The sequence below is a fragment of the Silene latifolia genome, chromosome X (genome assembly GCF_048544455.1).
Source record: "Silene latifolia isolate original U9 population chromosome X, ASM4854445v1, whole genome shotgun sequence".
In the NCBI taxonomy this organism is placed as follows: Eukaryota; Viridiplantae; Streptophyta; class Magnoliopsida; order Caryophyllales; family Caryophyllaceae; genus Silene; species Silene latifolia.
The window spans coordinates 323,787,432-323,859,520 of NC_133537.1; the positions used below are offsets into that span (position 1 = coordinate 323,787,432).

A 72,089-nucleotide genomic window follows, 5' to 3' on the forward strand; every position below is an offset into this window, starting at 1 on the left:
ATTTTAATGACGAAAACCCGCAAATATCGTATTATTAGGGATTTAAGTCGGATTATGATGAATGAAATATGTGAATGAATGATGAATTATATACATGTGATTATTTAACTATTGTGATGAAGAGGAAAATAAACGAAACAAATAACAAACACACGAATTACAGAGGACGAGGAAGAAGAAAAGAAGCAGGAACTGCGGCAGCCTCACGAAGAGGCGCAGCAGGAACTGCGCTCCTTCGAAGAGGCGCAGCAGTTGCTGCGTCTTTTCTCGACGTCTGTCTACTGGAAATCCGCAAAAACAGAGTTTTAAAGCACGGTTTTAGAAATCGGTTTTAATGGTGTTTTCGACATAAATCTTACAATGGTGATACGATAAATAAATACAATAAATAAAAGAAGAATTATACACCCTCAGACTTACATGTTGACGGAACGAGATGAACTAAGATATCGACTAGTGAATGCTCGACGCGAATGCAAAGAGAGTGCCCTCGTAAGAGGAAAACGATTGATTAATTAAGTTGATTATTGGTGTAGTTGGTCAAATTGGTCGGTCATGCAACGGAGAGGTGGTACCGGAAGATCCGAGCTTACGTGGTGGAAGTCCAAGCACGTAGGCGCCAATTAGTAAGAACGAAGTCTAGAATGCAAAGGGAGAAGAGAAGGGCGAACACTCGCGTGAGAAATATGAGGAACGAAGGCTCCTATTTATACTAATCACACGACGGAATTAGGGTTTCGGAGACTCTTTGGAAGTGAATCTCGGAAAGATATGAAAAAGATACGTAAAACATGCAAAGAAGGGACTGGGAAGAGGTGCAGCAGCCACTGCGTCCCTTGGAAGAGGCGCAGCACCTGCTGCGTCTATTCCCGGAGGTTTTCTCCTCAAGAAAGATTTCGCGTTTGAGTTATGGTAGGACGGAAATAATTCGATTATCTTATGAATATTACGGGATATTATTTGCCAAAAGATAGAATTTGTGAAATATGGAATAGAAATATCCGGAACATTCCAGAACATTCCGACTCGGGATTTAACAGTTATCGGAAAATGGAGACGGTTTTTGACCCGGACTCCGAATGTACTCTAATTACTGCCAAAACGACCGTATCAGGACGTAGATGGCAACTAAGAGGTCGACATTAATATTTGAGCAATCACTTGACGATAATCTTACGAATTGTCACAAATCGTTCCGCGAATCAAACATGCGGCCCAATCATCAACGGGTGGTTTGCGGGAGGTGCAGAAATGAGGTGTCTACACATGGCTACCCATTATCAATGTAACACCCCACGGTAATTAAAGAGGTTCATTGATAGGCTTAAATGACTAGTGCTTAAAGGGATTGGAAGTACTACTCATATCAACAAAGTGCACTTTCTTTTATTGTCATCCATGCGAAAGAACTCCAAAGTTAAGCGTGCTTGGCTGGGAGTAGTTTTAGGATGGGTGAACTCCTGGGAAGGTTTCCAGGATGCGCATGAGTGAGGACAAAATGCGCTAAAAAGGACCCGTGTTGATCTATGGGCCATGTACACAGCCTGGCGAGCTGTCATAAGTAACCGCTCCCGACCCGGTTTGGGCCGGGGTGTTACAATCAATGCCTCCAAATGGTTCAATGAAGTGGCATTGATCCTTGATGATGATGTCTGACCTTGATTGTTAGGTGTAGGATTGACTGAAGTTGAAGCTTGGGTACCTATTATTAATGCCTCCAACTGATTCAATGAAGTGGCATTGGTCCTTGATGATGATGCCTGACCTTGCCTTGGAGTATTTGTGACTTTGTGAGTGACATTTCCTTGAAGTTGCCTTTTTTCCTTTGCAGTGTAGCCCCCTTTACAAGTTTTGGAGTTGTGTCCCATGCATCCACACTTCCTGCAGGTAATGACTATGGATCTTTTCCCTTTTCTCTGCTCACCTGGCTCCCTTCTCCTGTTTCTTGCTGGTCTACCAATGGCCATTTTAAGTGGTGGGGGTTCTAATGTAGGCACATCAAAGGTTGGCCATTGAGCTGAGTCTGCAATTGGGTGGATATTTAACCTATATGCTTTTCTGTATCTCCTCACACTAAACCACTCACTAACATAATCAGCAAGCTCCTTACCAGCTTCTAGTATAGCCCTAACAGTATGCTTACAGGGGATTCCACTGATTTGCCAGCCTCCACAAACATAGGTACGAAGGTTAAGATTAACTGGCAGATAAGAACCACCATCACGCACTTCAAACTCATCATTTCCAGATGAAAATCCAGTACAAAATCTATAATTCTTCATCAGTACTTTAAGCCTGTTTATAATGTTGGGACAAATCCCATCATCTGGCCAACTATCAGCTGTTGCTGCTCTAGAGGCAGTAATTGCAGGGTTAGCTCTTATGTCTTCCATTAATTTCTTTGCCACCCATTTACAATTTTCCATTGGATTATGGTTTTTGACACCATCACACCCATGCTCAGGATTTTTTATTGTCTTGATTGCCCATGTTTGTCCATCATTCAGAACACTTGCATGTATTCTCCATCCATAGTTTGCAGCAGCACAATTTGCTGTATAACTATTACATTCAGCTTTCACCACCACCAAATTAAACCCTTCTTGGACACAGTAGTCTCTTAAAACATCCTTGAAATGGTCCTTGTCCATGAATATTTGCCAAGGTTTCAATCTAATTGCCCCAAACACTTTATTTTCATATAACTCACCATTTTTAAACAGTTTTACATTGTATCCTCCATCCTCCTCATCTAGCCATCGTTCTTCCTCATATGGATTATAATCATCATCAATGAACTCCAAGGTGGATATCACAACATTGTCCTCTTTCTGAAGGTCAGACAAACCCTGCTCATCATCAATGTCATCATCCAGCTCATCCTCGACAGATGGATTATATGACCCATCACTATCTTTTGCATGAGAATCACAAGTCACTACCGTCCTCAAACCCCTTGACCTAGAACCCCTTGTCACTCTTGAATTACTCTCTTGAGTCTCAACAGGAGTTGTCTTATCTTTAGGGATATATACCCCTTTCCTCAAAGCTGTTGTTCTGGGAATTTTAAACGTTGAAACCTTAGATGAAGAAGCTTCAACAGTTGGAGGTGGTTTAAACCTGGGAGATGTCCTCCTAGTAGTAGTGGCTAGGGATGTTATAATAGGTGAAGCAGGCTCATTGGGTTTAACAGATCCTACAATAGGTGAAATAGGTGAATTGGGTTGGTTGACTTGCCTTGTATTCAACCTTCCACTTCTCCTTGGTTAAATAACAACAGTAGCATTGGACAATGGAATACACAACTCAACATCATCTATTGTTTGAATAGGTTCAACAAACACAGCATTTTCTAATTTATCAGGTTCAGGAACAGGTTCAGGGATAGGTTTAGGAATAGGCTTTAACACACTTCTCTTACAAGGTATTTTTTCCCTTGATGTCCCCTGTTTTTTATTCTCTAAAGTTACCTCAATCTCATCAACATTGTCCTTTTTCTTATAAGACCTAACTTGTCTAGCCATAAGAAGAACATGACAAGGTTTAACCTCAGACCCAATCCATATATCAATTATTTTCTTCCTCTTTAACCTATTGAACATTTGCATAAGATCAGTGGCATCCCTTAACCACACTTGTCTCATTTTATAGGAATATGTCAATGAAGGGTTTGTAGGCCATTCAAACTTTTCTTCTTCCACCTCATCAAAAATGTCGTTATAAACATCAAAAAGCAAGACCTTATCAGTATCTTCAACTAAAACCTCAACAAAATTAGCCCTATAATGCATTTTCAAGACTATATTCTCAATATTGCATTAAAAATTCAACATTTACAAAGTTTAAGTTCAAAAAACATCATCAAAAACATAATCTGATCAAAAATAGCAAATAATCCAAGATATGAATTTAAAATATTGGAACTTTGCTAAATTAAAGCATAATCAATACCCAAAATTAACTTTTTGATCGCAGCAACCTTAATTTTAATTGCAGATGATGAAAGATGTAATCTTGAGTTGAATGCTTCTTGATAATGACGAATGAAAAGTAATTTTTTGATCGCAGAAACCCTAAATTTTTTTTGTCTGATGAAATGGGAATTGAAAAGAAACAGAGTGAAAGTGTGAGGGGAGGGGGAACTGAAGGGTTTTGATCGATTAAAAGGATTTTTTTTTTTTAAAATAATACATTTCTTATGTGTAATAGTCAAATAGCCTAATCATAAGCCACATCATCCCATACTTGTCATGTCATTAGCCACCTTGGACACTTAACATCTAATTTAGACAGAATTAGAGTTAATGGTCACGGTAATTAACATTAACAGAGTTCAGGGTTACCAAATACTTTTTCTAATTTGCAATTACCATGTGTGATTTGAAAAAGTTCAGGGTTACCATGTAGAAAAACCCAATCTTTTTTCATTAGTTTTTCTTTGGCGAGGATATATAGTCGTAAAGTACTCCGTAATTGGAAATTACCTACTTTCTACTAATTTTGCATTGCGTACTAATTTATAAGTAGTTTTTCGCACTACAAAAAGAAAAAAAACAGGCGACCGATTTTGGCGACTGAAATCAGTCGCTAAACTCAATTTAGTGACTGACTTCAGTCGCCAAACACCAGTCGCAGACCTTGGTCGCTTTTTCTGATTTTAGCGACTAAAGTCAGTCGCTAAATGAGGAAAATAGCGACTGAAATGGTAGTCGCCAATTTGACGACCGATAGGGGGTAGTCGCCAAATTAGAAACTGATTTTCGGTCGCTAAATGGCTTTTCAATCGCTATTTTGGGTGACCCGGCCAAAATCAGTGAGGCTCTTTAGCGACTGATTTGTGGTCGCTAAACTGCAAATCAGTCGCTAAAGCTACTGACTATTTTCGTGGTTTTTTCGTTTTCATTACTAGCCAAATATTTACAACCTGCATACAAACCGAAGTTCAACAACGCCATACATCCCAAACTTCAACACACACAACACCATACATTTCAAATTTCAACCCAACACCAGACATTTCAAACATACATTTTCCCAAACTTCATTTCATATATTGAAAATGAAAGGTTTACAAGTTAACATATTCTAAAGTTCAAGTCTTACATGCTAAATTAAACTTACTTAACTACTTGGAAGTCAACACCGGCTCCACTCCCCCCTTGTGGACCATGCGGATCCATAGGATCGTAGTCGGGTCTAGGTCCGGGGTTACAACTTTGCCACCAATTCTCAAACATTGCCAATTTTTCCTTCATTTTGCGGAGTTCTTCATCACGTTTTCTGTCACGTTCATCACGCTCTCTTAGTTGAGTTTGAAGTTGACTAATAACTCCCAGTTGATATGTGTTGCTGGGAATTGTTGAAGTCGATCTCCTACGCGTGTTGTCATAGAAAGCCGGTGTTGAACTTCCGGTACCATACACGTTTCCTTTCTTTAAGCCTTTCACTAACTCAAACCATATGTCATTATCCGCCTTTTCTGGATTGACGGCTTTTGCATGTTCAAATGCATCCTACAATATTAAACAAATCATTAATCTAACAAATTCATCAATAACATGAAATATCAAACTAAATTTATCAAAATCAAGTCCTAAAGAAGGTTCCACTTAGCTAATAGCTAATTTCTCTTAATCCAAAAGACGGTTCCACTTAGCTAATTCCATTAATGCAAAAGACGGTTCCACTTAGCTTAATACTAATAATAATAAGACGGTTTCACTTAACTTAGTAATAATTATAATATTAAAACGGTTCCACTTAGCTTAATACTAATAATAATAAGACGGTTTCACTTAGCTACCCAACACCAAACACCACCCACGACCCACCCAAGGCCACCCCACGATCCATCCTACCCACGGCCCACCCACGGCCGACAACCGCCACCCACGGCCGACCAACCCCCCACCCATAACCCTAAACCTAAACACAAACCCCCTTATTCATTCCCTTTTGTTTCAAACACAAATTAAACTAAAATCTTACTACAAATTAATCTAACCTACTAACTACAAATGAATCTAACAAACTAACCACAAATTAATCCAACTAACTACAAATTAATCTAACAAATTAAACCAATTAAACTGAAATTAAACAAAAAAAAAACTAACCAAATTAAATAGAGTGGTGGAGGCGGTGAGGATGGTGATGGAGGTGGTGGTGTCGTCGTTCTTGGTGGTGTCGTCGCTCTTGGTGGTGTCGCCTTTCCTTTTTTTTTGGGGGTTCAAAAGAGTAAAGCAGGAGAGAGGGGAAGAATTGCGGGTTTTCTATAAAGCAATTTAGCAACTGACTTCAGTCGCCAAATCTGAAAGTCGGTCTCTAAATAAGATTCCGTTTTTAAAAAAATCAGTCGCCAAATTAGCGACTGATTTCAGTCGCTAATTCTGATATCAGTCGCCAATTTGGCGACTACCCGGATCAGTCGCTAAAAATTTGTCGCCTGTTTTAGTTTTTCTTGTAGTGTCGTCTAACTTGTCTAAGTTGTTTTCGGAAACACAAAAAGATCACTCTATTCTCCATATGAGATACTCGTGTTCTATAAATTTAAATAATTGACTCTGAAAAATATAAGGATCGAAGTAATATCAAACTCTCACACAATTAAGGACTTATATACACACCGATTAAAACAAAACTCGAATAAATAAGAGACTCAGATTATTTTAATCATATAACCTAAATATTCGACAAATAAAGGGAGACCGAAATATATCTTATACGAAGTATATCTTATATATATTTTCTACCGAAATATAGCTACTACTTTTTCAATTACAAAAACACTTTTAAGCTTGGCCAAACAGCACCTTAATCACCCCCAAAAGTAGAAGTAGATATTTTCTACCTTTACTTCTACTTCTACTTTTTACATAAACAACCAAAAAAGAAAAACAAATGTGGTATGGAAGTAGTTAGGCCAAACACATACATTTTATATGAACCTCTTTTACAAAAGTATGGCCAAACAACCAAAACTTTTCCAAAAAGTAACTTGTGAATAAACCCCTTTTAAGAAGTAAAATCTATTTTACACAAACAACGCCAAACAGCACCTAAATACACATGAGATTTTGAGAGGGTTTAAAAAATATGAGAGGGTTTAAAAAATATGATAACGAGTATGTATGCACACAGTGATCACGAGTGCATTTGAATAATCAAAATAAAAGCAATGATTATTAAGTACAATAGTGTTATAAACGACATGAAAAAGAAGAAAACATATAACATTTTTGTTTAATAGTTTCAATTAAATATGTATACGTCAAGTATAAAACGACATTGATTACGACTAACTTGATATTATTTTTAGTTAAATATTTTATATGTAACTCTGTATTTTGTAAAGAATGATGATAGGGTGCCACCGGGTGATGCAGATCTCAGTACCACCCAATTAAAATAATATTTTTAATTACCACTTTAAAAATATACTCACTCCTATTCTAAATAACCCTCCATATTCAAGGGAGGCACAAAAATTAAGGAAGAGGGAGTATTATATGGTAGAGTATTTGTGTGGGGGTAGGAGATTGGAGAGAGGGAAGGTATTGTGTGATTAAAATAAGTATTGTTGTTGGGTAAAGTGATTAAAATAAGTATTGTTCTAGGGTAAGGTGATTAAAATAAAATAAAGTTTGAGTATTGTGGGTTATTGTTGTGAGGTGGAGTGATTAAAATAAGAAAATAAAGTTTGAGTATTGTGGTTATTGTTGTGAGGTGGAGTGATTAAAATAAGTATAAAAGTTTGTCAAATAAGGAAATATGGAGAGTATTGTGAATAGACGAAAAAAGAAATATGGAGGGTTATTTCGAATAGGAGGGAGTATCTAATATAATTAATGCAAAACTAGTTTAGACCCCGTGCAATAAATGCACGAAATACAGAGTTTTTTTATTTTTAATAAATTTATTATATAATAATGATATCTCATTAATTGTTGATATTTCTCGTCATTGTATTTTATTTTGAGAAAAAATTGTACTTGACAATTAATCAAGAGAATTGAGTAAAGTGTTGAAATATATTTTAAACAAAATATTTTTTATGCCACAAAGCTAATGATTTCAATTTTTATTTTCTCTTAATTTCTTTTTGTCATGAAAGTAATAATAGCGAGATTTACAGTTTTATTTTATACGTAATATTAGTCAAATCAATTTCAAATAATAGCATTAATTAACAAAATATTTAGCAATTAATAGTTTTATATAAATTTTATTTATATTTTAATTAAGAGATTATAGTTTAGAGTTTAGTGAAATAATATAATTTGATAAAAATATTAATTTTAATGAAAAGATAATAATTTAATGAAATAAAATATAATTAATAGTTTCCTTATTTAGTGAATGTAATAAATTTTAATTTGTTTCCTTATTTAATAAGATGCTTTTTGGAGGGAAAAATTGAGAATACACCTATTCATTTAGTAAATAGGAGATTTCAAAGGATAAAAATGTAAATATACATGACATAGCTATGTAACTATTGCTCCCAAATTCCAAATATTGGCGCAAGTGATTGAAGTTCATCGATAATATTGTCACGGTTTGATTCAACCCACAAATTTTATCAAAATGCTTAACAAATTGGTGTTCACACTACAAATTACATATGTATTTGCTAACGATTATCAATGTTGCCAATTTCAATTCGTTTCATCAGTTTAATTTTTTGAACTATAGTTTAAACGATGATCCGTCGTTTGACCCAATCATGATCGACCCACTTATATTTTGTTGAATATCTCCTCACGAATCCCCACTTTTGATCTTTCTACCGAGAAAAAAAATTGTTACTACGATGAACAACGCAGGAGATAACAAAACTTCCAAATTTACCCTTTATTAATAAATTACTTTAATAATTTCTAAAATAAATATTAAAATTAGAAAATTACAAACGTTGACAAATATACCCTTGGCGGCACTCAAATTGAGCGACACCCGGTGGCGCTATCTCATTTTCCTTTTGTAAATACTTTGAAGTTAAACCTCAAAAAATAATATTTGAGAATGTTCAACCTATTTTATTTATAGGTAAAATCTTAAACATCATTATAAATAGTAAATACTTCGTAATTGTTTCAAAAAAATATATGCAAATTTCTAATAAATATGTTTGACACATAACACATGCAAGACACAACCAAAATATTCGAATAAGTTTAGTTTAAACTTGATAGGTTTGATCCATAAATATCACACGATATACATAAAAAATTGAAAAGTGCCTAAAATTATATTCACATCATTTTGAACATATATTAACTAATTTGGAGCATAAATCTAGTGTTAATTGTTACATTATTTGAATACATTTTATTTTAATTGATATGATATTTAATTAGTTACAAAATTATTTATAAAGCGTTGATCATGCATAACTAATTAGGTACTCCCTATAATTAAAATTGTATATATTTTATTTTAATACATTCAAGTTAAACCTAAAAAAATAAGATTTTAGAAAGATTAATTTATTTTATTTATAAACAATACTCCCTCCTATTCTCCATTTTGTTCTCTATTTTCTAAAACGGATTATTCGGGTTTTCTTCCCTTTTCCTATTTTGGTAAGTTTTTTACCTATACATTTACCATTCTATCCTTGTTTCTTTTTTGTATTTACATTTTATGCCACCCAAATTTGTACTAACCCACCCCAATTAGCCCAACCCATTAACACTAATCCTAATCAACTAACTAACCCAGCCCAATTACCCACTAACCCTAATCCCTCCCGCCATATTTAGGGCTTCTAATCAGAAAACCCTAAATCTCAACCTCTCTCTTCCGCCATTGTTATCACACACACTCTCTCTCTCTTCATTCCTCTCATCTCCTCTCACCATCAGTCGTCTCCTTCACTTCTATTCAACCTCCTCATCAATGATCTCATATTTACCTCTCTCTTTTCCCTAAATCTTTCATCATGTCGATGGATTTGTTCTTCAATCGCCATAAATTTGAATTTTTTTTTAATTTTTCTTCAGATCTGAGTTATCTTAACTCCGATCATGAAGACGGTCCTTGTTTGTTCAACATTTGTGATGATTATGTTGTGGATGATGAGGATTGTTTTGATTCTGTGATAGATTCTGGGAAAGATGAATTTGAGAAAGCTCGAGAAGAGATGGCGGAGATCTTGAGGATTGATGTTGAGCGCAGTATGAAGAAGATGAAGGAGCGGCGTGAAAGCCCAGAGTATCTTCGTTGTGTTATGATGCAGCTTTCAAAAATTATGCCTCAGTTCGCCTTTGATCTTGAAGATGGTGAGAGGATGAAGGGACATGATGTTATTGCGGATGAGTTGGATGATTCTTATGATTTTGCTGGTTACAGTCAGGCCATACCTGATTCTTGTGATGTTGTTCTTGATAGCTATGGGGATATGGATACTTTTGTTCCTGAATCACAGTTTAGCCTGCTGGAAGGTCTAATTCTATCTCTTATTCTCAATTTTTTATGTTTTTCTTATAAGTTGGGATTTGAAAAGGACTAATGATGATAAAAAAAATTATGGATTAAATATACTCCTTTTATCTAAGTTAGTGCTCAATGATATTTATGAGAGCATTACTCAGTCTAAGAATACACAATCAGTGCATTACGCCACCACAGAATGTGATGAGGCTATGCAATGGTTATGTATTCTGGTTTTGTTATTTTACCATTCCAAATGTTGATAACAGTAGTCTTACGATAACAACAGTCTTACCTTTAACATTTCATTTAAACAAATGTACCCAATCACTACTACAAATTTAGGCAACTACAACGCCCCTTTAACAACGATTATTCACGAAAATCACAATAGACGTTGTAGAATGTATGGCGCGAATTTTACTAAAATCAATTACAACGGGTATGGTTATAAAAACCGTTGTTATTAGTTTTAACAACGGGTCACACATGCACAACCGTTGTTAATAATTTGGCGCAAAATTGGCGCAAAGTTAGTGAAAAGTAATCACAACGGTTATTTTTTAAACCCGTTGTTAAAACTTATTTAACAACGGGTGTTTTTTTACAACCGTTGTTAAAACATATTTCACAACGGTTGTTGTTTAATAACCGTTGTCAATACTTTCCATACTATAAACCACACAAACAGAAGTCTGCTGCAGCCACAAAACACAACCCTTAATACACAAACACAAACACAGCAGACAAACAAACACAAAACACATACACACTCTCTTTCTCTATTTCTCTCTTTCTCATGGTCGCTTTATCTTCTCGCCGTCACTGTGATTTCATCGTCTTACGTTCTGTATTTATCAGGTAAATCTCGCCAAATCCACCGTTAGTTTCATCGTCATTATTTTCTTTTTCTATTTATTTCTTTTGCATGTATGTGTTTTTATCGACCATTATGTTATTTGTTTAAGTATTGTTCGCATAAATAGTTACTAAAACAATGAAGAAGCAAGATGAAGAAGTAAGATAAACATAATTAATATATATATATATATTTATAAATACATAAATTAAAAAAAAAATTACATATGTAAAAATGCAATTCTTATATTTTCATGGAGGATCTTATTGTGCTCTATCGTATCCATCCTCTCCTCCTTGGCTATTTGGAGGTTCCGTTCAGCAGTTGCTATATCGTCATATAGCCGCAATCGCTCGCCGCTCCGTCAAGCCATCTTCTTTGGCGTGCTTCGGTGCGGATCGAGCTTCCGCAAGGTAGCTCCTGAAACTTTCCTCAATATGGAGGAACCGGCGGATGAAGTTGTTGTTGTTCTCGATCATGGTAAGAGTCTTTAGGATGAAATCAGTCATTTTGTTAGAGTTTTTTGAGTTTGATTTGAAAGATGAAGTAGAGTTTGTTTTAACAGTTAGAGTTTGGAGATGAATATATGAGATAATGGAAATGTTAGTTGAGATATGCAATGTATTTATACTAAGCAATGTGTGGGTTGAGTTAATTGCTTTTTAATTAATAAATATGTTAGGAAGTTGTGCCATAATCATCATCATATCTCTCAATAATGCTGCTTCAAATCCTATTACTAACCCTTCTCATTCCATATTATCCGTTCATATGTACAAAGTGATGTCGGTAATAATGCATGCATCGAATTCTAACAGCCGTAATTATGCATGCATCTAGTAATATTTAATTTAATTTTTTTTTATTTTTTAAGAACAAACAACAACGGTTATTTTATAACAACCCGTTGTCTTTAGTTATAACAACGGTTTTGAATATTAAAACCCGTTGTTATAACTTTCCCCCCAAAATTGTGTCACACTTTCTACAACGGGTTTTTATACATAAAACCGTGGTTAATAGTTTTAACAACGGTTTCCTTAAGTAAGCCAACCGTTGTTAAAACCTTCTACAACGGACGCTTTAACAACGTCCGCTTTTTTATATAACAACGGTTTTTGACCGTTGTTATAGCCTGTATCTGTAGTAGTGAATAGACTAAATAAACATGTGCAAAGTTCAATTTTAGGATGAAAAAATTGTCTGATTTGGGTTTGTTTGATTACTGGTTACTTCATCTTGCATTGTTGCATCCAAAATGTTGTCTGATTATGATCTGCTTCATCTTATATTTACTGCATGCCTTTGTTTGCTGCAAAAAGTTGTCTGATTTTGATCTGCTTCATCTTATATTTACTGCATGCCTTTGTTTGCTGCAAAAAGTTGTCTCGATTCTCGATCCGCTTCATCTTATATTTTCGCATGCCTCTATTTTCTCGCAAAATCTTACCCGATTCTAATCTGTGTGATTTCGCATGCTTCAACTTTGATGTTGTACCCAAAAACTTGCTTCACACTTCTTCTATTCTTGGTTTGAATAACCCGCACACATGTTAGTGTGTACAACTCGGGTCCGCCATCTTCATTTGTAATCGCATTAAGAGGAGCAAATTCTTTGAGTAATGTTACCAACAGTACATTTCCTTTGTTGGGGCATTACTACAACCGATTTGCTCTTTCGAATCAACCGCACACATGTCAATGTATAACTCTTGTCCGCCTTCTTCATTTCGACTGCATTAGGATGAGCAAAGCTTTCAAGATAATGTTACCAACAGTGCGATTTCAATTGTTGGGGATTCTTTGGGAGCGACTGCTCTTCTTCATTCTTATCTGCTCGCACACCTAAAGTTTCACCCTGTACTAGTAATTGAATCCACTAAATCACTAATAGAGCTTCCATGACCAACATTTTGTACATATCTTATGCCTTTGGTTAACTTGATTCGATCGAGCGATTAAATATTCGGTAGTAAACCTTGTGCTGCTAGTTTAGTTTTGTGCATATGAGGTATAGGATAATCAATACCACCTTTAAGTGGCATAATTTCTAACATGCATGCCTGCAATGTGATAAAAACATAGTTAAGCTTCACCACATCTAGCTCTTCAAATGCCTTCATGGTATTGTGAACTAGTTCATCTAAAACATTTGACTTCTTTTTTTCCTGTAGAGACTGAATTGCTCTAAAAAAACCCAAATCAAGTACATTTAAATCAGGGGAATTTGGTGGTTGATGAGTAAACTTTATATTCCACCCATCTGCTGAAGCAACCTTTCTGAAATCTTCATCCCTATTTGTTATATGAGGTCTTGCATTATCCTGCTGTATGAGGATATTTTTTACTATAATTAGCAGGCCATTTTGCTTTGATAGTAGGTAGCACTTTGTTAATCAGCATATCTTTGGTTACTTTCTTAGTGATGGATTCTATACACTTGGTTTCTAATGTGCTAGCCACTCTATTCTTTGAATTCCTTTTAGCTGGTACATCCATTACAAATGGCCATATACCAAGTTTCCCATCACAAAGTACTTTGTTTGGACCATATTTTGGTCTTGATACAGCACGCATAAACATAACCTTACTTATGAACCTTTTTGATTGACAAGATCTATGAGGTCTTCTTTCTTTTTGACCAACATAAAACCTTTGACTAGGTTTTGTTATAAAAAAAAACCATTTTTCATCTATATGAACTAAATTACTCTGATCTTTGAAAACAAATTGTTTGGTATGTTTATCATATTGAAGTTGTGAAAGACAATAAATTAACCTATCAAGTTTGTTCTTATCTGTAAGTTGTGGCTTGATTGCATTTGTATGTGAGCCAATGAGCTTTGTTGAAACCCATCTGCTGAGTGTTGATTGACTAACACCCAAACCTTCACTTACTTCATGCTGAGTGGTTCTCTTGGCCATCTCCAATTTGTCTAGCTGAGTAGTGTCAAAGGTCAGTCATATATGAATTATATTATTTTCCTTCAATTATAACAATAAAAGTTTCAAACAGGCCGCACGAAGCGCGGGATACTATCTAGTAATTGAGATTACTGGAGTGACACTGACCAATTAGGGTCGGATTGTGTGCATTAGTAAATTTGTGAAAATCATATACTCCGTATTTAATTTTAGGACCCTTAATTTTCTTAGATCTATTATCAAAATCTATCTTACATTCTTACTTATTCTCGTAGTACATGAAATATAAACAAGATACGGAAAAAATACGGCGCTATAACTAGGAAATATATATCATAAACTACCTAGCTAAATATATTAGAATAATAACTTGAATTAGGAAGGTGATATATTTTCTATAGTAAATATAATTGTTGTATTTCACTAGGATTAGGATTTAGGATTGACTTTCCACAATTTAGTCTTACGCTTGTATAACTTCATCCATTGTCATAACTCATAATACAAACCACAATTCTCAATAGTTTAATAGTTTTCATCCTTAAGTTGCCCAATTTTTCAAGATGCCAGAGATTTCTGTAGGTATCCCGTCAACGATCAACGACGTTGGCAGCACCACCAACAACAACATCAATTGCTCTTTTATTGACCAAGATATTTTGGATTTTCTTTATATTTTATTTCTGGTATGCCTGTCAGTCGTCATCATTGCAGTTTACAATTATATATGGAATGTGCCACCCTTCAAATTCAAACTAGTCTCACTCGACGTAGTTTCCATGACAATCTCTAACAATTCGACTTCTGATATTAACAATTACGTGTCAGGGGATGTGAAACTGGCCCTTAGTTTTACGAACAAAAATGAGCAATTAATAATGATGGAACCTCTTCTAGTGTCGTTTAAGCGTGGCAATGAGTTCCTTTCCTCGACAATAATGGATCCTTTCTACGCAAAGTCCGAGGAAAACAAGACCATTGAATTGGACATGAGCGTTAGGGCATCCCATCTCAAAGATAGGACGGTTAATTCAATGGCTAAAGATTTGGCCATAAATCAAGCTGTGGAGTTCAAATTAATTATCCAGGGACGATATTGGATCAGTTCATCAGGTCACGCAACAGACAGTTATGGAGTGGGGATTACCTGTAACGGTGTCAACGTCAAGTTTTCACCGGCAACTAACTTGACAACCGGAAGCATGGTCGACTATCGGCGCTCATGTGATATAACCATTACTAACTAGCTAGACTGACTAGATCTAATTAGTTTATTATTTACTTTTTAAGTTTTAAATTTTAATTGATTGTCTCATTTTTTCAAATTCAGCCTACTTTATACGGAGTATTACTTAGTTGATTTTTTTTTTTTCTTTTCATCTTGGTTTATCGTTACTGTTACTATATTTCTACTTGTGCATTGAATCACCAAAATCTGGAAAGTAGATATATTAGTACCTCTAATATTCATGGACAGTACGTTTTTTTAAGTATGTATCATCTACTAGCTTATTCAAAGTTTTCGACTAAACTGGCTAGTAAAACTTTTTTGAGACGTGGTATTCATGGCCTGGTTGTGTTCAAAACTTGCATATAAAATTGTAAACTTTTTTGCTCCAAGAAAGTTGTATATAGAGAGATGAAATATGATAATATCAAATATGACTACCACAATTTGAGGGCAAATTCAACAATTTTAGTTGTATTATCTAACAAATACTATTTTTCTTTTTATATTATGAGAACACAAATATTCGTAACATGAACGATATTATTTTGCTTATGATTTCAGGACGTCCCTTCTTTGACATATTTTTATAGGGTTTTTCGGACTAATCGTTATTAGTTAATCATTCTTAATTGTTGCTTCATTACTTGACCTTTGACTTGATTAGCTCTAAAGCTAGTCATTACTTGACCATTAGGCACGATTATCCCTTGGCCAAGCTAGTAATAATTAGTTTAGAAATTATAATAATAAGGCAAATTAGAATGCAATTAGGAATTAAAACAATTTTTGATCGACAGTAGAAGAATATAATAAAGGGCGTGTAACAAGGCGTCAAATAGGAGTCTCGAAACATATGGAAGTTTGTTCCCTTTTTGATTAGGAGTAGATCGCCAGTAGAAGAGTAAAGGGCGTGTAAGTGTGTAACCAGGTCGTCAAATTGGAGTCTAGAAACATAAGGAAGTTTGTTTCCTTTTTTTATTATTATTAAGGAGTTGTTTTACGTATATTTTTGATCGTCGAAGAATAAAGGGCGTCTAACCGACGTCAAATATGATGAGTCTAGAAAGTAGAAACATAAGGAATTTTGTTTCCTTTTTTGGATTAGGAGTTGTTTTATGTATATTTTACTATAATAGCATTTGATGTATGTATTTTTTCAATTAGGTTTTAAGAAATCCACATAATCGACCTAGTTTTGATCACACGTTTGCGGTTTGAATCAATTTTCAAATCTCGTTTAAACTAAAGGTCGACGTCTTTACTTTAAACTCATTATTGACTCGAAGTCTCGGCAGACTTTTAGTCAAATTTCCCCATAAAATTAAACTCGTCCCTCGATCTCAAGAGTCACGAGTTCGGTCTTCATCACTATGATCGTTGGTTTATTGTAATTCGCTTCCATACTCATTTTCAATATCTATACAATCTATACATTCGTATATCTATCTATACATATCTTTCTATACAAATATTAATTCAGTTGCATATTCTTGCCTACATGGCATCACAAATTTGAAGGTTTGATGACTTGTAGAGGGTTTATCAATTAGGGTTTTTCTAACTTATGTCCACTAGGCATAGTATAAGAAACCCAAAATAGAAAGTAATAAATGTATTTTCTTGTAAATCAAAGTAAAAGTAGTTGATATTGCAATTTCCCATACAAATATCATTTATTTTCTTTCCTTTTTGAGTTTATTATCCTATGCCTAGTGGGTACGTATATGTTAGAAAAACCGAATCAATTATTTGTCAACATAATTACGTTCTTTGTCTCAATTATTTATTGAATTTAATTTAATTAAAATATTTTCTTAAAGAATATTAAAATAAATAATTGATGGGACGAAGTGGGGGGAGTATTTTAGCATAAAGCAGGCAATATTGCAAGTGAGACACGAAAATGTAGTCACGCAGAATGGGAACACATTATAGAACTAAAGAAAGGGTGCATTTAAAAGTGGGACAGTAGCCTATAGCTAGAAACTAGGAGTTTTTTTTATCTTCACCAATGATTGCCTAAATCATAGAGTGAATTATGCTAAATCATAGAGTGAATTATGCTGAGCCGACTATCCCTCGATACGGAGAAAGAGCCTAAGAGCATCCACATTGAAAAGGATGATGCATCCTCTTAGCACCTTCTCTCATCTAAGAAGATGTTCTCTTTAATGTGGGATCAATTTAGACATCCTTTTTGAAAGAGGAAGGGGAAGACTTCCTCTATTTTTAGAGGAACTACAACCTAGGCCCTTGTGCCAATTAGTCATGCATTTCCACCATGTGACATATAATTTGTTTCTTTTTTATTTTTTGGTCATTAAAAATTTAAGAGAGGATAAATAAGAGGATCCTCTTTAATGTGGGAAAAAAATAGAAGAAAACTTAGGAGGAGGATGGAGATAGTGGGAAATGAGGTGTCAAAAATATAGAAGAAAAGAGAGGAAATAAGAGGAAGATGATATACTCTTCAATGTGTATGCTCTAACTATGTTAAAAAATCTCAAAGTTGGAAGTTTTGGTACAATATCTATATGAATTCGGATTGGTGGATTGTAACTCAATCGATCTTTCCCTCTATTCCATTCAAATTCAAAATCTATTTTCTATGATTGTCTAAATCATACAATGATTTATATTGAGATTGTCCTTTTTATATGGTGATAGCCTAGGTTGCACGGACACTCCTCCTAATAAGCGTTCCCGTGTCAGACACCCGTGTCAGACACGACACTCGTCGGACACACGTCAAAACGTGTCGGACACTTGTAAAGCCGCGTCTAACTTTCATCTTTTATTTGGGCACGTGTCCGACACGTGTCCATGGTATTTTGAGACGTGTGCATGGTATTTGGACACACCTCCAAACGGAATCAAGTTGAATTTAAGGTAAATGGCGAGAATTGTTATATGGTTGAATTTGGTGGGGAAATAAGCTGAATTGGAGACAAATGATGTTCTTTAGACTAGTAATGAGATGTCGAAATAGATTGATTATAAGTTGGTTTTTGGTTTTGGAAATGAGAATGAGTTATAATTAACGTAAGTTTTACTTTCACTTATTTAAATTTAATATTCAATAATTTTCCAAAAATAAAATCACATATATATAACTATAAAATATATATTTTATTAAACTTAAATGACGTGTCCCGTGTCCTAAATTTCATGGGATGCCGTATCACGTGTCCGTGTCGTGTCAGTGTCCGTGTCCGTGTCCGTTTTGGTGCAACCTAGGTGATAGCTTAACTACATTCATACTCAAAAGCTAAAGCTTCTATATGGCATCCAATTGAACTCGAATTGTAGCTAAATTATGGGTACAATTCTCTTTCATCAAAGATCCCCATTCTCAGTTCCCACCATCTAAAATATTAATCACAAAATCTCATTGAAAACGGGCGATATCCGTCACAAGCTTGTGACGGATACCGTTTGCTCTCACAAAATACTCATTAAGAGGTGAGTGGGAAGCACATGGGGGGTGACCTACTTTGTCCCCTCTCCCTTTTTGTGAGAGGTCACAAGCTTGTGACGGAATTAGCCCGTCACAAGCAAGACTAACTAAATATTGATTTGAGTTTTCAGAAGTCCATATATAAGCGCCTATATGATTTATTGATTTATCGCATTAGTTACCAATAAGTATGTGTAACATCAATGTATGGGTATATATAATTTCGTAGTTACAATCCAATGTCATGTACCAATGGCGGGCCTAGGATTTACGCCTTAGAGCAGCAAGGGCACTCGCCCCTGTGGCTCGTGAAAATTTCGAAGCTTTTAATGTAAATTTTCAAAAAAAATTCGAGGCTCCCTTATACTAATTCCTTTATGCCCGACCCCGATCCGGTCTAGCCATATAACATCTCTTTCCATTAGTTTTCCTTTGACGTGGAAATATAGTCCTCAATCATATCTTATGGATCTATCTAAACGGCTTAAACAACTACTATCACTTTATGACAAATTAAGTACCAAGCCTAAAGACTAAAGTTAAGCACAATTGTCCGTATTTGCAAAATTACCTACTTTCCACTAATTATGCTTTGCGTACTACTCCCTTATTGACAAATTTAATGGGCGTGTCTTCCACTAATTGGGAGTGTACTTAATTTAGCTAACTTACAAATTGCTACTTATATTACACAATCCATATCTATTTGTAGTTACAATGTTCCATTTTCACCCATAGACAGCTCTAAAGGATGATTCATGTCAGCCGACCCCAAATCATTTTGGGATTAAGGCTTTGATATTGTTGTTGTTGTTATTGTAATGTTTCATTTTCACAACCATAAACTTCAACTAGTGTGTTCATAGTTCATACATGTTCGATTTTAAATGTACTCTTATAACTTAGTGACGAGTTTCTGTCTTGACGTGTATGTGGAGCAATAGATTAATTAATTTCGATTTTATATCGAAATTAAATGTTCAATTTTTAACTCATGCAAATGAAAAACTAAAAATTTATGAGTGGTTTTTCTTCTAACTTGTCTAATTGTTTTCAGAAACACAAAAAAATCACCCAAGTGGTCGTATGAGGCGCTCGTATTCTTTACTTAAATAAGATAAAAAAAATAACTTGAATTGCTAAAATGAAAAGATATTGAGATAGCCTTAAAATACTGAACATACAAAAAAACCTTACACCCCTTTTTTTTGCTACAATAGTCTAAATATTATACATACACACACCATTTATCTTTAAATAACCATTTAAATCACTCTCAATTCTTGAGAATTCATAAAACATAAGAATTATCAAGGTGAATACTTATTAGCAAATTGATTAACCAAAGCAAGAGCATTACTAGTACATTCCATAACCCCTTGAAATTGGTCCATAATACCCTTCTTAACTGTCCTATTTAATACCTTACCTTCATCAACACAAGTATTTAAATCAGTAAGAGCTGCACTTGCCCAAGTTTGCACATTACTCATATGCCATACGAAATCCCGAGACCGGGATCGAACCGCTATTTGAAACTCGTGGACCGATTTCCCTAACCGGTCCACGGCGTCACTTATTTCTTCCATACAGTCCTTGATTACCGCAACTTCCTTGGGTCTTAGCCCTTTAGATTGGCTAACTTGAGTCATGCATGTTTTGGCGTACCGGGCCTTAGATAGGCTCACGGTTAGGGCGGTTTGGGCTAGTTGACGTGGGCTTTTTTGGATCTTTGTTGCGAAATATGAGAGTGATTGGACACATCTTGTTGGGTATGCCGTGGAGCTACATTTCGACTTAATAAAGTCGTTGGTCGTTGTTGAGGCGGGGTTGAAAGCGTTGGTGGTGGCGGTGGCTGTGACGGTGGCGACAAAGGTGGTGAGGAAGATGAGGAACAATGAAAGTGTGTAGGTAGCCATTGGGGATGTTTGGTGTTTTGAGTTAATTGTGCATGTAATGTAATGTGTGTATTATGGAATGTTGATGGTGGGTATATTTATAATGGATAACTGAGTAGATATTCGCCTTCATGATGGATATATCCGTCTTAATATTAAAATGGTTTAAATATAAGATGAATTATTTGTTTTTTCTATACATTCTGTTTTTTTCTTGTTTTTTTTTTCACTAAGCCTATTTTAAACATAAGACTTTAAAACCGATACACTTGTCTTATACTCCCTTTGTTCCGGTCATTTGTTTTCCTTTTTCATATTAGGGTGTCTCAGTCATTTGTTGTCCTTTCTATTTTAAGAATGAACTTGATGAGTAATTTGATCATTCTCATTCAATTTGTTCCACTTGTCATTTAGTTATTGGCCTTTTCCTATTTCTTTGGTCTTTGTGCCAAAATGAAAGGACAACAATTGACCAGGACTGAGGTATTATAACAATTTGTGATATTTGAAGGGGTAAAGAAGTGAGAATGGAGGTGTTCACATGGATTGTTGTATTTCCATATTGGGTGGGTCCAATATGAGTTGGATTTTGTGTATTGTTTCATGGGGTAGCCCCCGAATGCTAGATTTAAGGCCAATGTCGACCAAAATTCAATAGGGAGTAGCACAATTAGGTGAGTAAATTAATGAAGTTGAGATCATTATTTGTTGGCTTCGGTATGAGTTTGTGATTTGTCATACGGATATATACCTTGTTTTATTAATAGTAATAAAAAATGTAGGGATATTTTATGGTATATTCTCGATTTTTTCAAATTTTATTATTCCTTCGTTTTTCAAATTCTGTGATGTACTCTAAACTCTATACATTCTATATCATGACCTTATTTATTTTATATATTAGTTTTTTAATTGATCTATTAAATCATTTATTTACTATTCCAATAAATCGATAACCTACTCATTTACTTATTAATTCGTCAAATTATTCATTAACCCACTAAATACTATACGAATCTAACTAAAAATTCATCAAATTTCCATTATCATTTTATGAATCATAACTGAGGTTTTAAATAGTAGTTTTTGCTTATTAAAAGTGATTTGTGATGTTTTCACATAGAATGATACAACATTAATGAAAACTTGGTTATTTGATAATGATAAAGTTAACAGAGAGTTAAAGAAGGTCATGATAGAAAAATAAGTAAAAAAATTTAGGGGTACAATGTAAAATATATAAAGTATAAGAGTACAATATAAAAAACCGAAAAATTCAAGAGTACATTGTAGAATATCCCAAAAATGTAATATAAGAGTACATTGTAGAATATCCCAAAAATTCAAGAGTACATTGTAGAATATCCCAAAAATGCATGACAAGAGTTTGAATCAAAGACATTTTTACAATTTTTTAATCCGCGATAAGTTCTTACATTTTTGTAGACACAAAATCTCATTATAGACGGCAACTATCCGTCTATAACTAAAGACGGGTCAAGTAATATACCATATTACGCATAAAACAAACAACTTACGTAATGGTGATAGATTTTAGAAGGGGAGAGTATTTCATAAGACAATTGTAATTGATAATAGTTGTTGTGTTATTGATATCGGTAGAATGATCGGTATTTATAATACCTTACAAGAAACCCTAAGCATTACTAAAACCCTAGGACGTAGCCGTCACTACCAAACCCTAGATGATAGTCGGCCCTAATTGGCCTAGTATCCTAATACCCTCCCGCAATCGTAAAGGCAGTACATAATACAAACTTTACGATTGGAGAAATACAAGCAAGATAATAATTAAAATAAAAACATGGATTTTCAAATCTTCACGAATCTTCTTTATGAAAAACTTCTCATCGTCGCAAGGCAGTAGATATTGCGTATAGGACTCGCCAGACACTTCTTTTGGGTGCGTATAGGACTCGCCAGACACTTCTTTTTGGGTGCGTATAGGACTCGCCAGACAATTTCTTGCGTAACTCGCCAGTTTTTTTTTTTTTGGGTGCGTAACTCGCCAGTTTTTTTTCAGTGCGTAACTCGCCAGTTTTTTTCAGTGCGTAACTCGCCAGTTTTTTTCAGTGCGTAACTCGCCAGTTTTTTTCAGTGCGTAACTCGCCAGTTTTTTTTTCAATGCGTAACTCGCCAGTTTTTTTAGTGCTACCTTGGTCAGAATTGATGATTTTCGAAAGAGAAGAATCACGAGGTTTTTTTTTTTTTTTTTTTTTTTAAATTGTTTTTTGTGAAAGGAGATTTCGAGTATTGTAAATCCCACCGGTGGGCATCGACTCATATTTTGCCCACCGGCAAGAAAGCGGAAACGATTTTTAGAGTCCTCAAGAAAGAGGCTCTGATACCATGATAGATTTTAGAAGGGGAGAGTATTTCATAAGACAATTGTAATTGATAATAGTTGTTGTGTTATTGATATCGGTAGAATGATCGGTATTTATAATACCTTACAAGAAACCCTAAGCATTACTAAAACCCTAGGACGTAGCCGTCACTACCAAACCCTAGATGATAGTCGGCCCTAATTGGCCTAGTATCCTAATAAATGGAGCCCAAAAATAACACCACTTAAAGAATATTTGGCCCGTCTCTTGCTATAGACGGATATATCCGTCTATAGCAAGACTTGTTGTTTTTGTAGAGGAGATTGTTACCAAATGGATTAGCATTTAGCAAGTTGATGGGTGGAAACCTTTAAGTGTGAAAATAGAGTAAAATAAAGCTAGTGGTAAGATATTGTTGCTTGAAGTATATCGGGATTTTCACGCTGCCAAAAAAAAAAAGATTCTAAAAGCACAGGTAGAGTGGTAGAGCTCTATGCTTTTTAGAATTGAATTGAGTGTGACCAATTTGGTTGGGTCTGTTTGCACTACATAATCATCATATCATATACTCCCTCCGTTCAACAATTATCACCCAATTTCTCTAATAAATAGGAGAAATATTATATTGAAGTGAGGTGATAAAAGTTGAATGGAGGGAGTATTATATTAAAACAGAAACCATTTGTCGCGTGTCATTGGCGGACGGCTTCTGGCACATGTCATTTGCAAATTAAATATTCCATTTCTGTATAATCAGCATAATTTCCATATCGTAGTTGCTCATTCATGGACACATTTTACTCTATCAAGTACTTTTTCTCATAAAATTTCCATATTTTACCCCTCTCTTAAAGAAAAACAAAAAACTCTCTCTATTCTTCCCCAAAACATAATCAAATTCTTATCAAAATTTTCAATTATAAATCTCAATTCTCATATTAAACAAGAAATTATTTCTTCTTATCAATAAATTGCATTAATTTTGTTTGGATGAAGTTTCTTCACTTGTTATTTTCTTCAATTTGAACTTTAATTTTCCAATTAGGGTTTTTTGGAATGAACACCATGGTTACTGTAATTAAATTTGTACCAAAATTAATTAATTGTTGGTAGGTAGCATCATAATTAAACTGCTTCTTTCAATTGCTTTTAATGTCGTCACAATTCTTGGCGTCATAACTAATTATAAGATTGAGGGAAGCTCAATTCTAGATAATTTTGCAATCAACTATCTTGAAAATTATGGATTAAAGAGGTTGAGATTGAAATGAGGATCAATATGATAATGATTAATAGGAAGGGACTTGAATGTCTGATTATCATGAATGTGTATAAAAGATTGAGGATTAGATACGAGAAAGACGGCGGCGGCATGAAGGCGTTAATGGTGATTGACATCAATGTAATTCATCACTGCAAATAGATACGAGAAAGACGGCGACGGTGGCACGAAACTGCTTTTGCATGTTTTAGTTTTTCTATTATCGTTTTTTTTGTGTGGAGAGAGAAACTTGAAAGTTTGAGAGTTGAAATAAAAGGGGTAAAATGGTAATTTTCGTCCATGAAAGAGTAAAACTCGTCCATGAATGAGCACCACCCTTTCCATATTTGAAAGATTTTTAGAAGATTTTCCAAAATTTGATGAGTATCTCTTTGAAAATCTATCCTTTTAAACTCATTATCATATATTACCTATAAATCAAAAAAGAATCTTTCCTAAAATCCCTAAAATCATGTGTAGTGATGATCATATAACTTGGCCAAATATTATAACTTTGATTATAATTATCCTTTTTCGGTGAATCAATATTAAAATTTATTTACACTAGAAGAAATTGAAATACATGTAATTTTGAAGATAGAGTATGTTTGATGAATAGAATGAAGCATTAAGAGTTGATGATAATTACGAAAGACCGAGTCATCCGTTAATACTTAACTGCACCGCTTTCATCTTTTATTCTTTAGGATTTTTGGTAATTTAAATACTTTTCCTTATTTTAAAACTTTTCTTCTTTTTGTTTTTTTACAAAAAATATTATTTCATCCATTATAATTTTGATAGATTTGAAGACGATTTTAATTGTTGAGAAAACGATTAAACGTTGTGTATTACTTATATCATTCTAAAATCAGAGATTGTAGAATAAGACGGTTTCACATATATGACATCTTTTTTATCTAAGAAAACAATAATTTAATGTTATTAGTGAATAAATATGTGTTTTTTATATAATGACAATCATATTGTAAGACCGTTTACACAGTAATTATGGAAAAACCTTATATATACATCACTATTTGTGAGATGATTACTTTTTGAGAGGTTATATTCTATAAAAGAATTGTTACTATTAAAAAATATATTATATAGATAATTAGACATTGAACAACATTTTACGAATATATGAAAGTATTGCTTCTTGGTGGCACAAAAAAAGTATATATTTTTTAATTTCATATATTAATGTGTATCCTTAACGCATACGTTCAAAAAGCATTTTTATTATTTATAGAAAACATATTTCAGTAAAATATATGACACTCTTTCATTCCACTTCTATTTTGAAAAAAATTAAGAGACTTGGGTAAAATAACAGTTCTACCCTTTAATTAAAATGAACGGAGTCAATGTCATTTTGACTAAGGGAGTGGACGAGTGGTAGTTACAGTTTTATGAATAAGATTGGTTGTTAATCCATTTAAGACAATAAATTAAAAAATAATGCAATTAATTTGGGTTAAATTTTAGAGTATGAATAAGATTGGTTGTTAATCTATTTAACATACTAAATTTAAAAATGAGGCAATTAATTTGGAATAAATTTTGGAAAAAAGAAGAAAATGAAATGGAAGAGTAATTACTGAAAAATATTACCAAGACAAATGTATAACAAAAAAATGAGTCATTTTCGCAACTTAGGAAGCTTGAGCCTTAAGAGAATATCATTCAGTCACTTACGAGGTACAAGGTAATTAATCATGAGACTATTACATCAAAGAAGGGAAAAATAGCTAATTAAAGTTGTGAAATAGCTAACCAACCGACCAGTAAGAAACTGATTAATTTTGTTACAAATACAAATTTGTTTGTTTGTGTCAAAATATAAACGACTAAAATAGAATTGAGGTAAATGGAAAAAAATGGTTTACGACTGGTAAAGAAAATACTAAAACCTAAGAATTAATATTTTTAGCATATAAAGAGTTTTGGCCAATTAAATTTGAGTTTGGTCAATTTAGATGCTTAATCTGTAAATTTAAGCATATCATTATTTCACACCTAATGTATGAACATAGGTTAACATTTAATAACATTGTGTACCAAAAAAATATTTTAATAACATTTTTCAAATTAAGTCCATAATATATATCAAGTCATGAGCAATAGATAATATAGAGTTCTCAAAAAATCAATTTAGATACTTAGTATTATTTTCTATTTATAAAAGCTGGAGTGATGATATAGGATCCTTTTGCACTTTTTTTCCCCTCTATTTTCATGCTTTCCGACTCCATTTGAGTCGGTTTTATACGTTCTTGCTTGCAATTCATGTCCCAATCCCCATGCCTATGATATTGTACCTCCCTTGCAGGAATTGAGGCGAGAATGGGAGAATTGAAGCTAGAAGAAGAGCCCAATCAACTAAGCATGGAAGAAGGAGGAAATGATGTTGAGAAGTGTTCCCAGTCGGTAGGCCGGCAGCCGGTCAACCGGCTGGGAACGCCAAATGTATACAATTCAAGTTGAAATCAAGCAAGGAGGATTCCCAGCCGGTGACCTGGCAGCCGGCCAGCCGGCTGGGAGAACAAATGAGCTGAAATATTAAGGAAGTTACAGGAACTTCCCAGCCGGTCATAAGGCCGGCAGCCGGCTGGGAGTTCCCATAGAGCCCAGAAATCAAGTTTGAAGTCAACGTGCTCCCAGCCGGTCAGTGACCGGCAGCCGGTTGCCCGGCCAAGGACACCTGATGATATCAAGAAATTAATTCAACTTCCAGGAATCTCCCAGCCGGTCATAAGCCCGGCAGCCGGTCGACCGGCCGGGAGAACAAACTCGTGTTTTCAAGCCCATTTACAAATCCTACCCTAATCTTGGTGCAAACTATATATACCCCCTCCCTTAACCATTTGTACACACACTCCCAGACCTGAATTAATTTCCCTTTCCAAGTTTAAACATTGTTAATTAAGTTGCTAATCTTTCCTTAATTAGACAAGTTCTTCAATTATTACATCATATTTAGTAGTAGAAATTGGGTTGTAAGAAGATTGAAGGTTTTTCCTTCCTTATTGTTCAATCCAAATTCCTTTGTTGCTTTTGAGTTGGTATTATTTCTCTTCCTAATTTCATTAGTTTACATTTGCTTTTCCATTTAGTTTTGTTTAATTGTTTATGTTAAATTTTCATCCTTGTTGTTTGATTGTTGTTATTTTCACTCTTGTTCATCTTGCCTTTGTTCATCCTTGTTATTTTCACCCAAAGATTGAGTCTTTGATTTCCTTGAGTTAAAGATTGAATCTTTGAGTTGTTTTTGTTAAAGATTGTGTCTTTTAGTTTAATCATCCTCATTATTAGTTTAATTTATCTTTCTTCATAATTATTGTTGGATTGTTGCATGTTTAGAAGTAGAATTCATCCTCCCACTATTGTTATGCTTAAAGACTCCATCTTTATTGTTTCCTTTGCTTTTAGAAACATGATTAGTGAGTAGTCCTCCACTAGGACTCGGTTTGACCCAATATGAGTAATTTCACTAATTGAATCTCTTAAAGGCTAATTATTTGGGGAAATTGGTGAGGGTAATTTAGAGGATTGATTTGGTTTATGGATTGGTTTTGGGTAGTGTCGATTTGTAACCCTTGTCCACCAACGAGAGTTGGTTAGGTTGTGATTTGGATACCCGGAATTCGACCCTATTGCTAACCTAGGTTGAGACCGAAAGGGAGAACCGGGGGAGGGCACCTCTAAATTAGCGTTTGAAATCGACCTCCGAGAGGAGGAGTGGGATGACCCGGATTACGATGAGTACTTAGTGACCTTGACCGATTTCTTGACCTCCTTGGAATAGTGCACATTTTTGGGGTTGTCGAGTGATAAGTTAAGGATTCCGACCTTCGAACCCGAGAGGGGGGTTGGTGGGTAATGCTAGTGTCCTATCTCGAACTCGAGAGGGGGGTTTTAGGCGAATTAGAGCCATCTCCTCCTCACCTAGCTACCCTTGTGATTAGCCTAGAGATTTAATTATGTGAAGTTATGAATTGCTTTGGGAAGAACCGAGTCTTAGGCCTTTAAATTATTTGATTTACAACTTTTCATTTCCTCTTGCTCATTTACCTATTTCTTATTTAGTTTGAACTTCACTTTGCCTTAAGTAGTTCTAGTATAACTAATTCATCCCCTATTGCCGACTTAGCTAAACGATAGGATTAGAACAATTAGTAATCTTTTCAACTCCTTGTGGGATCGACCCTTAATAGTGTACAACGATTTTATCGTGCACTTGCGAGGTATTATTTGATAACCATCAAGTTTTTGGCGCCGTTGCCGGGGAGTTCGGCTAGATATTAATTGTTTTCGTTCTAGTTTAGACTAAGTTTTTTGTGTTACTAATCCTTCTTTTGAGTGTGTAGGACTTTTTGCATGAGTAGGAGAACTCGAAGAGGTCAACCAATTGATCCGATTGACCACGCGATTGAAGCTACCGCAAGAAGACTAAATTCAATCCGTAGAAGGGGACTTATAGAAACACCAACTTCCGAAGAAAATTTAGTAGTTGAAGACTTTCAAGAAGAACCAAGGACCTTTGAAACTTTTGAGAATCCCTTTGCAACTCCGGGAGAAGAAGTGACAATGGTCGCGGTTCCTATGCGAGATAACTTGGCTCCGAAAAAGGTGGTGAATCCAAGTATAGTCAAGCCACCTATTCAAGCCAACAATTTTAATGTGAAAGCCACCTTGCTACAACTTGTCCAAGGGAATCAATTCGGAGGGGGAGCCACCGAAAACCCCATCGAACATCTCAACGAGTTCTTGGATAGTTGTGACATGTTCAAGGCCAACGGAGTGTCGGAGGATGCCGTACGCCTTAGGATTTTCCCTTACTCCTTGAGGGGAAGTGCCAAGGAATGGCTTAAAAGTTGTGAACCCGACTCTCTTCGGACTTGGGATGATGTCTCTAAGGCTTTCCTAAACAAGTATTTCCCACCACAACGAACCGCAAGAATCAAGAGTGAGCTCCAAGGCTTCACCCAACAAGAAGATGAGACCATTTATGAAGCATGGGAGAGGTACAATGGCCTCCAAATGCTATGTCCTCACCACGGGATCGGGGATGATGAGATAATCAATAACTTTTATGAAGGCTTGAACAATGAAATGAAGATGAACCTTGATTCCGGCTCGGGGAAAGGAGCATTGGATAAGATAGATCACAAGACGGCCAAAGAGCTTATTGAAGAGATGGCTTCTCGTACCTTTCATTGGAACAATGATAGGCACAAGAGGAAAGGAAAGTCAACGGTTGAATCGGCCAACAATGTTGAGGTAAAAGGGTTGATTGAAGAGCTTAAGCAACAAGTTGCCTTGATGAGTTCAAGCAACACATCTTCTATGAGGAACCAAGTTTATAGTTGTGAGATTTGTGGAGACCAAGGACACCCACCCAATGAGTGTCCTTTGATGGTAGGAGATGGCAATTGCATGGAGCAAGTGAACGGGATATGGGAGTCTAGTCCGGCCAAGCAAGCATTTAACAACAACCAATATCACCCCGGAATGAGAGCCCACCCAAACTTCTCTTATGGCTCTCAAAATGTTCAAAACCCAACCTTCCAACAAAAATCAGAACAACCAAACTTTCAAGCTCAAAAATCAAACACCACATTCAATCAAGGACCACCGGGTTTCCAAGGAAGAACCTTCCAACCAAGACAACAATTCCAATCACTCAACCCACCAAATAATCCACCTTTCCAACCAACCAACCCACCTTTCCAACAATACACCCAACCAAAGTCAAACATGGAACTCATGATGGAACAATTGATGACTTCCCAAAACCAACTTGTCAATACTCAAACACAATTCATCAACCATGCCACTCAAAAACAAGAAGAGACAACCTCATCCATCAACCAACTTAGAACCCAAGTGCAAGCTTCTCAACGGATGAAGGACAATCAAATCTCCCAATTGGCTTCCCAAATGAGCCAACTACAAGCCTCTCATAGAAAATTTCCGGGTAAAACCGAGGAGAATCCGAAAACCATAAATGCTATCCATTTGAGGAGTGGTAGAGATTTGGAAGACATGACATTTGTCAAGAAGAGGAAGAGTAGTAGACCGGGTGATGTGGTTGAACCTCAAATTGTGATTGAATCTCCTAAGGTAGTTGAAGAAAAAGGGGTTGATGATGAACTTGTGGAAATTGTTGTGGAGACTCCAAAGGTGGTTGATGAACCAACAAAAGTTGTTGAAGAGCCAAAGCAACAAGTTGTGAGGACTTATGTTCCACCAATTCCTTTCCCACAAAGGTTGGCAAGAGCTAAGCTTGAACAAAAATATGGAAAGTTCATGGACATGATGAAGGGTATCAATATTACCATGCCTTTCATTGATGCCGTCAAGGAGATAACAAGCTATGAAAAGTTCTTGAAGGAGCTAATCTCAAACAAAAACTCCTTGAGCCCGACAACCACGGTGAACTTATCCAAGGAGTGTAGTGCAATTCTTATGAATGAGGCTCCTCAAAAGCTTGAAGACCCGGGGAGTTTTTCCATACCTTGCAAAATTGGGACCGTGAATATTGAGAGAGCCTTGTGTGATTTGGGGGCAAGCATTAGTCTTATGCCCCTCAAAATTTTCAAGAAATTGAAAGGTTATGAGCTTTCACCAACAAGGGTTTCTCTCCAACTTGCGGATAGGTCGGTAAGATACCCAATCGGTCTTATGGAGGATGTCCCACTCAAGGTGGGTAAACTTTCATTCCCATGTGACTTCTATGTAATGGACATCCCCGAGGACTCAAATATTCCCATCATATTGGGGCGCCCTTGCCTTGCTATGGGGAGTGCCATGATTGATGTGAAGAATGGAAAGCTTTCTCTACAAGTGGGTGAAGAAAAGGTAGAATTCTCCTTGAACAAGGCTATGAAGGAGCCTTCGGAAGAAAAGTCTTGTTACATGATTGATGTGGTAGAGGAATGGGTTGATATGAAGAAATTTGATGAAGACAAGGGTTTGCAAGGGTTCCTTGAGGGCAAGGTAAAAGATTGCAAGGAGCACCGGGAGTATGCTTTAGCTATGGAAGCAACAATTGAAGAAGACCCGGACAAAGAATTTGAGAGCTTGAGAGGAGATGGTAAAAAGGAGGAGAGATCCACGCCTCCTCAAGTGGAGTTGAAACCTCTTCCCTCTACTCTTAAACATGCTTTCCTTGGCCCTAATGACACTTACCCTATTATTGTCAATAGTGCACTCAATGACACCGAACTTCAAAAGTTACTTGATGTTGTGAGAAAATATAAGGATGTCATTGGGTACTCAATTTATGATATCAAGGGGATTAGCCCTTCTTTTTGCACCCACCGCATTCATTTGGAGGATGAGAGTGCATCTTCCATTGAGCCTCAACGCCGCCGTAACCCCGCAATGAAAGAAGTGGTTAGGAAGGAGGTGTTGAAGCTCTATGATGCAAGTTTAATTTACCCTATCTCCGATAGTGCATGAGTGAGCCCGGTGCATGTTGTGCCAAAGAAGGGCGGGGTCACGGTAGTCACCAATGATAAGAATGAACTAATTCCAACAAGAGTCACAACCAGGTGGAGAATGTGTATAGACTATAGACGCCTCAACAAGGTGACTAGGAAAGACCATTTCCCCCTCCCTTTCCTTGACCCAATGTTGGAAAGACTTGCCCAACACTCTCACTTTTGCTACCTTGATGGGTTTTCGGGGTTTTTCCAAATCCCGATTCACCCTAATGGCCAAGAAAAGACCACCTTCACGTGCCCGTTTGGCACCTTTGCTTACAGGCGCATGCCCTTTGGGCTATGCAATGCGCCGACCACATTTCAAAGATGCATGCTAGCTATATTTTCCGAATATGTTGAGAATATAATGGAGGTGTTTATGGATGACTTTTCTATCGTAGGCACCTCATTTGATGGATGTCTAGCCAATTTGAGTAAGGTCTTGAAAAGGTGTCAAGAGACCGGTCTAGTCTTGAATTGGGAGAAATGTCACTTCATGGTGACATCCGGGGTTATTTTGGGTCATGTTGTGTCAAGTAAAGTCTTGGAAGTTAATCAAGCCAAGATTGAAGTGACTAAAACTTTACCCCCTCCCACTAATGTCAAAGGAGTTAGAAGTTTTCTTGGGCATGCCGGTTTTTACCGGAGATTTATCAAGGATTTTTCTTTGATTGCCCGACCTTTAACATTGCTACTTGGCAAAGATGTGCCCTTTGAATTTACTAATGAATGTTTGATTGCTTTTAATAGGTTGAAAGAAGCTCTCATCACCGCTCCAATTATGCAACCTCCCACTTGGGGAGAACCTTTTGAGTTGATGTGCGATGCTAGTGATGTAGCGGTGGGAGCGGTGCTTGGACAAAGGAAGAATGGCAAACTTCATGCTATATATTATGCAAGCAAAACCTTGGATGAAGCTCAATCACACTACACCACCACCGAAAAGGAGCTTTTGGCAGTCATATATGCCATGAACAAGTTCCGTTCCTACTTGGTGGGCTCTAAGGTGATTGTACACACCGATCACACGGCATTGAGGCACTTGCTAATCAAGAAGGAATCAAAACCATGCTTGATCCGGTGGATACTTTTGCTCCAAGAGTTTGATATTGAAATTAGAGACAAGAAGGGTGTGGAGAACGTGGTAGCCGATCATCTCTCTCGGCTATTCCATGACAAGGTTAAGGATGGACTACCAATTGATGACTCCTTTCCGGATGATCAATTGTTCGCTCTTGCTCTAATGGATGTACCTTGGTACGCGGATTATGTCAACTATTTGGTATCCGGGGTCATCCCACATGACTATGACTCACATAAGAGGAAGAAATTCTTTCATGATCTAAGGCAATATTATTGGGTTGAACCTTGCCTATACAAATCTTGTGCGGACGGGATAATTAGGAGGTGCATTCCAAGTGAAGAAGTGAAGCCGATAATTTCTCATTGCCATGATATGCCAAGTGGAGGGCATGGGAGTTCGAGGAAGACCGCCGCAAGAGTACTCCAATGCGGTTTTTATTGGCCTACCCTATTTCATGATGTGGCAACTTACGTCAAGAGGTGTGATAAGTGCCAACGAAGTGGCAACATTTCAAGGAGGCATGAGATGCTAATGAACTACATCCTAGAGGTGGAGTTGTTTGATGTATGGGGAATTGATTACCAAGGCCCGTACCCTTCCTCCTATGGATATGAGTACATACTTGTGGCGGTGGACTATGTGAGTAAGTGGGTAGAGGCTATTCCTACCAAGATATGTAATGCCAAATCGGTTGGCAAGTTCTTGAAGAATACTATTTTCCCAAGATTTGGAGTGCCTAGGGTGCTCATAAGTGATAGAGGTTTGCACTTTCATGAAAAGACATTTGAGGCTTTGCTTAAGAAGCATGGGGTTCAACATAGAAGAAGTCTTGCTTATCACCCCCAAGCAAATGGACAAGCCGAGATCTCTAACCGGGAAATCAAGTCTATTCTTGAGAAAACCGTGGCAAAGTCGCGAAAAGATTGGTCAATGAAGGTAGATGATGCTCTATGGGCATACCGTACCGCCTTCAAAACTCCTATTGGCACTTCGCCTTTTAGGTTGGTTTACGCTAAGCCTTGTCACCTCCCGGTTGAATTGGAGCACTGTGCCTTTTGAGCGGTAAAATTCTTGAATTTTGACATGAAGAAAGCGGGAGAGAAAAGGCTTCTTGACATGAATGAATTGGAGGAATTTCGCCTCAATGCTTATGAAAGTTCAAGGATTTACAAGGAGAAGACTAAGAAGTTCCATGACAAGGCAATTTTGAGAAGGGAATTCAAGGTGGGAGACTTGGTTCTCCTCTTTAACTCAAGGTCCAAGTTATTTTCGGGAAAACTCAAGTCAAAATGGTCGGGACCTTTCACGGTGGTCCGGGTTTTTCCCCATGGGGCAATTGAAATATCCGATGGAGACCAAACTTTCAAGGTAAACGGACAAAGGATCAAGCATTACATTGCCGGGGCACCCATCATGAAGAACATAAGCTCCATCGGTACTTACCTTCTCCATACTTGATTGAATTTCTTGACTATGTCGAGCCTACGACATAAAACAAGGGCGCTACATGGGAGGCAACCCATGCAACTGTGTAAATATCATGCATATAGGTAGGAAATGAGAAATTTTGGACGGGTGATTCTTGCCATTTTGATTGATGTTGGTTACAATTGTTGAAGAATTTGGGATTTTGCATGATGAACAAGCGTTTTACCATCAATTGGCCTTTTTCCGACGTCATGAGTCGGTTTTGAAAGTCGAAAACACGAAAGTCGAGGCCAATAGGTGATGGGATATGAGACTAGGGGCATATCGGAGAAATTGACATGGGAATGTATTCCCAGCCGGGTGACCGGCAGCCGGTCTTCTGACCGGCTGGGAAGTTCCTGTAACTTTTAATTGAAATGTGACAAAATGAAGGATGAGAAGTCCCAGCCGGCAGGCCGGCAGCCGGTCCACCGGCTGGGAATGCGCTTATTGGGAGAAATGTATCAAATTGACAAGGAAGGGAAGTCCCAGCAGGCAGGCCGGCAGCCGGTCCACCGGCTGGGAATGCATAATCGAAGGAATTGAAGTAAGGGTGTCCTCCCAGCCGGGTGACCGGCGGCCGGTCTTCTGACCGGCTGGGAGTGTTCTGTAAAGTTCCAAAAAATTTTCAAAATAGCCTGTTTTCCCAGCCGGGTGACCGGCGGCCGGTCTTCTGACCGGCTGGGAGGCCTCTGATCGGGAATTAAACACAAAAATTAACTTAATTCAATTCATTTTTTTCGACTCTTTCTTACCTCTATCCTCCCTCTAACCCTAACCCCTCTCCTCCAAACTCACCAACCACCACTTCCCACCATCTTCAACCACCACCCAACCACCAACAAACCATCACAACCATCCTCCTAACCCTTAACCCTCTACAAAACCAACAAAATGGCCCCAAAGAAAAGAGTGAGAAAGGGAGATTTGGCCCTCCAACAGGCGGAGATGGTGGCGGCGGCGGCGAACGATATGAGCTCCGATCCCGACTTCCTGGACCTCCAATTTGTATCCGTCACTATGAAAGGTAAATTCGCTTTATTCAAAAAACGTCCCCTCACCCCGACCCGATTCATTGATAGACAATCCATGCGGGAGTTAGGGCTAGACCAAGTTACTTTTGACTTGTTTGATGGGGTAGGAATGAAAATGATGCATGGGCTCCATGAGAAAACGTATGCCCGACTCACATGGGAGTTTTTGAGTTCCCTCCGTATTGATAAACATCGCCAATCCCAAAAGGTAGCGTTCTTGCATTTCCGTCTGATGAACAAGGATCACTCCTTGACCCTACCGACCTTTGCCTCTCATTTCGGGCTTGACACAAGCCCTCCTCACAAGGCACCCGAGACCTTTGACCATGGGGCCTTATGGAAGGTAATTACGGGTTTAGACGATATCCCGGGGGTCAAGAGAGCCACTAATACTGTCCATAATGCTGCTATACGGGTTTGGCACCGGTTTATGGGGTGGACTATTTTCGGCCGAGAGGAGAATCACAACTTCCGAACGGAGGAGTTGGAAATTCTCGGGTCTTACCTTTGTTCCAACCCCACCACCTTCAAAATAGACATTGCTCACCACTTGGCTCTTACCTTGCATCGCCTTAGCAACTCTCCGGGCCATATGACGTCAATTGTCGTGGGTGGACTCATCACCCATTTGGCAAAGCGGCTCAATCGGAGGGTCAATTTGAGTGGTATGAGATACATTATAGGGGATACAATGCTTTTCAAGAACTACATCCACCACAACCTCAATTGGTTGAAGACTAACCCGAATGATGGCCTTGACTATTGGCAAATACGGGTGAACGGTGTTGACAGAAATTCTATCCCCCTTCCTAACCCCGAGAAGATGAAAGTGGTGCCTAACTCACCACATTATTTGCTTGAAATTGAAATCCCCGAAGATCCCTCCATTCCACAACAACAAAATCCCAATCTTTGCTACACTCGTGACCGACCAATCATACCCGCGAGACCTACCTTGCGGTATGCTACACCGTCTTCTCCTTTCGTTGCCGGGCCCTTCCAACAAGGGAGGGGTCCTCTAGTCACCAACCACAACAACCACCCCCTCTCCACGCCGACCTCATTTCCTTTATGGAGGATATGAAAATTAATTTGGCAACCGCCGTGAGTGAGCGGCATGGGCTTCAACAACGACTTGACCGGATTTACTATGACCATTCCCTTGGTCAATTCCCGGTCTATGATCACATGATGAGGCGCCAATACAAGCATCCCTCCGGCCTTCACCTCTCTTACTATTTATTCCCGGATGGCGGACATCCGGAAGATGGGAGGATCCTTTACGGCGACATAAATTTGCAGCCCGACTATTATAGCGCCCCGGTCTTTCCCACCCCGCCTTCCACTCAAGGGGAGGGACACGACACGAGGTGGTTCGGGGGTGCCCCTTCCATCTTCACCGAGGGGGCTTCTAGTGGTGCCGGAGGGAACACGGAGGTGTTCGTCGGCATGAGCACGGAGATGGGGGAGTTTGGCTCGGATGCCCCTTTGAACACGGACGATTTCATCCGTGAGTCCGAGTTCGGGGCGGGTCATGATGATGGTGATGATGATGGCAATGGAGATGGTGATGGTGATGAGACCGAGTACGAGTAGAGCCTAGTAATGAGGGCTCCACCCACTCCCTTTCAATCCAAAATGACAAGTATGCTTTCTCCCTTAATCCAAATTCTCATCATGTTTAATTTTTCGCATGCATTTAGTTAGAAATTCACATAGTTGCATTCATATAGGATTGCATTAGGTTTCAATTTTGTAATATATTGTCACATTTAGACATTGCATTCACTTAGTATACCTTGCATTGTAATTTACATATTGCATATAGAATAGAGCATGCATTGCATTCATATTATAAAATCACAAAAAAATTGAAAAAATTGAAAAAATGACAAAAATCAACAAAAACATGTTAATTTATTCCTCTAAATGTCCTCCCATATCTATAAATAAGTGTGGGGAGGGCCTAAAAAAAACATGCATTTTCATTTTTAATTTCCTCCACACATTTATTTTCATTTGGAATTAATGTAAATAAATAAGTGTGGGGAGGAAATTCATATATTCAAAATCACCAAAAATATGTCTTTTTAATTTTTCAAAAACAAAAATACCAAAAATATGTTTTCTTTATTTTCAAAAATCAAAAATCCAAAAACATGTTCTTTCTTTTTCTTATTCACTCCCTATGCTTTTGTCCATTGAGGACAATGTACATCTCAAGTGTGGGTAGGGAAATATCCACTCTTGTGAATATTTTTTTATATTTGTAAATACTTGTAAATTTGATAAAAAAATCAAAAAAATGCCTAAAAATTGAAAAATTTCAAAAAAATCACAAAAACATTGCATTGTATATATATGTTGTTTGTTGGCTAACCTTTGGCATAGGCATCAACCATTTGGGGCAAAAAGGAGACTAGAAGACCGCTTGGTATACACGTTCCTATCCCTTTCTCCTTTTTCCATTCTCTCTCTTTTTATATTGTTGTATAATATGGAGGAGGACGGGTTTTTGTGCCTTGGATGTTCCTTTGGGGAACTATTGGATTGTTGGTGATTGATGTGCTGATAGGTTTAGTCGACTTGTTGCATGTTTCTATCCTTGTCGTGTTCAATTCTCGCATGCATATGTTCTTGTATATACTTGTTTTTCAATTTGAAATCTTGCATCCGTTTGTAAATAAACGTTTTGCATGAACATGGTCTAGGAAGGGAACCAAGTACCCCCATGATGAGTTTTTGTGTCCAATTGTGCCTTCCCCCTCCCCGTGACTCGCACCCGTGACCTCTTAGTTAGCCGAGGGAAGCGGGCTTGACCAATGAGTTTAGACCGATCTTGTGAGACCTAGGGCCGTAGACTAGACCTTAGGCTCGACTTAGCTACTCAAAAGTAAGGTTAGAGCCTCCTATGGTGGGTACATTCATACCCCGCCCTCATCTAGGTTTGAGAGTAGGCCTCCTCGCGAGGCGTGTCACATCAAGACGCACAAGTGTGTCATTTCGTCCTTTAAAATGAAATTGCATTACATTTTTGTGCACATGATATGAAGCAAAAGTCAATTTGCATATGAACCTCACATAGCCAAATAGCCTTGTTTTCTCCTTCCTTTATTTCCCTTTTTGATTCACCCCCTTGAGCCTTAGCCTATTCATTTGGCAAACCCACCAAAATAGCTACATTCCATAACCACCCTTCCTTAATCAAGAATTGGTCGGTTTTGTAGTTGTGTTGTAGGAGGTGATTTGGGTCATGATGGTGGATAGTGTACATGTCCACTCGGGTCAAAAGCTTGGTGTTTTCGGCATTGTAAATAGATAAGAGGTTTTGAAAAAGGAAATGAAAAACAAAAATAGAAAAGTGAAAAAAGTCATGAAAAATAAAAAAAATGAGTTGTGTTGTATATATATGTTGAGAAGAAAAGAAAAAGGCAAGCAACACCCCTCCTCATCATTAAACGGGGTAGAAAAAAAAAGTCGTTGCTAAATAAAAGGGGCAATTTGATGTTTTTCCAAAATGAGTCGGGTCTACACAATTTTTGCATGACTTGGGAAACCGAGTTTTTGTTAGGGTGTAGACGTTACCATTTGTTGAAATAAGATGAGTACTTTCAAGTTTTTCCAATTTGAGTTGGGTTTATGCAATTTTTGCATAGTTTTGGTGATCCATGCTATGTTAGGGCATAGACGTGTCTCATGTGTTGAAATAAGAAATGGGTTATGATGTGTCGGCAATTCTTGATTTTAATTCCACATATCCAAACGGTGCTTGCATCAATCCCGTTTCGACCTACTCCCTAGCCCCGTTACAACCCTTTGCTTCATATTGTATGCATTTTACCATTGTTTGCATTTTATTGGACATAGGACGGTCTTACACACTAGATTGCGGGCACGTTTTCGCTAGTCGAGTTAGGAGAGTGATTTGGGTTACTATTAATCACAAAAATCACCTTGTTCTTTCAATGAGTGACGAGTGAAACCGTGAGGATGTCGTTGCCTAGGTCTCCTTGGTCATGGGTCTTTGGGTTGAATCTCGTGTCGGTTTAGTAATTCTCGGCGGACTTGCCTTCTTCCCCTTACCCCGCTCTTGAATTTGTTTCTTGGGCATTGGTCACACGAGGGTTGCTTGAGCCATGCTTAGGGGGTTGGCACCTCAATTGGCACTTCTGAGACGGTACTCCCGACCAAGACCGTGTTTTGTTGTTTGAGAAATCCGGCCACTTAGATGAGGAAAGTGGATCATTTTGTTAGATGCATTCTATTGATTAGTTACGTGCTTTCATGATAGATGCGTCGCAATTTTGTAGCAAGACCCAACTTGCCTTGCAATAGGGCACTCTTCCCTCATGGGTGTCAAATTGCGAGTTGAAGGGGCGTTAAGTGCGCTAATACTCGATCGGCATAGTTAGTAGCTTAGTTGAGTGATGCTTATATTGTGCACCCACTCTCCATATCTATCTTAGTAGCGCCTCGTACATTGGTTGAGGACTTACTCGGGGACGAGTAAGGTTCAAGTGTGGGGAGGTTTGATATAGGATCCTTTTGCACCTTTTTTCCCCTCTATTTTCATGCTTTCCGACTCCATTTGAGTTGGTTTTATACGTTCTTGCTTGCAATTCATGTCCCAATCCCCATGCCTATGATATTGTACCTCCCTTGCAGGAATTGAGGCGAGAATGGGAGAATTGAAGCTAGAAGAAGAGCCCAATCAACAAAGCATGGAAGAAGGAGGAAATGATGCTGAGAAGTGTTCCCAGCCGGTAGGCCGGCAGCCGGTCAGCCGGCTGGGAACGCCAAATGTATACAATTCAAGTTGAAATCAAGCAAGGAGGATTCCCAGCCGGTGACCTGGCAGCTGGCCAGCCGGCTGGGAGAACAAATGAGCTGAAATATTAAGGAAGTTACAGGAACTTCCCAGCCGGTCATAAGGCCGGCTAGCCGGCTGGGAGTTCCCATAGAGCCCAGAAGTCAAGTTTGAAGTCAACGTGCTCCCAGCCGGTCAGTGACCGGCAGCCGGTTGTCCGACCAAGGACACCTGATGATATCAAGAAATTAATTCAACTTCCAGGAATCTCCCAGCCGGTCATAAGCCCGGCAGCCGGTTGACCGGCCGGGAGAGCAAACTCGTGTTTTCAAGCCCATTTACAAATCCTACCCTAATCTTGGTGCAAACTATATATACCCTGTCCCTTAACCATTTGTACACACACTCCCAGATCTGAATTAATTTCCCTTTCCAAGTTTAAACCTTGTTAATTAAGTTGCTAATCTTTCCTTAATTAGACAAGTTCTTCAATTATTACATCATATTTAGTAGTAGAAATTGGGTTGTAAGAAGATTGAAGGTTTCTCCTTCCTTAATGTTCAATCCAAATTCCTTTATTGCTTTTGAGTTGGTATTATTTCTCTTCCTAATTTGATTAGTTTACATTTGCTTTTCCATTTAGTTTTGTTTAATTGTTTATGTTAAATTTACATCCTTGTTGTTTGATTGTTGTTATTTTCACTCTTGTTCATCTTTTCTTTGTTCATCCTTGTTATTTTCACCCAAAGATTGAGTCTTTGATTTCCTTGAGTTAAAGATTGAATCTTTGAGTTGTTTTTGTTAAAGATTGTGTCTTTTAGTTTAATCATCCTCATTATTAGTTTAATTTATCTTTCTTCATAATTATTGTTGGATTGTTGCATGTTTAGAAGTAGAATTCATCCTCCCACTATGTTTATGCTTAATGACTCCATCTTTATTGTTTCCTTTGCTTTTAGAAACATGATTAGTGAGTAGTCCTCCACTAGGACTCGGTTTGACCCAATATGAGTAATTTCACTAATTGAATCTCTTAAAGGCTAATTATTTGGGGAAATTGGCGAGGGTAATTTAGAGGATTTATTTGGTTTATGGATTGGTTTTGGGTAGTGTCGATTTGTATCCCTTGTCCACCAACGAGATTTGGTTAGGTTGTGATTTGGATACCCGGAATTCGACCCTATTTCTAACCTAGGTTGAGACCGAAAAGGAGAACCGGGGGAGGGCACCTCTAAATTAGCGTTTGAAATCGACCTCCGAGAGGAGGAGTGGGATGACCCGGATTACGATGAGTACTTAGTGACCTTGACCGATTTCTTGATCTCCTTGGAATAGTGCACATTTTTGGGGTTGTCGAGTGATGAGTTAAGGATTCCGACCTTCGAACCCGAGAGGGGGGTTGGTGGGTAGTGCTAGTGTCCTATCTCGAACTCGAGAGGGGGGTTTTAGGTGAATTAGAGCCATCTCCTCCTCACCTAGCTACCCTTGTGATTAGCCTAGAGATTTAATTATGTGAAGTTATGAATTGCTTTGGGAAGAACCGAGTCTTAGGCCTTTAAATTATTTGATTTACAACTTTTCATTTCCTCTTGCTCATTTACCTCTTTCTTATTTAGTTTGAACTTCACTTTGCCTTAGGTAGTTCTAGTATAACTAATTCATCCCTTATTGCCGACTTAGCTAAACGATAGGATTATAACAATTAGTAATCTTTTCAACTCCTTGTGGGATCGACCCTTAATAGTGTACAACGATTTTATCGTGCACTTGCGAGGTATTATTTGATAACCATCAAGTGACTTTAAAAAATTTTCTAACAACTAACGCATAACATTCTGACATTGTAAGGAAATGAGTAAATAAGTTGTTAGCAAAATAAAAATACTTTATCCATTTTAATTTTATTGTTCAAATCACTCATTTTAAATTATCTCAAATTAACAATGTTGAGAGACAAGTGTTAACAATTAACATGACTCAATAAACAAAAAAAAAAAATTACAAAAAAAATAGTATTTGGCGACTTGAAAGGCGAATGAATAATGAGTGGTGTTAATGGTGGAAGGTCGTGATAGGGGACGGGTCGCGATGAGTGGGTAATGATGGGGGTGAGAAGTCGCATAAGGTTAGTAGAAGGGTTAGGGATCACGCATGAGGATAGGGCCGAGATGGTGGTTATGCTGGGTGAGGCACGAGACGTACGGGGATGGTGAAGGGAGGGGTGGGGGTGTTGTTGAGATAGGAGTTGAGATATACGTCGGGTCCGAGGTGTTGGGTGCGGTCACCACTACGGTGGAGGGTCTGTTGGTGAATCTCGAGGTAATCGATCAGTGATAGTGAACGCTAGCTGCTTTCACATGTTCAGGCGATTTTGGATGGGAGAGAAAATGACAGATATGGTAGAGAATTGAGAGGATAACAAATAATAAGGGTAATATGATATAAAAAACGTACAATAATGAATAAAATTAAATGTATATTGCCTAAATTAACAGGTTATAAAATATCCAATAACTTTATATCCGCTTTTCAAATTTTATACCTCTCATATATTGAAAACTCGAGAAAAAAAAAGCAGGGTACTTCGATTAAAATTAAGCAATATAAACTTATTAAAAGTATGTGGATAGTCAAAGCGAACTATTCTTAAAATTTAGTTATTTACTAAATCAAAAAATACATAAGTTTTTACTTTTAATAATACTTTTTATTGCTACCTGTGCAGTGCACGGGTTCAAAGACTAGTTTGGTGCAAATCAAATACTAGTAGTCTAAACAATTCAATAACAACATTTGTGTTTTAATTATGAGTATGCTTTTGTTTTCTCCAATTTGCATTTGGTGTGTCTCTTGTATAGCTGTATTTTTATATCTTTTTAGTGTGTTTTATTATTCTCTAACTTTATAGTTAAATAAGATAAATCGGAACGTTTAGTAAATCTGATTGAAGGCTTTATTTCAAAAGCTAAAATAGCAGCTTTATATGATTATAGATGTTTTGAAAAACAATAAAGAAATATATATATATATATATATATATATATATATATATATATATATATATATATATATATATATATATATATATATATATATATATATACTTTGGCACTAAATATTGTATAATGATAAAAAAAAAGTGAAAAAAATTATCATTTCATTACAAAATATGAAAAGAAACTACATTTGAAAAAACTAGCCACTAGTGTGCATCTTACTAAACAACTTTGACACTTGAGAGTGGCTCATGAGCCTTCATTAATAATCTAACTGTAGGAAAGTAATTGCCTGATTATTATTCATAATCTTGAGAGTTTATATACAAAGAGTAGTGCATAAACTTGACCTAATTACAATAAGATATTTGCTATCAAAAGATTACACTAAAATAAGTAAGTAAATAATACGTAAATAATTGACATATTTACATATATTCTAACACACCCCCGCAGTCGTATCGGGAGGAAGACGAACGTTAAGACTGGCTCGGAAATCATCAAATAGAACTGAAGGAAGACCCTTTTTGAAGATGTCTGCTAGTTGATGTCGAGAAGGGACGTGATGCACACGTACGTCACCTCGAGCGACCTTCTCACGGACGAAGTGAATGTCGAGCTCAATATGCTTCGTACGTTGATGTTGGACGGGATTCCCAGCAAGGTAGATGGCGCTAATATTATCGCAATAAACCAATGTGGCCTTAGAGAGTGGATGATGAAGCTCGAGTAATAAATTACGTAACCAACATGACTCGGAAACTACATTGGCTACGCCTCTGTATTCGGCCTCAGCGCTGGACCGTGAAAGGGTGGGCTGACATTTTGAGGCCCAAGAGATCAGATTATCACCTAGGAAAATGGAGTACCCACAAGTAGAACGGCGGGTGTCGGGGCAGCCTGCCCAATCATCGTCCGTATAGGACGTGAGAGAGGTGGGTGGTGAGGAATCCAGCCATAAACCGAAGTGGGAAGTGCTCTTAATGTATCGCAAGATTCGTTTGAGAGCATTCATATGAATTTTCATCGGTTGATGCATAAATAAGCATACCTGTTGAACGGCATATGAGATGTCAGGATGAGTCAAAGTGAGATATTTCAGGGCACCCGTTAGGCTGCGGTATAGAGACGGGTCAACACACGGTGGACTTGAGTTCAAAATGAGCTTTGGCTTTGTATCAACCGGTGTAGAGCACGGTTTACAAGATGTCATGCCTGCACAGTCAAGTACTTCCATAGCGTATTTAGTTTGTGATAAGAACATACCGTCTTTGTGACGCCGAACGGCAATACCAAGGAAATATCTAAGAGGACCGAGATCTTTTATTGCGAATTCTTTATCAAGTTTAGCCATGATTGACTTGCGTAGAGAATGCGATGAAGCGGTAAGAATAATGTCGTCCACATATAAAAGTAAATAGGCAATGTCCTTACCGTTCTTGTCAATGAAAAGAGAGTGGTCACACTTACTATGAGCAAAACCGATTTCAGCAACGTAATCCGCAAAACGTTTGTACCAGGCATGTGGTGCTTGCTTTAGCCCATAAAGCGATTTACGGAGTAAGCACACATGGGATGGTTTGGTTTTATCACGGTAGCCGACTGGCTGATGCATATAGACGGTTTCATTAAGGGAGCCATGAAGAAATGCATTCTTCACATCGAGTTGATGAATTGGCCAATTATGTGCGAGAGCAAGACATAATACCACACGAATAGAGGCCGGTTTTACCACTGGACTAAATGTCTCACCACAATCGATGCCCACCTGCTGAGTTTTTCCGTCACCTACCAGACGAGCTTTGTGCCTTTCAAAAGAACCATTGGAGTGAAATTTATGATGAAAAATCCACATAGAACGAATAACATTGACATTAGGCGGTCGCGGGACTAATTCCCACGTTCCATTGCTAATAAGAGCACGATATTCGTCATCCATAGCTAACTTCCAATTAACATCGTTAAGGGCGGACACGGGGTCGCGAGGAATAGGGGAAATAGGAAAGGTAGTATTAAGATCAAAAATGGGTTTGGGTTTCCGTATTCCATGGTCTCCTTGAGTCACGGCTTTGTCGATGGTAGGTTGGACCGTTGGGGGTTCGTTAACTGGTGGTGGAGTGGGTGATGTCACGGGCTCAGTTGGTTCGTTGGGTGAGGCAGTAGGAGGTTCGGTGGGTGAGGCAGTAGGAGGGGTCTGTGGTGGTGTTCGTGGCGAAGGAGGGATGTCGGGGGGAGTGGTGGTATCTTGGTTTAGCCGGTGAAGGACATAAGGTGAAACAACGTCATCAAGAAAGCGATAGTCGGGTGCAGACCTTGTTTGAATTTCAGAATAAGGAAAATGAAATTCATCAAATATGACATGCCGACTTAAGATTATTTTCTTTTGAGTGAGATCGTAACATTTATATCCACGGTGATTGTCAGGATTGTTGGAGCCGGTGTCCTCCAGTTAGAGCGGATAACGTTATTGCACGTACACTTGTACGGACAAGTGGGAGTTTGTTGGGGCTGGTGTCCTCCACAGTTAGTGCAATGACATATAAATCTCTAAAAGGATCAAAGGGTATATTTTTGTATTATTATCAGTTGGTCCACGTTTATCAATAACGGTTGGCTTGCTAGATAAGTTTGACGTTATTGTCATGCAGATGGCGGTGATCAACTGGTCCCTAAAAGTCACACCTATAGGATACGTTTGAGAGATGTGACGGTATGAAAATACAGTCATGTTGATGCCTAATTTGACTAAACAGTTAGTCGGAGTTATTGACTAATAATTAGTCAAACGCGATGTTGAGATAATTATTTAATACGGATTAAATAATAATGGCTAAGATGAATTAAGCGGTTAATTCGTAAATTAAATATAAACGGTTATATTTAATTAATGTATATTGAATTAATTAATTATACAATATTGTCATTGTCGGACAAGTATTAATATATCGACTGAGTCATGTTACTAGTTGATATTTTAATATCCGATGACGGATGACGATTTATAATTAAAACCCGTCATATACATTTTAGCGAAACGAGTCGGACCATGAGTTAAAATAAGGAGAAAGTGGAAAGCCCACTTCCTCCCCTTGCAAACCCACGGCCGAACAAGAGAGAACAAAAGGAGAGTCTTTCTCTCCTTTTGACCTAATCATCTCATTTGAAAGAAAATTAGGGTTTTTGGAGCATTTTTCTCTGAAAACCTAGATCTCACATCGCTTGTAGGGAAATATCCGTAAAATTCCCTTAAAATTTAGGACTATAACGCAATTTTAACATGTGATTAATTGTCATAAACGAAAAACAAGAAAAAACGATAAGAGAATAAAATCAACCTCGGGTCCTTATGCAATTCGGCCTAATGAACAGAAACCAACCTAGATTTCCTCCTAATCGTTGCACCCAAGACCGTCTGAGACTATGCCCCTTGTGCTAGAAATTGCTCTCTAATTGCCTTGCAATATTGAGAGAGCCTTTTGTGAAGTTTTGATGAGAGATCTAGGATTTTCAGAGAAAAATGCTCCAAAAACCCTAATTTTCTTTCAAATGAGATGATTAGGTCAAAAGGAGAGAAAGACTCTCCTTTTGTTCGCTCTTGTTCGGCCGTGGGTTTGCAAGGGGAGGAAGTGGGATTTCCTCTTTCTCCTTATTTTAACTCATGGTCCGACTCGTTTCGCTAAAATGTATATGACGGGTTTTAATTATAAATCGTCATCCGTTATCGGATATTAAAATATCAACTAGTAACATGACTCAGTCGATATATTAATACTTGTCCGACAATGACAATATTGTATAATTAATTAATTCAATATACATTAATTAAATATAACCGTTTATATTTAATTTACGAATTAACCGCTTAATTCATCTTAGCCATTATTATTTAATCCGTATTAAATAATTATCTCAACATCGCATTTGACTAATTATTAGTCAATAACTCCGACTAACTCTTTAGTCAAATTAGGCATCAACATGACTGTATTTTCATACCGTCACATCTCTCAAACGTATCCTATAGGTGTGACTTTTAGGGACCAGTTGATCACCGCCATCAGTATGACAATAACGTCAAACTTATCTAGCAAGCCAACCGTTATTGATAAACGTGGACCAACTGATAATAATACAAAAATATACCCTTTGATCCTTTTAGAGATTTATATGTCATTGCACTAATCGTGGAGGACACAGCCCCAACAAACTCCCACTTGTCCGCACAAGTGTACGTGCAATAACGTTATCCGCACTAATCGGAGGACACCGGCCTCAACAAACCCCACTTGTCCGTACAAGTGTATGTGCGATAACCGATTCTCATATCCATTTAAAATTTCTCCCACTCAATGTAAAACAATTTCCAGATCCGTATCCGCAAAGGTCGTATTTTACAATCGATCTGTATCAAGAGTGGTTTCCCCGACTAGAGAGTAACTTAACTGATAAAACGAATCCGCATTCGAGTATGGCCATGCATTTCGATTCTGACTCCTCGAGTGGCCCTGAGAAATATCGAGTACCTGATAAAGGCTGATTATTTCCTTCAACTCGACTCCTGCCGATCTAAGCACAGCATGAAATGACCCAGAAAAAAATCTACTTGGCCCCCTGTTACGGATGACCGTGAGAAAGAAACCAAAGTCACCCAAAATCTGCCTTAACCTCAAGAGACAGTCGATAGTCAAAAGAATCGACTCTTAGGATCACCATGGAGGTCCTATCCACGACCTGACACCGAATGTTATAAAACATTTAGGACTCCACGTCGTTGTCACAATTGTGTCCTACGAGATATCCGTATAACTCGCCTCTGTGATTGGTCAGTCAACCGTTTGACTTATGGCTCGTTGAACCCACCATCAACCAACGTCACAAAATAATTGCCAGAGTTATCAGCTCACTTGGGCAATTAAGGACCAAGAAAATATAATGTTTGTTCAGTTCACTTTGTGGTGTTCAAAATTGTCGTACAATTCCACATGAAAAAAAAATATATAAATATCAAAACGATGATGTCGTATAGAGTACACAAGAAAATGAATCTAATCCATAAAAGAGTACTACAACTCAGGAACACGTTTAATTCCCATGGAATTAACATGCCCTTCACGCTTATCTTGTCGTAATGGTTTAGTGAGAGGATTTGCTATATTATCATCTGTAGCAATCTTTTCTACCACTACCTCCTTTTGCTCCACGTAATCTCGGATTAGATGAGCTTTCCGTTGTACATGCCTAGACTTGTTGCTAGACTTAGGCTCCTTAGCCTGGAAGATGGCACCTCTATTGTCGCAATAGATGGTGATCGGGTCATTCGAACTAGGCACTACAGATAGTCCTTGTAAGAATTGACGCATCCATATCGCTTCCTTTGCAGACTTCGAGACGCGGCATAGTACTCGGACTCGATCGTAGAATCTCTTTGTAACACTTTGTTTGGAACTCTTCCGGTGATGCAGCGCCATTAAGAGTAAAAACGAATCCGATCGAGATTTCGAGTCATCTCGATCCGTTGGAAGCTAGCATCTCACAGAACCGGTTGCGCATAGCTTTTGATCGCCTCCATAAGTCAATGCCCAATCTTTAGTCCTCCGTAGGTACTTAAGAATGTTCTTGACAGCCATCCAATGTGCTTCACCTGGATGCTGTTGGAATCGACTTGTCATACTTAATGCATATGCCACGTCCGGACGTATGCATATCATGGCATACATGATTGATCCTATAGCCGAAGCATAAGGAATCTGGGTCATGCGTTCTTTCTCTTCCGGTGTCTCTGGTGCCTGAGACTTGCTCAAATGCACCCTTGGAGCCATAGGAAGAAACCCCTTTTTGGAGTTAGTCATCTTTGAATCTCTCTTGTATCTTGTCTATATAAGACTCTGATCGAGAGATAACATCCGTCGTGATCTATCTCGATAGATACGGATGCCCAAAATTCTTTGTGCCTCACCCAGATCTTTCATCTGGAAATGGTTCTTCAACCATACTTTTACCGAAGTCAAGAGAGGTATATCATTCCCAATCAGGAGTATGTCATCAACATACAATATTAGGAAGACAATCTTGCTCCCACTCGACTTGATATATAGACATGGTTCCTCGACCGATCGAGTAAATCCATTTTCTTTTATCACTTGGTCGAAACGATGATTCCAACTCCGAGAAGCTTGCTTAAGTCCATAAATGGAACGCTTAAGCTTGCACACTTTCTTAGGATGTTCAGGATCGATGAAACCTTCGGGTTGTACCATGTACAACTCTTCCTCCAAAAAACCGTTTAAGAAGGCGATTTTCACATCCATCTGCCAAATTTCATAGTCATGAAAAGCGGCAATCGCTAAGATAATCCGAATGGAACGCAACATGACTACGGGTGCAAAAATTTCATCGTAGTGCAAACCTGGCACTTGGGTGAAACCTTTAGCAACTAGTCGTGCTTTATAGATATCTTGTTGACCTTCCACAGAATGCTTTATCTTGTAAAGCCATTTGCATTGAAGGGGACGAACCTTTGCAGGTAAGTCAACAAGATCCCATACGTTGTTCTCATACATGGAGTCCATCTCGGATTGCATGGCCTTAAGCCAAAGCTTTGAGTTGGAACTAGTCATGGCACCTTTATAGGTTGCGGGTTCACTACTCGTTAAGAGTAGAATGTCATCTATGTCATGTTCCTCGACCATACCAATGTATATGTCAATGGGAGGAATAGAGACTCTTCCCGACCTCCTAGGTTCCTCGGGAATATTAACGCAGGCGGGATTGAAGGGCTGGTTCCTCAATGGTTGCTCGGTATTTGGTTCTGGAATCTCCGACAGCTCGAAGGTTCTATTACTCTTCGCATTCTCGAGAAATTCCTTCTCTAAGAATGTCGCACTAGCCACAACAAATACACGTTGTTCGGTTGGCGAATAGAAGTAATGACCAAGTGTTCCTTTAGGATAACCTATAAAGTATGTCTTGACCGATCGCGGGCCGAGCTTATCCTCGTGTCTCCACTTGACATAAGCCTCGCAGCCCCAAACCCGTATAAAGGACAAGTTAGGGACCGTTCCCTTCCATAGTTCATATGGAGTCTTGTCACTGAGTTTAGACGGACTTCGGTTAAGTATTAGAGCAGCTGACAGAAGAGCATAACCCCACAATGAGTCAGGCAACACGGTGTGACTCATCATGGATCGAACCATATCAAGTAGTGTTCGATTTCTCCGTTCGGACACACCATTCAATTGTGGTGTTCCAGGTGGAGTTAACTGTAAGACAATCCCACAGTCCTTAAGGTGTTGATCAAACTCGTGTGAAAGATACTCGCCACCACGGTCTGATCGTAGTGTTTTAATCTTTCTACCCAGTTGGTTCTGTACCCGATTCTGGTATTCTTTGCATTTCTCAAAGGACTCACTTTTATGCTTCATTAAGTAGACATAGCCATATCTACTTAAATCGTCCGTGAAAGTGATGAAATACCTATAGCCTTCTCGTGCGGTGATTGACATAGGTCCACACACATCCGTATGTCTGAGTCCCAATAGGTCAGCAGCGCGCATTCCAACACCTTTGAAGGAAATTCGAGTCATCTTACCAATGAGACATGATTCACACGTGCCAAATGATTGAAAATCAAAGGCCGAGATAGCTCCATTCTGTATGAGCTGTTTAACGCGTTTCTCATTAATGTGTCCCATACGACAGTGCCATAGATATGTTTGATCTTTGTCACCAACCTTTAACTTCTTATTCATTACGTGCAATATTTCAGTGGTCTGATCTAAAACATAAATTCCATTCATGGAGACTGCCTTGCCATAAATCATATCGTGTAATGAGAAAATGCAGCTATTATTCTCTATTACAAATGAAAAACCAAGTTTGTCAAGTGCGTAAAACCGAAATAATGTTTTTAGAAAGACTGGGTACATAATAGAAGTTATATAAAAATAACTCAAATCCGCTAGGAAGCTGGATCACGTATGTTCCCCTCGAGACGGCAGCCACTCGTGCTCCATTCCCGACACGCAGGTCCACCTCACCCTTTACGAGGGGTTCGATGTTTCGGAGCCCCTGCACATGATTGCATAGATGAGAACCACAACCAGTATCTAGTACCCAAGTTCCGTAACTTGCGTGGTTAATCTCAATCATATGAATAAAAGTAGAAGAAGAAGAAGACATACCAACAGGAGTAACGCGACCTGCTTTTATGTCCTCATGGTATACAGGACATGTACGCCTCCAATGCCCAGTCTTGTGGCAATGGTGGCATTCCATGTTACCGGTCTTGCTCTTTGTCGCGCCTGATGAGGTGCTCGACTCACCAGGCCCACTCTTACCTGATCCTGACTTCTTAAACTTCGGCTTACCTCGCTAGGTGCGCTTGAGCTTTGCCCTTACCCTTGCCCTTGTTTGACACAACGAGAACATCCTGTTTCGAGCTCCCACTGAACTTCATGTCCTTCTCGGTGCATGCGAGAAGGGAGTGTAGTGCATGAGGACTCTTCTTCAAATCATTCATATAGTAATTGGCTCAAAAGAGCGCAAAACCATCGTGGAGTGAATGAAGCATGCGGTCAATCACGATGTTCTCGCTGATCTTACAATCAAGCGCCTCCAGTTTCTCGACATTGTCAATCATGCTGAGAATGTGTGGGCTAACCGGTTGGCCCTTCTGGAGTTTCGCCTCAAAGAAGCGACAGGTATGCTCATAGGTCACGATTCTCGGTGCTTTCGAGAATTCCTTAGTGAGCGTGGTGAAAATCTTGTTTGCACCTTGGGCTATGAAGCGTTTCTGCAAATTGGATTCCATTGCAAAAATGAGTACGTTCTTTATCGCACCCGCTTCCATGATGAAATCGCTATACGTGGCGATCTCGTTAGCTCCAGCCGTGGGGCCTGGGTTTGGCGGGATGGGCTCAGTCAGATATCTGAGCTTCCCGTCAGCAATGGCAGCATTCCGTAATGCCGCCTCCCATTCCGCGAAGTTTTATCCATCATTCTTCAGTCGAGTAGACTGATTCATCTGATTCATGAAGATCCGAAGCCAGGATTCACGGTCCAATGTGGCACTTGGCATCGGGTCGTCAGCACGGCCAGCCATTATGTTATTAGCAGTATAAATGATCGTGTTCTACACTGAAAAAGAGAGGAAAAACAAAACGAAATAAGCAACTCATCGTGGTGATTTAAGTCTATTTAAAATTCATTTTAACGTGTAGACTCATTGCACTTGTATAATCGATCTACCTCAAGAATTATACAAATGATCCCAAGACTCAATTTCCGTAAATTGATAAGCCAACTGTTTAGCTAGTTCTACCGTTAGAACTCTTGGTCGATAGATTTCCGTAAATCCTATCTATAGTCCACCATAATCACAGGATCGTACGAGTGACCATAGTGTTGAGATAAAATAGGTCAATGAGTTCCAACTTACCCGACGTAGAAGGGGTCATATTATACCTACCGACGAAGAAGGGATTCATTGGAGTTTGACCTATAAAGACTATTCTCAATTTTTGGTTATACGAGGAAGATCCCATCAACTTAGTTTTAATTCATTTTAAGTGAACGAAAATCTAGCATTACGTGAATGAATTAACTTAGGTGATGGCTTAAGTAAAACGTGTGACATCTGTATGTCATAGAAAACTAACGCGTGACCTCTATATGAGTCAGTTTTCATGCAAATATTAGGTGGTTTGGTCTTAGGCGGAATATAATGCAAACTATCGTTACGATAAAAACATAAAAAAATGCAAAACGTAAATAAAAGTCCTAGTGTGGCCTATCCTAGTAAAAAGAACATAATACAACTTTTGAATCCACCGTTGGACCCGAGAAGCTTGTCTTGATGTTCCATCTTAGTTCATGCAGCGGGAGTGAGCATCCGATCTCCATCTTTGGTCTTCTCAAAATTACAATTTAAAAATTACAAAATATAAACCTATTTACATTCTAAATTAAAACTGTAATTACAAGGAAAAATCAAAACGGAGATGCGAGATCTCAAAATACAACCAAGACCGTGTTCCATCATTACGGTAACACGTTCTACTAAGGCCACACTAAGTTACAACCGTTTGTAAAATTAAATACGTAATTAAAAACATTCAAGGCATTCAAAAGTAACGATAAATAAAAATGCATCAACTAAAACAAAAATTTATTCGTGACATAATTCTGTAATTATGTTAAATTTATCCAAACCACCTTTTAACGATTAAAATTATGTGACAAAACCGCTTCTATCAACTTAATTTTAATTCAAGATAATCCGTTACTTTAAATCGCTTTAAAATAACTAAATGGTACGTGAGTGAACCGTTTCACTATCAAGCGAGTGCACAAAATACGTATTATGTACATATCATGGCCGAATTTTTTTTTTATTTATTTATGCTGGACCGAGAGCAAAAAAAAATAAAACACAAAAAAAATTTAAACGGCTCAAACAGCGGCTCAACCGAGAGCTTTGTTATCCTTGTGAAAACGATTTGTATGTCATTGCACTAACTGTGGAGGACACCAGCCCCAACAAGGATAACCGAGAAGTACACATTTAGAGGACCTAGCCTGAAGTTTATGCCGTGTGGTTGAGGGAATTAAGGGGTAGCATAGACATCCAAAAACACGAAGATTTGCGTAGGACGGGTGTTTATTGTAAAGTTTGAAAACAGGAGTTTGCAATTCTAATTGTTTATTGGGAAGTATGTTAGATAAATACGTGGCCATACTAAGTGCGTGATGACAAAATGATGGAGGTACCGAAGCATGAAGGAGAAGAGTTCGAACAACATTATTAAGAGAGCGGAGTTTGCGTTCGGCCTTACCGTTTTGAGGAGATGTGTGAGGACACGATAATCGGAAGGACGAACCGTGGTTGGCACACAACTCGAGAAATGGACCATTAACAAACTCTTTACCATTATCACATTGTATAGACTTAATTTTTCTTTCAAATTGGGTCTGAATATATTTTCGAAAATTCAAGAAGACCGAGTAGGCCGCGATTTCTTGGCTAATGGAAAAGTCCACACGAAATTGGTAAAATCATCAAGAATGACTAAGTAATAACGGTGACCGGATGAACTAACAATAGGAGTAGGAGACGTCCAAAGATCACAGTGTACGATATCAAAAGGCAAACACGATTTGGTAGTAGAGCTAATAAAAGGTAGTCTAACAGCTTTTCCCAAAGAACAAGAGGAACAAACATAATGTTTTGAAATAGGATTACAATGAATAGCATTGCTACGCCTAAGAAAATCAAAAACGGGATTTCCGGGATGACCTAAATGATCATGCCAGAGAGAGGGTTGAATGGCATTGAATGACGCTTGGGAATGGACTGGTGGGGAAGAGTGTATAGGATATAAATCTCCCTGACTATCAACTCGCATTAGACGTGTCCCCGTCTTGAGATCCTTCACAGAAAAATCAAGTGGGTCAAATTCAACGGAAACGGAATTATCAGTGGTAAATTTGCGAACGGATATTAAATTTTTGACAAGTTTTGGGACATGTAGCACGTTTGTGAGGTTGAATTTTGTGGTCTGTTTGTTAAGCGTAGTCTGCCCATAACCATTAATCCGAATAGTTTGACCATTACCGACAAGAATACCATTATCTTTGCTCAAATTAGCATAGGAAGAGAGAATACCTGCGGTCGCGGTCATGTGAGATATTGCGCCGGTATCAATGTAACAATTCGGGTCGATGCCGAGAGTGTACATCGCTGCTTCGATGTCAGCTTGAGTAGGAGCAGTGTCAGCCGTATAGGCCTGCTGCTGCTGTCGAGGAACCATTGGTGGCCGCATCATAAGAGCACGAGACTGCCGTGAAGACGTAGGGTAGGGGCAAGGTGGATAGGCCCCACCCGGTGGTCCCCGCGGCCAACCTCCATAACCACTGCCAGGCCAAGAGGGGACAGGTGCCGAGGGCGAGGCAGATCTGTTGGTGGCAGGGGCAGAGGAGGATTGCTGTCCGTGGTTATTTTTCCCGCCTTTCCCTTTCTTCTTGTTCCCCTTCTTGTTAGACTTACCTGTATTTCCTTGAGGAGGACGACCAAGGATAGAGGCAGACGAACCCTCGTCATTGGATTTTGCATAAAGGGCCAAAGGAGATGAGGCAGTAGTGGCGGCACTTTTCGCAAAACCCGCTTCTTCAAGTGTAAGCATAGAACGAGCACGATAAAATGGAGGGAGAGGATTGGCTTGACGAATTAGCGTACCAACACCGTGATAAGCATCAGTAAGACCAGAAACGTTTTTTAATTGACCAAACAAGAATCGCTTACCGGAGATCCAACATTCTTGAGTTGATCCGCCAAGCTTTTGAGACGTTGACAGTAGGCCGAGACACTCGGGAAATCCGCCATTGCAGTGTGGGAGAACTCTTGTTCAAGAGTTACAACTTGTGAGTGTTGTTTATCGAGAAAAGTATCTCGAATACGATTCCAACATTCCATAGCTGTGGATTCGGCCTCAAAAATTATCTCGAGAAGGTCACTAGTGACCGTTGCATAGATCCATTGAAGGACCGTTGCATCAAGAACTTCCCACATCTCCTTTTCATCGTCCGTGACTGGCGGTTTTGGACCACCGTATTTTGGTTTGATAATATGGTGGAGCACTCGATTCGATTTAGCATGATTCGTAAAGAGCGCAACTCAAAGGGGATATTGGTCGTTATCCATCCCGAGTTCGACGGTAACGTGATTCTTGATGTTATTAACGGCAAGAGCCGGGTGAAAAGAGGAAGGAGAGTTTTTCGTGTTTGTCATAGATTTTGGAGTGACGTGAGGTCAGGGAGGAAAGGTTGTGATAGAGGACGAAAAACAGAGAGCCAGGGACGAGCGGAAGCGAGATCGTTAAAACCCTAGGAAGCTGATACCATGTAGAAAAGTAATTGCCTGATTATTATTCATAATCTTGAGAGTTTATATACAAAGAGTAGTGCATAAACTTGACCTAATTACAATAAGATATTTGCTATCAAAAGATTACACTAAACTAAGTAAGTAAATAATACGTAAATAATTGACATATTTACATATATTCTAACACTAACCGTAGCTAGTCTCACTTGTGACGGACACTATCCGACACAAGTGAATGACGGGTCACTTTCCTCTCACACAAATGCAAGTGGGAGGCAAGTGGGGCGCTCCATTTTCGCCCCACTTGCCCTCCCACTTGCATTTGTATCAGAGGGAAGTGACCCGTCACTCCCTTCTGACGGATAGTGTCCGTCACAAGTGAGAATTTGTGATCTAACCGAGATAAGGAACTTTATCCTCCGAATAATCTCCTTGGCTTCAGATTTTCTCTGGTGGAAGATACTATAATTTCTTTATCTCCAAAGCATGTTCACAACCAGTCCGGATCACCTGTCCTATAAATTTGTCCCACTCCCTGTCCCATTCACCAAAGTTGACATGTGGCAAAAAATAAAACAAAAAGTAAAACGGTCATGTCCCTCCGTGCCACCTCATCGGAGTAAGCTACCCACTTTCGCTCAATTGTACTTACGGGTCAATCAATGTTGGCTTAACGTTTTGAAAAATATGACACGCAAATCAATATACAAACTCTTTTACTTATAAATTACTACGAGAGTTATACATTTGATTGTGATATTAAAATTAGTCAAATAAAGTAGAGTAAAATTTTAATAAATCATTTTTGAAGAATACATAATTAAAATCAGACATAATGAAAATGATTGAGATTAAGAATTGACGCTCACTAAGTATCATCCTTGGTTGCTTTCTCTCTCATCTCTCTAAAAATCCTCTCTAAAAAAACCCCAAAAAACCTAACCCCTCTTTTCTATTGTACCACCGCCGCTGCTGTGACACCCTGCGATAACGCGGAGAAATAACTAATAAATTAAAGCGGAAATTTATTAGATTTTAAAAATTTTTTATCACTAGGTAAAGATTAACACGCGGGAGCCACTAATGAATTGAAACGAATACAACGATAGGCAAACTTAGGTTATTACAACCCAAGTCTAGAAAGCGAGGAAAAGATATCTCACGAATAAACAGATGAAGGATTTCTAAACTAGCAAACTAAGGTCCGAGGGTTTAGTTCTCGCTAGCCCACACGTTTTCCCCACGTAAGCATCTTCACCACCTGTCATTCATGTAAACATGAACGCCACCATCAGTGGGAAGTAACTCAAGGTTCTCTCAGCCACAATATGTCAAAATGCAAGTAAACAAGCACTTAATTAAACACATTGATCATACAACATATTTGAACAATAATGAACAAGGGGATATAATTGATAATCATGATGAGATAGGCATAATACGATCCTAATGGGATAGGCATGATACATTAGAATAAATATGCATTCAAGAGAGTAGAATAACTAAGTCAACCAACGCATATTGACTCGACTCAACAAGTGTAAGACATATACAAAGTGTAGACGGAGTATCCGACTCAGAGGCTACCTTTAAAGCATGTCCGAGATACTACAAACAAGACTACATCCTAAACTCCAATCCTGGTCTCCTGGTAGGACGACGATAATATACGGTCCTAGTCTAAACCTGGATCGAGACTCTCGGGATGGACGTCACCCTATTTGACATGCGGTAACCAATCCGCATCTAAGACTCGATACATGGCACACATACCGTAACCAAAGGTCGAGTAATCCCAAATCGGAAACATGGCACACAGTCCGTAACCAAATGTCCGAAGAGGCGGAAAGATAACCCAATCCGGAAACATGGCACACATATCCGTAACCAAAGGTCCGAAAGGGGTAAATAAGGAATGTCAAGTCGTCACACAATGTAAAACGTCACACTTTAGTCACAAATCCCTAAATATCTAGGACGGAATTACTAATGTCACATTCATACTTATGGCTTGCATCTCACCATAAGTAAGGATGGGAACATCAATCCCGACGATCATATCGCAACTAGAGGGCTTATAGCTCACCTCTAGTATCCGATAGGACCAAGACTCTCACAACTGAACAATACAAGACATAATTAAGAATACGACTCTTACAAGAACTTATTTATAATGAATATCTCATACTTGTATTATATTAATAAATATTCCACTTCATAATTTAACATGCCGGTTAAATAGAATAATAAGTGATAATCAATAATTTACGTTAAATGAAATTACGGAATAAAATGGAAACGCGCACAAGTGACTCATTTATGAGACTTCTACAAAACATGAGATTGGCCCAAACAATTCTATCACGTGGCAAGTCCAACAAAGAAATATGACAAATTCAACACTTAAAGCCGAATGAGCCCAACAAACAAAACTAAAGGAGTCCAATACTTGAATCACATTAAGCCTAGCAAACAAGATATGTCACACCCAACATATTACTCATGTAAAATCCAACCATTAAATCAGGTGAAATCTAACAATTTGATCATATGAGAAAAATATATAATGAACGATATTTAACGGAATGTGCTATATAAAACATGAGACGGCGTTTAAGCACCTCAAATGACCCGAAATGGACACCAACAACACCCATAATAAGTGTGGCCCAATAATATAAAATGTAAACAACCCAATCAAAATAAATATGTGAAAGAACGATATCAACGAATTACGTTATAAAATACGGGGATTTAATTATTTCAAATGACTCGAACTATGCACCAAGAGCATCCATAACCATGGTTCAAAGGATCGTTTGAGCAGCCTTTTACACGACCCGACAATCAGCCATACATGGCCTAACCACCAGCCACCATTTCCACCCCAAAACAACCACTATTCAACCCACAACCAACCACCAAAACCTGTACAAATAGCCATCAACAAAATCGTGTAACGACAACCATAACGAGTCAAGCTTAAGACGGGTACATACACACACGCATTTATAAGCTCATTTCCCATACGAACTAACCAACCTTTACTACTCTCTGTTCCGTCCCAAGTCAGACCCAAACGGACCTGAAACAAGCTACCCTTACCACCCAAAATCAGCCAAGAACAGCCACAAACACCCGTCAATGCCAACTCACACACACCCGTCCCAAAACAGTCTCACTTCCCGTCTAAAACAGACCTAGGCTGAGCCAGACTACGTCAACATTTGAAACGGTTTTAAAACGGAAGTTCACAAATATAAAGTGACCCAAAAACAGTCCCGAAAGACTACCCTACCCGCCCCAAAACCGAACCAAAGCAGCCACGATCACAAGACTCTGTGAGCCATAAACCGAGCTCAAGCAACGGAGTTCAAGATGGAGTTTCGGACTCAAAACAGTCCCCTTTCAGATACCAATTGAGATGAAAATTACCATACAAGAGACAAAGTGTAAAGAACTAAACTTTATCACTCAAGAGCATATAAAACAACACATAAGACGAAAATTTCGACATTTGTCGAGTAACCTATCACTGTTACCTTTAACTTCTCAAATTTCCGAGTGGAAACGTCCATAAGTACGAGCCGCTCTCCGGTCTTCAAGGTCTCCAACTAAAAGGAGGAAAAACGGGTTGTTCAAGACAAGAAACCGAGTTGTCTTTTAAGACGACATTTTCGAAACCGTAACATGTGGACAGCGGGGCCCATGGGGGCCCTTGGGAGGAAGAGAACAAGCATTTGCATTTTTGTTGGAGTCGCCACCAATTTTTATGGGAAATTGGAACCGTTCGAATACCTCGTGTCATGTCTAGACACAAAGTAAAGACATGAACACTAGGCAATCGCTAACCTTAGCATTCTATGTCTAGAATGACTCTCGTGGATGCCAATGAACACGGATGTTCACAGAGATCTGGAGTAAGGGGTGAGGGTACGTATTAGGAAGCTCTTTTGATCGAACACCTAATCCCGCCCGCCTCGATAGCAGCCTCTACTAATGATTAGGGACATCATTTATACTTGATATATCGTCGGCTATATGCATGCAATGCAACATCCAAATAGATTGATCCTAGCATGTGAGAATTAATACTAAGTCGGTTGACACGTAATTTAACATACAATTAATGCCGAAGTAGGAGTTAATGTTCAATTACATGTGAAAACATACAAATGATACAAAATTCAATGATAAATATAATAAATAAAATTACAAAAATGAAAATTACAATAATTACAATGGATTAGGTGATTTATGTCGAAAATACCTTTAAAACGGATAATTTGAGAAAAAAAGAATAAAAGAATGAAATAAGCGAACAAGTCAGAAGGTGATAATACGGATAATAGTTGATTATACGTAAGCTTATTAAACTAGGTCAAGCAACAACGGAGTTCAGAGACAGAACTCATCCTGGAACAGGCGCAGCAGGACTGCGCCCTTTGGAAGAGGCGCAGCAGTTGTTGCGTCTGTTCCAAGGGTGAGTTCTGGCTGTGAAGCCGGAACTGCAAATCGTTAATATTAATTGGTGAATTTAAGGATTGATTACGATATTTAACTCAGATAGAAGTGATTAATAGGTTATTTACATGTGATTAAGGTCATAAAAGCAACAAAACATGAATGAGACGGAAGTAAACGGATTATTTACACGGATGAATGATTGATTAATGACATGAGTGAATGAAATAAACTAAACATGATGAATTAATGACAAACATGCGATGAATATGACAATAAACAGATGGAAATATATCAAAGAAGTGAATTACAGAAACCCGATATGAACGAATTGAATTTCTACAACCCGGATTGAATTTAATGACGAAAACCCGCAAATATTTGATTATAAGGGATTTAAGTCGGATTTAAATGACAAATCAAACATGTTAATGATGATAATTAATATACATGTGAAATTAATAGACTATTGAAGAATTAAAGAAAACAAACGAAAACAAATGAAAGAACGAATTACAGAGGACGAAGGAAGAAGAAAGGAAGCAGGAACTGCGGCAACCTCATGAAGAGGCGCAGCAGGAACTGCGCTCCTTCGAAGAGGCGCAGCAGTTGCTGCGTTCTTTTCTCGACGGTCTGTCTTCTGGAAATCCGCAAAAAGAGGTTTTAAGGCGAGGTTTTAGAAATCGGTTTTAAAAGTACTTTCGACATAAACCTTACAATTGTGATACAAAAAAGGTAAATAATAATAATAAAGGAGAGATTTACACCCTCAGACTTACATGTTTGACGAAACGAGAAGGACTAAGATATCGATTAGCGATGCTCGACTCGAACTATAATACAAATATGAAAGTGCCCTCGTAAGAGGAAAACGATTAGATTAATTAAGTTGATTAACGTGGAGTTGGTCAAATTGGTCGGTCATGCAAACGAGGCTGGTACTTGGAAGGATCCGAGCTTACGTGGTCGAATGTTCAAGCACGTAGACGCCAAAAAGTAAGAACAAAGGTCTAGAATGCAAAGTGAGAAGAGAAGGGCGGACACTTGCGTGAGAAATATGAGGAGCGAAGGCTCCTATTTATACTAATCACGTGAAGGAATTAGGGTTTCGGAGAGTCTTTGGAAGTGAATCTCGGAAAGATATGAAAAAGATACGAAAAACACGCAGAAAAGGACCTGGGAAGAGGCGCAGCAGCCACTGTGTCTCTTGGAAGAGGCGCAGCACCTGCTGCGTCTGTTCCCAAGTGGTTTCCTCCTGCGGAAGAAAGATTTCCGTGTTTAAGTTATGGTAGGACGGAATAATTTGGTTTTCCTTAATATCTTATGTGAATTTTACGGGAAATTGTTTACCAAAGGATAAAGATTTGTGAAATATTTATAAAATATGGAATAGAAATATCCAAAACATTCCAGAACATTCTGACTCGGGATTTAATAGTTATCAGAAAATGAAGACGGTTTTAGACCCGGACTCCAAATGTACTCTAATTACTGTCAAAACGACCGTATCGGCACGTAGATGACAACTAAGAGGTAGACATTAGTACTTGAGCAATCACTTGACGATAAACTTACGAACTGTCACAAATCGTTCCGCGTAGCAAACATGCGCCCAATCATCACATAGGGTGGTTTGCGAGAGGTGCGAGAAATGAGGTATCTCTGAGCCCCCACTTTGACCGAGGCTTGGACAAGGCGAAAGTCAAAGTATAGCCATCAGGTCAATCGAAGATTACAACCTGACGACTATGGCGACGTGAGGCGGCTCAAGGGGTCTGAGCCAAGGACCTGTCGTCGGGAACATTTTAGAGTCTGTCGACTATCGGGGAGGGTCGTTTAAAGTCCATTAGACTACGTAAGGAAGCTCGCCAGCTATAAGAAGAGACCATACCTGAGACTTCTTTCTCGAGATGCTTCCGGAGGTGCATGGGAGCTAAGGGTAAGACCTAAAAGATATATAAAGATTGTGCTAGGGTATGGGGCCCTAAAGGAAAGCATCGGTGGGAAGGAGGCCCGAGTATAAGTTCAACTTAAGGGTAAACGAGGCTTGAGTACAGGAACTCCATCGGTTTGGGAACTTGTGGAGAACGACACCTTCGTCGCACTCTGAGGGAAAACAAGAAATGTCGTGAGCGGCAGGACACGGGCGGGAACTGCTGGGAGAAATCTGTTCGTGTTCAGCTTCGAACAAACTTCGGAAAAGATAGGGGTTGATGTTGATCTCCATGTCTCGAGAGGGAAAGTCTATCTGCTTACTCTCGTTGGGGAACATAATCGGGAATTAATCTCCATGTCTCGAGAGGGAAAGTCTATCCGCTTACTCTCGTTGGGGAAATATAATGAAGGTGTGTCGAAACACCTGTGAAAGAATAAATGGTCGTTGCGACAAGCAAGGGTCTTGGAAGCAATAAATAATGTGCAATAGTCTGCTACTGGCTTGGAAAATGCAGGCCGGAATGAAAGATAATCGTCAAACGGACCAAAAAGATAAAATAGCATCGGGGAAGAGGCGCACCAAAGATGGCCCCACAAATAACGAACTCATAACGAATTTTTGAAAACTCGTAAGGAGGGAACACCAGGAAGAGGCGCAGCAAGAGCTGCGTCTCTTGGAAGAGGTGCAGCGCCTGCTGCGTCTATTCCCCAAAGTGTATTTTCTGCGTAAAAACGCGATAAACAGAGGGGTTGTGTTCATTTGTTCGAAACATAAATCCTCTCTTTCTCTCTCAAATCTTAACCATTTCCGCCAAAGTTTGATCCAAAAGCTGGCATTAATCATGACTAATCTAGATATGTGTCTCATTCTTGCATTAATCTTCTGTATTTGTTCAATTTTGGATCGAAAGAATTAGGGTTTATGACCCAATTGATCGAAAGTTTGGGGCTTTTCTCCAAAATGCATTTGCCTTGTGAATTTGGTACTATAAACGGGTAATTGGTAGTATGAGGAACATAACCATGTATTTGTTTCGAATTTTCGTTGAGTTTTGAGCATTTGAGTAAATTTGAGACGGTTTCACAGCTAAACCGTCAATTGCTTCGAAAATAGCCTTAGGATTGTCCATTTGCGATGAAACTTGATATTTGGGATCCTTGGATGATAAGTAAACTTCTTATCATCTCGGAATATTGGTTTGTGATAGCTTTTTCAGGACACTTTTCTAGGGCATAATCGCCGTTATAGCGAAATGCTGCCGAAATTTCGACTTGAACCCAGAACTAGGCTTCAAATTAGGCTTGACTTGACCCAAATTACCACATGAGTGATCGAGTTTGTGAGAACGTGGCCAAAGATGGCGAGAAAAGAGCGGTTTCAGGGCTTCCAAAGGCTCGAAAATCCCTTAACCAAGGCTCGTCGTCACGTGACGCGGCCTAAATTTGCTTTAATGTTGCAGGTGATGAGGCTTCTACTTCTGGGAGGGCTCCCATGGAGATAGATGCTGCTGTTGTCGAGGAGGCTTTAGAGCGGGCCTTCACCGCCGCGGTGATGGCTGCTGGGGACGAGGTCCATGAGGAGGAGGCTGTTGAGGAGAAGGAGGCCCCGAGACGGGCCAACGTTGGACGAGGAGGTCGTCAGCTGAGAGGAGCTCCCGCGTGGGCTGAGACCTGGGAGAGTAGGCACTTGTTGTGGACTGCAGAGGTTCACCTGTCCTACAGAACGGTGAAGAGCTTGGTAAATAGGAATTTACTACTCATCACCCATCTTCTTTCATTCATTTGTTCATATCTCTTCTAATTTTCATTCAAAAAGCTAAAGATAGCTTTTGTTTCAAATCCCAATAGGAGGCCGGGAACATCAGGTCGTTCTCGGGCTACACGACAGCGATGGAGTGCTACGAGCGACTGTCGGCGGAGGAGCGCGCCATGATCGAGCGCGGAGCGTTTGGTGCTTTGGTGCAGGCCTGGAGGGATATCGCGAAGTGGAAGCTGCGGGCTAACCTTTGCCTGGTCCGCGCTTTCTTGGACCGATTCTGGAATACGACTTCCATGTTTCACATGCCTTTTGGTGAGGTGGGAGTCACTCTGGAGGACTACGGCATGATTTCTGGTCTGCCGTGCGGGTCTGAGGGTGTGGAGTGGCCGGAGACTGCCATGAGGGTGGACTCGGCCGAGGCTAGGAGATTGATCGGCTGGAACTTGTCGCCGAGGGCTGTCACAGTGCCGGGTTTGGTGCCCAGCTCCTACGTTCGAGACTACTTTGCGGGAAAGACCCCGGCGCTGGTGACGATTGACGCGAGGGAGACGGCTCCTCCTCCCTGTACAGCTGAGCAGAGGGTCTGTTTGTGGCTCCGGTGGTTTCTGTCTTCGATTTACCTCGGAGACAAGGTAGAGAGGCTGTCGACGAAGCTTCTTCCCTTCCTTTCTGACCAGAGCTCCCTAGGGCGTTGGGACTGGGTCACTACTGGTTTTGCGGTCCTCATCCGCTTCATGAGGGCCATAGTTCTTCCGGAGTTGATGGAGAAGGGGACTTCTCCTGGCGCTGTCGGACCTGGACTACTGCTGGAGGTATGAACCTTCATTTAGACCAAAATCAATTCCTTTTATCAAATCACGAAAGATCGTTATTGACTATCTTGCTTTACAAGCGTGGGTGTACTCCTACTTTCCGGGCCTCGCGCCCAAGAGGACGGAGCCGCTGGAGAGAGCCTATCCCGTGGTGAGGGATTGGGTGATGTGCAGGACGAAGAGCAAGCGTTCTTCTCACGGTGTCTACCGGCGGGACGTGTGACAGCTCTGTCGTGTACTATCAAAAATAAAACCTAACGGTCTCAACTAAAATGTAGTAGAGGCAGTCGAGTATCGAATCCACAGGGAGGCAGTGCAATTATCAGTTGCCAAATTCTAATCTTAAGGTAACAAATGGGAGTTGTTTGAATTGGTTGCTAAACTACGAGATTTAAAAGAAGAGAAATAAAGGCAAGAAATAAATTTGAACTATCAGATAGAGAAGGACATGTCAGGATTTCAGTTCACTACGGTAGTTCAATGACTCGGCTGTAAATGACTCAGACGAATTAATGTAAGACGGATGTTGAAAGGTCCTTTCGGTCCACTTTCTACCCTAAAATACCACTAACTTAACTTTCATTCTTGTCAGGGTAGTCTTCTGTTCATAGCAGGCCTATTTAGTCCAATCTTTCGATCTAGGATTAATTTTAGCCAGATTAAAGGTTAACTTAGAAGTGTGCACTCAACTAAGTCGATTAAATACAATTAAATTGCTATGGTGACAGAGCCTTGTAATCAATTCGTCTAATTCATTTACTACATCGTCACTTTTCTACCGCAGATCCCCTAATCCCAACATGAAAGGGGTTTAGCTACTCATATCGCTAATTAAACTAACAGCAGATAGATTTCCGGCAGTAAACATAATGAAATAACCAATAAATTGCATAAAGAGAAATTAGGGCAAAGGAATAAATGTAACGGAACAAAAGATTAAAGCAAACAAAAGATTGATTATTAATAAAGGAAGAGAAAGAATTACAATCGATGCGAATCCGGCGTAGACAACACAAATTCCAAGCGAAAGCAATCCCCGAAATAAAGTTACAGTAGTGAAGAATGAAGTACGCAGTAAAAGTTTTGATAGATACTAAGTAGTAAGTAAAACATGATGATAATAACCTAACTAACGTAGGTTTAAATAGCAAAGTAAATGAGTTTTTGCGGAATTAACATAACACGGGCTGTTTAAAGCCCATAAATAGCGAAACCACTCGATCGAGTGGATTAAAACCACTCGATCGAGCAATCACCACAGCAAATCTACTCGATCGAGTAGAAAGTTACTCGATCGAGTAACTGTCCTTTCTGCAAGATAAGGATCGAGAGAAAAACTACTCGATCGACCAGTCTGCTCTTCCTGTTCACTCGATCGAGTGGAAAAACCACTCGATCGAGTACTTTCGTCTCCAGTTCTGCTCGATCGACCACCTATAATCAGTCGATCGAGCACTTGCTTTGCCGTGAGCTTATTTTCTTCGACAGAACACTGTTCACCATCAGTTTTAGCTTTCCTCGGGTCTGATTTCAACACTTCCGGTCCCTCATAAGAAAGACCGCTTCTAAAATTTATCAGATTCACCGTCTCATGTGGATTCTTCTCATTTTGAGTCGGTAAATGACCATGCTTTCTCGAGGATTGATTCGCGGCTAGTTAGGCAACTTGAGTTTCAAGTGCCTTAATGGACGCATCTTTCTGTTGATCACTCAAATTTGAAATCGCTTTGTAATGGATTGCAACATAGACTTTATCTCACTTATTTCACTCACCCCACCGGAAGATGATGCACCTTGATTAGAAGGAGTGAAAGAAGGAGGCTTCTGAAAGCCTTGTTGATTCTTGTGTGAAGGGATATACGGTTGCTGCTGGTGCGGAGGAGGAGTAGGATTAAGCACATTTTGACTACTCCACCTCAAATTGGATGGACGTTCGGCTCATAATAAGTGTTTGTCTGCCTGTAATGTTGAAAGGCAGCACAAGACTCATAAGAATTTGGACAATTATCTGAAACATGTCCCTCTCCTCCACATCTCTTATAGACGAAAGGACCGTCTGAAACAGCATTCACATGGTAGATTCTTCCTTTCGAGGCTCCTCCCAACTCATACTTATCGAATCTCGCCGTGAGAGCCTCTAATGCAGCTGCAGAAGGAGATTCAGCACTCCTCCTTTGATTCCCTCTGGAATTCCCATATTCAGCTTTATGGGTGGCTAAGTCATCAATGATCTTCCACCCCTTAGTCTCTCCCATATTCTCATTAAATCGGCCACTAGCTGCAGCATCCAAGATAGCCCTCTGATCGTCATACAACCCGTTATAGAACTGATTGCATAAACTCCACTTTTCGAAACCATAATGCGGAATGGTTCGCACCAACTTCTTGAAACGGACCCATGCCTCATGAAAGTTCTCATCAGGGCCCTGTTTAAAGCTCGTGATCTGAGCTCTAATGGCATTAGTCTTCTAGGCAGAGAAGTACTTCTTGTAAAACGCCAGGGCCAAAGAACTCCAGTCGGTGATCCCATCAGCAGCTCGGTCCAGATCCCTATACCACTCCCTTGCGGCATCGCGGAGTGAGAAAATAAACATGGTTTCTTTTATCTGATCCGGGGTCACGCCAGTTGGTGGGGGTATGGAACAACAATAATCAATGAAAGTCTCCATATGCTTGGCTGCATCTTCATTTGCAGCTCCCCCGAATTGGTTTCTCTCAACCAAATTGATATAGGACGGCTTCGGCTTGAATTTTCTTGCCTCCCCTGGTAATGCAAATCCCTTATAGAGATTCGCAACTGTCGGCTCGGAGTGACTGGAAATAGTTGCTTCTTCGGCCATTTCTATAAAGTCCGGAGAAATGACGGTCTCAGCTGATGAATTAGAAATAGGAGATGAAGGTGGATCCTCCTCAAACAGAGCGTTCTCGTAGTAACTAGACAGAGTACTCAGCTCTTCCTCTGTCGGCAATATCCTAGATGATCGCCTCAACTCACGCAAAGTCTTCTCAATCTCAGGATTGATCGGTAGTAGTTCACCACCCTGTGACCTGCGCATAAGAAGAAACTACAAATAGAATATAAGAATAGTTTAAGGAACGGATGCCCCTTAAACTAAAACAAAGACCAAAAATAAAACAACTAATAATTTAAACAATTGCCTCCCCGACAACGGCGCCAAAATTTGACAGCTCTGTCGTGTACTATAAAAAATAAAACCTAACGGTCTCAACTAAAATGTAGTAGAGGCAGTCGAGTATCGAATCCACAGGGAGGCGGTGCAATTATCAGTTGCCAAATTCTAATCTTAAGGTAACAAATGGGGGTTGTTTGAATTGGTTGCTAAACTACGAGATTTAAAATAAGAGAAATAAAGGCAAGAAATAAATTTGAACTATCAGATAGAGAAGGACATGCCAGGATTTCGGTTCACTACGGTAGTTCAGTGACTCGGCTGTAAATGACTCAGACGAATTAATGTAAGACGGATGTTGAAAGGTCCTTTCGGTCCACTTTCTACCCTAAAATACCACTAACTTAACTTTCATTCTTGTTAGGGTAGTCTACTGTTCATAGCAGGCCTATTTAGTCCAATCTTTCGATCTAGGATTAATTTTAGCCAGATTAAAGGTTAACTTAGAAGTGTGCACTCAACTAAGTCGATTAAATACAATTAAATTGCTATGGTGACAGAGCCTTGTAATCAATTCGTCTAATTCATTTACTACATCGTCACTTTTCTACCGCAGATCCCCTTATCCCAACATGAAAGGGGTTTAGCTACTCATATCGCTAATTAAACTGACAGCAGATAGATTTCCGGCAGTAAACATAATGAAATAACCAATAAATTGCATAAAGAGAAATTAGGACAAAGGAATAAATGTAACAGAACAAAAGATTAAAGCAAACAAAAGATTGATTATTAATAAAGGAAGAGAAGAATTACAATCGATGCGAATCCGGTGTAGAGAACACAAATTCCAAGCGAAAGCAATCCCCGAAATAAAGTTACAGTGGTGAAGAATGAAGTACGCAGTAAAAGTTTTGATAGATACTAAGTAGTAAGTAAAAACTGATGATAATAACCTAACTAACGTAGGTTTAAATAGCAAAGTAAATGAGTTTTTGCGGAATTAACATAACACGCGCTGTTTAAAGCCCATAAATAGCGAAACCACTCGATCGAGTGGATTAAACCACTCGATCGAGCAATCACCTCAGCAAATCTACTCGATCGAGTAGAAAGTTTCTCGATCGAGTAACTGTCCTTTGTGCAAGATAAGGATCGAGTGGAAAACCACTCGATCGACCAATCTGGGACGTAGAAACCACTCGATCGAGTGGCAAAACTGCTCGATCGAGTACTTAGTCTTCATTTTAGCTCAAGTCCTCGCCTAAATGCCTCGTAATGCGTGCCATAACGCTTTCAAACGCAGTATCTCACTCTGGAAAAAAACCCGTCTTCTCTAAATGCATGCAAAAAGGACGAAAAAGGGTACGATTCCACTACTTTCGCGTTCATTTCTACAAAATGGACAAAACGAACCAAAGTAGCCATTCGGGGCAAAATACCATAAAAAACAGTATAAAAATGCATAGAAATACGTGCTGAAATAGGCTAAAAAGACTATATATTAGGCACGTATCAACGTGAACGCTCTTCAGCTAGACAGCGTAAGCATCTTATATTCATTTGCTTCTATATTGCCTTTAAATTGATCATAAGAATGATTCCTTTGTTTATCTTGTCCCAGTGGGTGCCCAGGCCTTGGGCGGAGTACGCTGACACGCCTCCTTTTGTGGCTGAGGTCCTTCGACCTAGGAGCTCGAGCCGGCTGCTGTTGAGGACGTCGATGGGTCCTGTGTGGTACTTGGGCGAGCGCTTGGCTCGTTAGTGCTATCGGGACGTGTTGACGGTTCCTGTCGATCCTCCCAGGACGATGTTCAGAGAGCCTTCTGAGGCAGAGAGGGAGGCTGACTTGGCTGGCGCTAGTGGTGACGCCCTCCTTCTTCCTGGCGAGGACTACTCGACGTTCCTCTACGGGAGGTTGGCGTACTGGCCGGTAGTGGTGAGCATCTTTACTCTTCCTCTTTACTTGATTTTTTGAGAACTATGATGAAAGATCATCGATTAATGAGAAACATTTGGTTTTGCAGGAGGTTGAGGCGGCGGGCATCGAGCCTCCAGAGTACCCCGAGACCCTCGAGTACACTGACGCGACTGGGAGGACGACGATCTCCGAGCTGCGTGACTTTGACGTGGCTGTGGCAGATGCTGGCCTGGACGACTGGCAGCATCTGATTCAGAGGGTAAACCTCTGATTTTGTGTAATTTTTGTGTAAGAACACATTTGATTGAGTTTATTCAATTATTGAGGACTTCTTTTGAAAATGCAGGTTGCGCCGTCTCGGTTCGTGGCGTTATGGAGGGTGGCCAACCGGCTGCGAGCTACTGCCGTCGAGGCACTTGTCGGCGGTCGAGGTCGTCAGGTGTGAACCTTTCGCCTATTTCATTTTTGAATTTTGATTTTCGAATTTTTCTTGAAACGATTGACGTGAGCCAATTTTGTTGTTTACAGGGGGACTGCGAGATGCAGCTAGAGTTGACCCAGTCTCGGGAGGAGACAGCTCGCTTTTTGAGGGAGCTCGAGGTTCGAGACGCCGAAATTGCCGCTCTTGCGGCAAGGGTTGCAGAGCTGGAGGGCGACCAGCGGTAGTTTTGTGTAGTTTTTGCTTGCTTGCTTGTTGGATGTATTTTGCACATTTGGACCTTTATTTTGAACATTCTGGACTTTGTTTGGGGCTCGAGCCCCCAGTTTGTTGTACATTTCCCTTTTTGGTTGTATATAAGATGGCCTGAGTGCCTTTGCTGCTGGGTTGCGTTGCATGTACCTGCAGGTTAGCTTTGAACAGGTTTGGTAGATGATGGTTTACGCCGTCATGCCGCCGAAATTTACATAGAAATCACGCAAAGCATACATATGGCCTTAATTAGCGCAAAACGAATGACTCACAAGAATGCAAAAATGCAAAAATTTTGCCGGAAACGAGCGGACGGTAGGGAGGGTTACCCCCTAAAAAAGGAAAAAATAGAAATCTATAAGTTAGAAATGAGATGATTAAAAGAATGAAATAAATGGAACAAATTTAAATTTAGAGTTATTTCCTAAAATGAATTATAAAAATGAAAAATATTTCCTAAAATGAAAAATATTAAAAAAAATGAAAATTATTTCCTAAAATGAAAATGTACAAGTGTGCGAAAATGACGAAAATGTCGATGTCGTCTCGGAAAGCGTGCCCGCGGAAGTTAGGAAACCCGAAATATGGTAACTTTCACGTATTTACCAAAATTATAACCCGTAGGAATAGGAAATTATTCGTCATGGAATTAGGAAAGATCCAACACGGAAAATCACAGAAGATAAGCTGAGGAAGAGGCGCAGCATGAGCTGCGTCCCTTTGAAGAGGCGCAGCAGGTGCTGCGCCTGTTCCCAGGTGGTTCTGTTCTGGCAGATTTTTAGAAACAGAAATTAGTATAAATAGAGACGTCGATGGAGCTTTTATTCACACAATTCTTCTGTCTCTTCTTCGTCTTATTACATAAAACTCTCAAAATAATCTTTCATCATGAATACTTTAGAGGTTCGCTTAAAAGAATGGACCAACGAATTTTCCAACACGGAGAAATATGATATGGGCGCCTATAATCTTGGATCATTGCTAAGTTTGAAGCTTATCAAGGTCGTCAAACCTTTCTTGGATGCATGTCTTGATTAGTGGGACCCGAATTACCATGTTTTTGCGTTCCCTGGAGGCGATATTTGCCCATTTCCTGAAGAAATTGCTGCGATTGGTGGGTGGGACCCTGAACACTTGTCTGCCATTCCTTCTACTTCGCAAGGGTACAAGAGCAAATTTAGAGACTTGCTTGGGTTGACTAG

General features: G+C 39.0%; 2 protein-coding genes and 1 non-coding gene across 3 annotated transcripts; all 3 read right to left on the reverse strand.

Annotated features, from left to right (window-relative positions):
- Positions 1–13,251: 13,251 nt before the first annotated feature.
- LOC141620727 (uncharacterized) lies at positions 13,252–13,870 on the reverse strand. The gene is made up of 2 exons (XM_074437526.1): positions 13,709–13,870; positions 13,252–13,617 (listed from the first exon to the last, which is right to left on the reverse strand). The coding sequence occupies exons 1-2, from the start codon at positions 13,868–13,870 to the stop codon at positions 13,252–13,254; spliced, it is 528 nt and encodes a 175-aa protein (XP_074293627.1).
- A 6,172-nt stretch (positions 13,871–20,042) lies between these two features.
- LOC141618140 (pectinesterase inhibitor 11-like) lies at positions 20,043–20,888 on the reverse strand. Its single transcript, XM_074435248.1, has one exon. It carries the CDS (start codon positions 20,823–20,825, stop codon positions 20,217–20,219), a length of 609 nt encoding a protein of 202 aa, XP_074291349.1. The 5' UTR covers positions 20,826–20,888; the 3' UTR covers positions 20,043–20,216.
- An 8,487-nt stretch (positions 20,889–29,375) lies between these two features.
- Positions 29,376–29,482, reverse strand: LOC141624783 (small nucleolar RNA R71). Its single transcript, XR_012534587.1, has one exon. It is a non-coding gene; the product is annotated as a small nucleolar RNA R71 (small nucleolar RNA).
- Between the last annotated feature and the right edge of the window lie 42,607 nt (positions 29,483–72,089).

What these genes read in the sequence shown, in the direction of transcription:
- LOC141618140 (XM_074435248.1), bottom strand. Translation starts at nt 20,825, where the DNA reads ATGGCTACCTACACACTTTCATTGTTCCTCATCTTCCTCACCACCTTT.
- LOC141620727 (XM_074437526.1), bottom strand. Translation starts at nt 13,870, where the DNA reads ATGCGTGCTGTATCAAGACCAAAATATGGTCCAAACAAAGTACTTTGT. An exon ending in TAGAATCCATCACTAAGAAA is followed by an intron (nt 13,618 to 13,708) that starts GTAACCAAAGAT and finishes CTCATACAGCAG; the next exon opens with GATAATGCAAGACCTCATAT.